Consider the following 72,089-nt stretch of genomic DNA (forward strand, 5'->3'; position numbering starts at 1 on the left):
CTTTTTGCAAGTCTCAGGTGCCCAATATTGATATTTTATTGATGGAGATCAATCCCTCAAAGTGTTTGGTTGTAAAAATTTGCCATTGCAAGCATTTCGATTTCTTTTGTCAATATGAAATCATTGAGTTTCAGTTTAATGAATGGAAAAGGCAAACAGCTATAGTTTCGAACTTCGCATGGACCAATTGTTTATGATAATTTCTTTAGTTTTTTGTGATTTTGGTTACTCGTGTTTTTGGTATTTTTTATGTATTATATTTTTAGCTAAATGCGCATGACTAGTTCTGATATTCTCAACTTGGTAAAATGAAAATTTGTGTGCACCAACTTTAATATATATTTTTTGGAAAGCACCGTCACCTAGCTTTTATGGTGAGATGACATTTCTATATATCATTGATCTATATTTCTTTGTAGATAGTTGTGTCCTACCAAAGTATGTTTCTTTGGATGTTATGTTAAATGGAGTGAAATCTTTTCTCTGGCCGAGCTGCAGAAGCTAGATTATTTAGAAAAGCTTGAACAAAGGGCTCAGGTAAACGATTTCCAACTTTTGTAACTCTAATACATACACTACTTGGTCAAAGATCACTCAAAGTCTGGTCTACATTGAATTGAGCATCCCAATGCCACATGTAGCTCTGCTTTCCCTCTCATCTCCTCTCATAAATCTAATGTAGTACTTGTCGGGACTCAAGTTGCATTGAACTAACCATGACTGTCATATGTTAGTACGTAGCTAGGTCGCGTGGCTCTAATGAGTCTAACGCTACAACATATTTGGTTTTTAGTGACAGTTGGGAAATTGTGACAGTCCCCAAAATGTCACTAAAAGTATTTTATGTGACGGTTTCTAGAAACCATCACTAAAGACAGATGAGATTTTTTTTACGTTCGAATGGAGAAGAAATTTATGTTCGAACGTCACATATACGTTCGAACATTAAGGCTACTGACTTGCGAACATGAAATGTTTTGGCGCCAACATTTGAATGTTAGTAATTAACGTTCGAACGTTAATTGTAACTTTAAGTTAAATATTACTCTAATTTAAAAATTGTGGTTTTTATAGTGCACAATTTGTGAACAAGTCTAAAAAATTGTAATATATATTTATATATACACAATTTGTAAAATATAGTTATATATTTATGTTTATATATATTTGAAGTGCAGTGATTTAGTATTAAAGTTGAAAAATCTAATATTAAAGAATATTGAGAATTGAAATTAAAAAATAATAGATATATTAAATAATATTGTTCCTTACATATATTAAAAGTAAAATACAAAATATGATAGAATTTCATAAACAACACTCAGACGAACGTGTTGTTCACAAAATTCGTACTCGTATCTCCTCAGTCAAGGTATCAACCTTCTCATTGAGGATATCGACATGATGGGCTATCTCAGCGATAGACTCCTCTACAGCCACTATCTGTTGATCGATATGTGCAGTCAGATGTGAGATCACCGTATCCACCCAAGCAGGCTACACATCTCTCACAAATGGACTCGTCAGCTATTGAATACTACTCCCCACACCAGGCCTGGGCTGCATCGGAGGAACTAGATCTGCTACAGGGGGTGGCTGACGTCGAGGATGCCCCCTCGCCTTTCCAATGCTACATCGATGCGTGCTCATGTCGAGAGGGGTCATCTGATCTGTGACCCGCTCCTCCGGCTAGAGTGGCACACTTTGATCAAGTAATAGCTGGCTGATGATGACACCATATGGGAGGTTGTCCATGGAGACAATGCTCACCTCGTAACGGATCCTCTCAAAGATGTGCAGTGGCAAATCAAGGGGATCTCCACGTGCCACTCAGATCAAAAACTATGCTCGAGTCTGACTAAATATTGCCTTATGTGCCAGAGGATCCACGTTTGTTGCAATAATAAGTTGCAACATATAGAAGAAAGGTAGCAGATATATTTGGTTGAAGGTGTTCTTCCTTTTGATCTATGTGCAGTCTCTCCCGGTGAGGATGTAGAAATCCTCGTCTCGGCCATCATCTCGAGCCTCATGATCAGTACCCTCAACCTCTGACCGGTCTGCACCTCCAACTAATGATGGCTCAACTAGGTGAGTAGAAGTGCTTATATTTGCCTTAAGTGTGCCGTGTGCAGATGTAGATGTGCAAACCCCAGCTGTATCGCCAGTATTAGAGTCAGTTGTAGTCGATGTCTCAACTACTTTTAATAACGACTTTGCATTTAAAAATTTGTTGCAAGAAGTGTATTTACTAAACAGAATGTCGTCGTTCTGTTTAGTAGAACCTATTGCAGCGACAAAAGTTGCTTAATAGGTTTAAAAAACAATATATATATATATATATATAGATGCCCCAAACTTATCTCGGGCGTGTTTAAGGAATGGGGAAGAAAAATTTCTTCCCCATTTCTTCTAAGCCAGCGCACACAGAGAGAGAGAAAGAGAGAGAGAGAGAGAGAGAGAGAGAGAGAGAGATTGTGAGAGAGAGTTTGAGTTTGACAGAGAGAGAGAGCTTGAGCTTGAGCTTGAGAGAGAACTAGAGTTTGGTATTTTTGAGAAACCCATTTCATGATAGAGAGATGGGTTTGTGTATTCAAAAATTTTTGTGTATATTGATTTGTATTCACAATAACTAATTTTGTGTTTATTTTAAAGGAATACAATTTGTTGGAGCTTGTTTCTTGGTTTAGTGAAGATTAAAGTTTGTTAACAAAAGCTAGTTATTTTCCTAAACTTGATTGATTGAATATATTGTGATTTGTTGGAGTGTTGGATTATATTTTTGTGATTATTATTGTTGGATTATATGTTGATTATTATTGTTGGATTACATGTTGATTATATTGTTAATTATTATTGTCGGATTATATTGTTGATTATTAGTTTTAATAAAAATATATTACTAGTGTGTTTTAATAAAATATTTTGTTTGTGAATGTTGTGAATATTTTGTAAGTTTATGTTGTTTATTGATGAATTAATATGTTTAGAAATATTGTGTTGGGAATATTGTGACTATGTTGTGTTATGGATTTGAAATATTGTGATTATTGTTTGTGGATTTATGTATCATTTTTTATATAATATTTTTTGATGTTTTTTGAATTTGTTCTTTCTTAATAAAATTATAAGTTTGGGAACTTAATTGAAGTTAAAATTAAAAACATTTAATATACATTTAATATGGGAATAAATATTTAATATTTAATAAGTATATATAATATATTCATACCAGTTTAATTAGAATATGATTATTGTAACTTATAATTAAATAACTTACTTAACTATATATAAAGTATAATATACATATAATAACTATAATTAATGAAAATATTATATAAATATTCCTACCTTTGTGAGGTTCCAAATCATTAGATTATTTTATATATATATATATATATATATATATAAAGAAAGTAAAATACTCTTCAAGAAAGAAGTCTTGAACCCACCAAATAAGTTCAACATTGGAAGGAATAATTTACTCTCTATTTAATATAAAATAGAGAGTAAATAACTAATGATCAAATAAATGCTTAATTAGAAATTTATATGTACTTATTATCTATACTAGGTGGGAGCAACGTGCAAAGCACGTTTGTCTAATTTTATGAAATGATTATTTGTAAAAAATAATATATATTTTATAAAAATTATTGATGTCACTTAATAATTTAAGGCATATTAGAGAAAATAAAAAAAAATTAGTTCAAAATATCATATAATCCAATACATGTTTATAACATCTATAATTTTAGCAAAGATGTATACGAAAAATTTAATAAAAGTCTAACATAAACGGTAGTTCAAAATATGTGTCGTTTGATGTTTGTATTATTATTCATCAATTTATGTCATCCTGTAGACGATCAATAGAGACAACATTGAAATTCTTATTTTGCTGTTGGTTGAGTCGATCAGGGACGACATAAAGTTAAAACATAATCTTTTTATAAAATTTGTGGTATAATATTTTCTATATATAGCATATATATAAATCCTAAAATATATTTTGAAGTTGTTGGCCGAATTTACTCTTTCTTGATTAGCTCAAGGATCATGGGCTTTGTCACGTACCCATCATAGCAAGCCTACGTGTGGAATATGACTTAGCGGAAGTTACGTCCTACTACCATGGGAAAAGAAAAAACACTTTGATTAAACACACTTGTATTATATATTATATGAGATTTTTAAATTTGAAATATTCAATAATCTAAGTTAATGAAACGTATAATACACGTATATTATACTTAGGGATTTACGTCTTATGCACCTAATACACGTGTATATGTTAAGGAAAATGAGAAAAATATAATAACTAATCTTTAATTACTTATTATTATATAAACTATTAAGTATTATTATTATTGTGATTAATAAATCATATAACAACATTGAATGTTATCTCTCTCAATATTTATGTCTTCATTTTATATGTCAAACTGTTAAAAACAAACGGTATTAACTTTAACGGAAAAACAAGAAAAACCGTTAAAACAAGATTTTCCGTTTCATACACACTTTTTATATATAGAAGATATAAAAAAAAAAAAAATAAGTCACTCAATTAAGTATATAAATATTAGTAAACATTTTAAACATAATAACTAATTATAACTAATATGTGCTTATTTTTTTATATAATTAAAATAAATTAACTTATACTAAGTTATAATATAAATAATATGAAATAAATAAGTATCAATTATAATAAAATATATATAATAACAATTAAATATATATAATAACAATTAAAATTATAATTGTGGAATAATAACAATTAAATTTATATAATAACAATTATATAATAACAATTAAAATTACATAGATATCAATTAATAAGTAATTAACATATATAATAACAATTAAAATTATAATTTAGGAATAACAATTAAAAAAACTTTGTTGTTTGTTGAAAAAGCTTAAGCTTCTTTTCCATAGCTAATAATTTTTATATTTTATATAAATTAACAATGTCAAATAAATAGTAGTGTTATATTGTTAAAATAGAGAAATATTGAAAAATATGCTCACAAGCTTCCTGTCTTGCAGACAATGGGGAAACATTATCTTGAATAAATGTCTGTCAAATTGCTTGACTATCAAAGGCTCTCCGGTGTTGAGAGTTGTCAATGCCATAGAGTTTGTGACAATTAAGCGATTAGACAAAATTTAAACATTTCTTCAAGACCATTCTCCCTCATTGTTTACAAGATAGGAAGATTGTGAGCATATTCTTCCATCTCAGCTCTAGTATAACAATATAACAATATTATATTTGTTTAACATTGTTAATTCAAACAACATGGAAATATTATTTGTAATATTTTTTGTAAGATATTGTGTGACATTGCATAAATAACCTTAGACCCGTTTGTTAGGTGTACACTAATTCCTGAATTGTCCAATATGGACATATTATATTATTTGTATTACATTTAGTATGAAGTTTTAGTGTCTTCATCTACTGTTCTTCGAGTATAGTGTTCGTAGGGTCACAATCCCTCTATGTGAACATGTATACTTGGAGAAATATGGGGAGGTGCTGTCAAAATTTCTACTGATGTGGAAAGTAGTAGAGTGACAGAATATATGTAATATTGATAATATAATCTCGAATGGGATAAAACCAACTACCTTATCGAAAGAGCAGTTCGAATTGGCGCATAACATGCATGTGAGTTTTCTATGTACATATTACTAATAGATAGATGCTTTTAGAAATGAACAAAAGTTAGATGTGTCTAAGCAATAGACTTGGAAAGGATTACGCACCCTATGCACATGAAGTAAGAACTTTTATTGATTTTGCAAGGGCCTCTGTTGATAGTCGTTACATTAAGTGTCCATGCCGAGGGTGTAAAAATTTGTGTGCGATAGGGTTGGATGAAGTTGAAAGTCATATATTTGTAAACTGTATGGATCTGGGGTATACCTGATAGGTACTGCATGGTGAGCCATATGCACAGTCAGTGGATGCATTGTTCGGTCATCCGAATTATTTGCGGCACGTGAATAATGATTATGAGCGGGATGAGATGGAGAAGATGTTGAGTGACATTGGAGTTGGGATGTTTATGGATGAGGTTGACGACAATGCCTCAAGTGGCCGAAGGACTGATTCCGAAAATTTCGCTACAATGTGGAAAGATGCAAAGCACGAGCTTTATCCATATTGTACAAAACATTTCAAAATGTCGTTTATTACGCGGTTGCTTCACATTAAGTCATTGTGTGGGATGTCGACGAAAACAATAAACATGGTAATGGACTTATTTAACGAGGTGCTTCCCAAAAGGTCTGCATTGCTGAAGAACTTTTATGAAGCAAAACAATTGAGAAATGGATTAGGGTTTGAGTACAAGTCCATACATGCATCCAAGAATAATTGTGTATTGTTCTGAAAAGAGAACAAGGAGAAGCAAGCGTATCCTTTATGCGGAGAGTCACAGGGGAAGGGTAAGAAAAATGTGCCGATTAAGGTGTTGTAATATTTTTCCTTGAGACCTAGGTTGCAAAGACAATTTATGTGCAAGAAAACAGCTCACGATATAAGGTGGCACGAGGAGAAAATAATTAAGGATGATGTATATATGAGGCACCCAACTGACTCACTTGTGTGGCTCGGAGTTTGGGATAGAAGCTCGGAACGTGTGCTTGGGACTCACAATCGATGGATTCAATAATTTTGGGAATATGAGTACAAGTTATAGCACTTAGCTCGTAGTGTTTATTCCGTACAATCTTCCACCATGGAGGTGCATGAAGGCGCCAAACTTTTTGTTAACTTTATGTATCCTCAGCCCAAGATCACCTGGGAATGACATTGACGTATACATGCAGCTGTTGATTGAAGAGCTGAAAGAGTTATGGGAAACAGGCATCAGAATTTATGATACATCCACGTCGACATCTTTTTAGATGCATACTATGGTAATGTGGACGATAAATGACTTTTCGGCATATGGAAATCTTTTTGATTGGAGTACTAAAGGGAAGTTAGCGTGTCCGACGTGTAATAAATAAACTGCTAGTGCGTGGTTAACTATTCTCAGAAGTTATGTTTCATGAGTTATCGACGTTATCTACCAGCAAATCATGCATGGAGAAGAGAATGCGCTAAATTTGATGGGAGAGTAGAGGACAGAATTGTACTAAATGAGTTGCCCATAGAAGAGATAGCGAAACAACTTGTACATGTTAGAGCGAACAATTTTGACAAAGGTTGAGGAAAGAACAAGGGAAAACGAGGTGCAGCAGAATTGAATTAGACAAAGCGTAGTATTTTTTTTTTTACTTGCCATATTGGTCGTCATGCATGTTGTGATATAGTTTGGATGTAATGCACATAGAAAAGAATATCTGTGATAATATATTGGATACATTGATGAGCATTAACAAAAAGACAAAGGACACGATCAAGATGAGGAAAGATCTTGAGAGAATGGGAATTAAACATAATCTACATTTGCGGGTGGAAGGGTGGACATGTTCGAGGAAAGTTAATTCCATCTAGGACTGTAATCGATTCGAGTTGAGTCAAACTTTTGGGTTATCGAGTCAAGCTGGACTCAAATAACTCGAGTTCGAGCTCGAGCTGAGAGCTCACTGAGCCGAGCCAAGTTCAAGCTGATCAAACACGAGTTCGAGCCGAGTCGAGTTATTTATTGATCTTTGTTTGTACTCTTTACCGAGCCTGAATCGAGCATAACCGAGTCAGGTTATTACTCGAGTTTTGTTTGTACTCTTATATATATATTTTGAATGAATTGAATAACTAAAAATACCAAACTACAAGACAAAATATTAAATCTATTGAAAATTTTAATTAATATATAAACCTTATATTGAACTATAAAATTAATTATAACATCATTTTGAATACTTTTCGTATATGGTCATGCATTGTAGTATATAATGAAACTACCAAGTCCTATATACTAACTATATATTAAACATTATAAAATATATACTATAATTAATCACTTAAGTACTTAATTAACTATAATTGTATTCAATATATAGGTATAAATGACTAGGCATAAGTAATTGGGTTACATACTAATTGAGTGGGTTTATGCTATCACGATCGAGTTTTTTTTCTTCACAAGTTGAGCTCGGTTCGAGTTTAGCCAAGAAAGTATCGTGCAAGCAATTGTACGGACTGGTTTATTTATAGACCAATTTCCATCTTTGGATTCCAAAAATATTTTAAAGTATTTGAGAATTTGTATGAGATTAGGTTTTGAAAAATGAGCGAGAAAAATTCGACCAAAAGTCTTTTTTTAAGTAAGTATTATATTGGAGTTTGTGAAAATTAATAGATAAAATTGACAATTTGTTTGAATTTATATTTTGAAGATTATTTTTGTGTTTGAATAATAATTAATTAGGAAATGATTAAGGCATTGTTTGTATAATAAGATAAGATGAGAAATCTGTAAATAGTAATGAAATTATTTATAAATAATAGTGAAATTGATTGATTTAAGACATTTTATTAGGTTTTGGTAAAGGAAAGAGAAAAAAATTATTAAAATTACAATAAAATTATAATATTATTATAATATAAATTTTTTAACATTATTTTTGTTTTGAATTTTGAATTTTTTTTTTAAGTTTTGTTTGGAAGTTTTGAAAAGTTTTTTGATAAATATTTGTACTTGAGTGATGTTTAGAAACGAGATGAGATGATATAGGATAAAATTGGGATGCAAACGAAGCCTAAATGAAAAGTCGAAAATCTAAAATAAAAAATTCTTTGCATTTGAATAATATTTAAGAATAAAGTTATGAGAAAATTTGAAAAATGTCAATAAAATTTGTAAACACCGTAGTTGCCAAACATGGTTATTAATTATATTCGGATTTAATTTCCAAAACAACTAGTTAAGATATAGTTAATTAGCTTTCCTTACCATCATTACAAAACCAATTATAAGTTCCACCTAATAGATCATTGTAATGAAGTTTACCACTTAAATATACTACTTTTATCATTCATGCTTATAATTTGGGCTTTTTGGGCTTATCATCATGTTTGACCCAATTTATATAAAAATTTTAAATAAAGATCGAGAATTACTGGTTTGGAGACCTGATGATCTCCCAACATCTCTTGTAACTCTATGTAAAAGATAGAGTAGACAAAATGTCAAGAGATAACAAGCCTTAAAAAAAAAAAAAAAAAAAAAAAAAAAAAAAAAAAAAAAAAAAAAAAAAGTGGCCCCGGCGCTGTTCCCAATTAATGAGATCCACGTCTTTAATAGATTTAGGTGGGTTAATTATTTTCTTTCCTTTATTAATTAATTGTCGCAATAAGTCAAATTAATCCCCATGAGCCAATCGTGACCGCTCAACTAAATTAATAATGATCAGACATAATTTTATTCCAAGAAAAGGACTTTTGAAACAAATGTGATATGAATCAATTTCTTGATCTACACTTCAATCAAATATATTCGAAGACTTCGAAATTTAGACAACGAAACAAGATATCAGAGACCAAATTTTATTTATTTAATTATTTTTTCTAGTATTTGCACGCCTTAAGGACATTTATCGTCTTTAATTAGAGAAATAATCGTTGCAATCATAAGTGTGTAAATACCGTATAATCACTTTTAAAAAAATTATTTTCTATTAATAAATCTTACTTTTTTTCAAAACGACTATATGACATTTGTGGACTCCATAATTATACGTAGAATTATTCTTTTAATTATATGATCCTCTGAAGAAGTCGATCATGAATTTAGAGAATTATTAATTCACATAAGCGTGTTGCTTACTCCCATGAAGCGTGTTGCTTACTCCCAAGAAAATAAATGAAAGTTTCGTGTTTCTTTGAGACTTGATATTGTTTGATGGAAAACAAAATATATATACCAGTTTATAATTTAGAATATCTTATCATAGCTTTAATTGCCAAGAAAAAGAGGATACCCATGGGCCATGACATGATCAAGTGCTGCATGCGCCAGTGTGATGTTAATGGTACGTACGTAGGACATGATGTTAATATTGCTTGGACTGCATGGTTTATTATTTCATAGTTGTGTATATATACTTCAAGTTATTGGGTGACTACTACAAAAAAATTCAATAGTTTGTGATATGAATCAATTTCTTGATCTACACTTCAATCAAATATATTCAAAGAGTTCAAAATTTAGACAACGAAACAAGATATCAGAAACCAAATTTTATTTATTTAATTATTTTTTCTAGTATCTGCACACCTCAATGACATCTATCGTCTTTAATTAGAGAAATGATAGTTACAGTCATGAGTGTGCAAGTGTCGTATAATCACTTTAAAAAAATTATTTTCTTTTAATAGATATCACTCTTTTTCAAAACAACTGTATGACATTTGTGGATTCCACAATTATAGGTAGAATTACTCCTTTAATTATATCCTCTGAAGAAGTCGATCATGAATTTAGAGAATTATTAATTCACATAAGCGTGTTGCTTACTCCCAAGAAAATAAATGAAAGTTTCGTGTTTCTTTGAGACTTGATATTGTTTGATGGAAAATTTCTTTGAGACTTGATATTGTTTGATGGAAAACAAAATATTATATATACCATTTTATAATTTAGAATATTTTATCATAGCTTTAATTGCCAAGAAAAAGAGGATACCCATGACATGATCAAGTGCTGCATGCGCCAGTGTGATGTTAATGGTACGTAGGACATGATGTTAATATTCCTTGGACTGCATGGTTTATTATTTCATAGTTGTGTATATATACTTCAAGTTATTGGGTGACTTCCATCAAAAAAAAAAAAAAGTTATTGGGTGACTACTACAAAAAAAATTCAATAGTTGATAGTAGGTAGGTTATTAGAGAATACTTATCAATGAGTGAAATAAGAATAATACAGTATAAACTATATCTCTCTCAAAATTAACAATATTTAAGACTTAATGCTTAGAGAAGAGAAATTCAAAACTAATGAATGTTGTAAAACTTGCAATTGATGTGCATATGCTCTTGTTGTAAATTTAAATATCTCAATTGAGCTATTTATAGGTATATGAGAGTTCATTTTCAAATTTAAAAATATTTACATGTTAAAAAGGGGCACCACTCACTTTTCAAAATTTTCAAATAAAAGTTTCTCCTTTATGCATTTGTCAAAAATAACATCATTACTTTTCAAAATTTCTAAACCTAATATTTTACTTTTCGCATATGACAAAATGAGCATTATTTACTTTTTAAAATTTTCAAACAAAATCAACTACATTTTGCATATGTCAAAAAGAGTATAAATCACTTTTCAAAATTTCAAACAAAATCATCTACTTTTTACATATGTCAAAAAGAGCATCAATTGCTTTTCAAAATTTCAAACAAAATCATCTACTTTTTACACATGTCAAAAAGAGCATCAATCGCTTTTCAAAATTTCAAACAAAATCATCTAATTTTTACATATGTCAAAAGAGCATCAATCGCTTTTCAAAATTCTCAAACAAAGCAAATACATGTGAAATATGACAATCAATCATTTTTAAAATTTTCAAAATTTCAAACTTTTAATCATGTCATGCACATGTGAAGATGACTAGTCATCTTTCAAAAATTCAAATTTCAAATTTTTAATTTTCAAATATATCATGCACATGTGGAAAATACAATTTAATACTTTATGAGAAAATATTTTTTTGAGCCTTAATTCAATTTCGAATTTTTCAAGAGATTTACAAAATTACTCTAAGAGTTTTATTTGTGAGCTTTTTCCATTTCTTGTTTATGCTTAGTTCGTTGATATGGTTAGCTTCATTGTGTAGGTAATTTGAGCTTGAAACTCATTTATACTTAAATTCATTTGTTATAATCAAAATTCATACGTAGATATATAAAATTCTATGACACTAGAACATGATTAACATGTTCTTTCATCCATTGAATTATTAAGTTGGTTATATATGTTTGGAATTATGTTTATTTATTGCTTAAAAAACTAATGCACATTCTCAATGGGAGCTTAAAGCCTCAAAGTTCTACTGAGCATTTGTCATCATAACAAATAGGGAGATTGTTGAATCCAAAATTTCAAGCGTCATATAATTATATATCTACATATAAATTTTAATGATAACAAATGTATTCAAGAATAAAGGAGTTTCAAGATAAGTTTGAGACTAAAACAGTAACATGTTCTTTCTAATGCTTTATTTTAAAATAACATTATTTAAATTGTTAAGCTTATTATATATGTTTGTGTTGAGTGGTCTTGAGCCTCCTTGAATTTCAAAAGCTAGCTCAAGATGTGTGTTTTTTCCTCACACTTATAAACTAATCACCAGCTCATTCCACAACTAATGTGAAATAATCCCAACAAAATATATATGACATTCTTTTTTTTATTGTGGATGAGGTACTTACTCTGTGTCTTATATTTCCCTATATGTGTGAATATCTTTATAATTTGTATCATAATATTATAAGGCCTGATTTGTTCATATATGTTTATCTTAGGCAATTTGTGGATATCGAAGGCTGGGCACAATGTTTGGGTGCGACATGTACAACATAAAACCAGACCTTGTGTCCCTTGCAAAGAAAAAATTACATATAATAAAGAGTTTTGTTATATACAAACAAAATCGCGTATTAATCTGCATACCAATACTAATTTCTTCATATTTAAAATTTAAATTAGTATTGTTTTTAATAAAATCTACTTTTTGACCAATCACATTAGATTGATGTACATATTAGTACAGAGTTGTGCTTATAATTAGATTTTTCCTATAATTAAACCCGGCATAAAGCACAGTTTTCAATATTATGTATTGAATTTTCCAGCCCTTTCTTCTACATATATGCTCATGGAGCTGTACTTGGGAGGTCCAAAATATTAAAGTCATACATTCTCAAAATAACAAATTCGGTACAAAAATGATTTGTATAAATTTTAAATAAATAAATATCATGTAAGGAAAAAATAAAAAATAAAAAGTCCTATGTAAGTTCTTATAAAAAGTAAATCCCATCTCGTTTATTTTTAAAGATATAATAAATTGAGATAAAAGTTAAGAGTTGAATAAAATATTGTTATAATATTTTTTTTAATATTATTTTTATTTTAAGATTTGAAAATATTAAATTTTTTATTTTATTTTATTTTAAAAAAATATATAATGTTTAAATGAAATAGAATGATGTGAGATAAAAAATTTTGTAAAATTGAACGAGTCGAGTTTAAAAGTTAAACTTTCCTCCCTTCACTAGTATTAAGTTTTGCATTAAATATTTTCTTTTCTCTGACAAGTACCTTTAAAACTGACTTTTCTGACCGTTTAATGCAGCCAACTTTCATTTCATAGAAAGGAAAAGTTGGTGCAGCTCCAACCGGTGGGAACTCCAGTTGGGTTATCGTTGGTATAATTTTATGTACTTTTTTTTCTGTATTTTTTAAAATATATTTAAATATTTTTTTAAAAAATAATTATAATATTATTAAAAAATAATTTCTTAATTATGAAATAAATAAAAAAATTTCCAAGTTCCAACCAGAGCTCTCGGCAGAAAGCCTAGCATCATTCAAAGAAAAATTCCCCACGGAGAGATGGTATCGATCGTACCCTTTTTTTTTTTTTTTAAGATTTAAGGATGTATTTTTTAATAATTTTGTAATTCTTTTTAAAAAACATATTTTGAAAAGAAAGAAATTTGGATAAAGGAAATGCTTATCCAAGGGAGGAAAACCATGGAGACAGGCTACGAATGCTATTTTTTTTATTTAATGATTAAGTATGTATTTTAAGAGCTGTTATAAATACGTAAAGATCGCATAAAAGATCCCACAAACTGAGATGGGTCCTACGTCAGTTTTTTTTTTTTTTTTAGTTCAAAAACTGAACAGTCGACATTCCCCTACCCTGCGTCCATCGAGTCCATCCCATTTCATAGATTTTCCTCGCCAACGTCCTTGCAAACCCATCCGGATTAGCGCTGGCTATTTCCCTCAAGAGAAAGTTGGCATTTACCAATCGAAAGGCACCCTGTGGAAGAAGGAGATGGCCTCGCAGGTGGGACCTCCAGGTTATGATCCTGAATTGGAAGCAAAACCCAAGACTAAGGCAGTTAAGAGGAATGAAAGAAACAGGGAGAAGCGGCTACAGGCTGCTCTTGAAAAGGACAAGAATGTGGAATGAGAAGTAGCTGGGGAGATACAAGACAAGTTGAAGATTTGGGCACTGGGTCGGAATCTGTCAAGCAGTTAGCATCTCAGATGAATGAGTTAACAGTTTCCGTAAATGCCAATATAATTACCCCTCCCTTGGAAGCTACTGAGGGTTCAAATTCTTGAAATCCAATTCAAGAGATTGATAAACGGATACGAACACTTAAAAAGAAGATTTGACTTGCAGAAGGACAACTAAAGAAAACTGCACAAGATATGGCTTGTTGGACAAATTGACAAAGCTGGAAGGCTTTCTCAAGGAGCTAAAACTTTTGGATGATAAAAAGGCAGAAATGGCAGCATCATAAACAATTGTTGGGGAGGAGAAACAGAGTGTGGTTTCTTTCCTTGATGCTTTCTTGATAAAGATAAGAATCCTTGTAGTGGTCGGAAGTGAAGTTCCATCTATCTAAGATTCGGTTTCTTATCAACTGTTTTATACCGCCGAAATAAAAAAGAAGCCATCCAACATTTGGGCAAAATCGACATCACAATTCAGCAGCCATCAAACGGCGGGGGGGTGCGATTCTGACGGCTAGAAGAGCAGCGGGGGGTGCGATTCTCACGGGTTGTGGGCGACGGCAACGGCGACGGGGGCTGGAAAAGAAAGGGAGGAGGAAGATGGGAAGGGTGAGCAGCGAGGGAAGGAAGGGAGAGCAGCGAGCGAAGAAGGAAAAAAAAAAAAAAATTTGGACTGTCAGGGGAAGAGAGAGAGAGAGAGCAAGGGAGGGGATCAAAGGGAGAAAATAAATAAAAACTGACTTCCCACGTAAGAATGTGGAAGTTCTTTGGGATTCCTTTTTACCTCTAATGTTTTTCAAGTAATTTTAAATGAATTTGTGATTTTTTTATTATAAATATTAAAATAATTTAAAAAATATTTCAAAAAAATGAATAAAAAAATAATATTTTACGCTTACATGCAAACCTCTTATACTCACGCGTGCCCCTGCAATTTCTTTTGACTTAGGGTTATAAAATCATTTCATCTCATATAATCATTATAATTTTTTTAAACTCTCACATAAAATATAAATAATTTAAATCTTTTAAATTTTAAAATAAAATTAATACTAAAATATTATATTCTAATAATATTTTATTCAACTTTTAACTTTTTATCTCATCTCATCTTATCTTGCTTAACAAGACATATGAGCGGTCTAATTTAATGACGTCCTAGACAGTTGCAGCAGAGACTTTTCCACACCAAAGAAAAAGCCTAGTCTAGAGATCTAGAGAGAACATGACTTGCATGATTCTACATATGAAAAATGATATTTATTGTCGTTGATTATACAAGTGCTGCATAATTTTTTAAAAAAAAATTAATTAAATGAGACCCACATGAAAAAAGACTAAATTTTTAATCGTGAAGTTAATTTTTTTCAAAATAATTACGTAACTTTTACGCACACCCAGAGTAGACCGCTCAATCATACTTGACATTGTAATTTTTTCTTTTTTTATGTTTCTTTTCACTTTTTTTAATATATTTAAATATTTTTAAAAAGTAAAATAAAGACACCAATATATTTAAAATAACTTCCTTAATCACCATATAAAAAAAAAAAAATTTCGGAAGCGGTCACATGGAGCGGTATGCTTTGGGAGGTATACTAGCTTTTCTTTTAAATAAATATTTTTGTATTTACCTTACTGACTTTTCCACGCTGAAGAAAAAAACTAGTCTCGAGAGAGACACGACTTGACTTTACAAATTCATTTCAAAGCCTAATTTTTTTCCTATATCTGAGACTTTCTTTCACACTAACTTCGGCCTTCATGGCAACTTCCTTCCAGCTTTGAATTATCTCAAGTACGTACAATATAAAATCGATCGAGGCCTTGGCCTTAATAACTGATCATAATCATCATAGAAAGAGATATTGATCATGGAATTGCAAATGGTACTGTTTCGGATGCTTGTGTTAGTGATCATGTGCTCGGCACTCAATGCATTCGCGCGAGTATCGAACGTAATAAACCGTTCATGTCAAGAAGACTGTGGGAATGTAAGCATTCCATACCCTTTTGGGATCGGAAATGGTTGCTACGTCGGAGATTGGTTTGAGATAGTTTGCAGAAATGACTCTTTACAAAAACCCTTTTTGAAGACGATCGACCTGGAGGTGCTGGAGATTAACATAGCTGAATGCACAGTTCGCGTCAGCTATCCCATATTTTCGAGCTGTACCAATGTCACGAACAGCACAAAGAATATGAAGTTAGAGAAAAGTCCTTTCGGCTTCTCCGGATACTACTACACGAACAGCTTTGTTGCCATGGGTTGCAACAACTCTGCCTCCATGCGGTCCATTTTTCCCGATGACTCGGTTTCATATGGTGGGTGCAATTCCCCTTGTGACAGAGCTCCATTCACCAATGGAAGTCGTTGCAACGCCACAAATTGTTGCCAAGCTACAATTTCTTCTACTCTCCAAGCATTCTCTACAACTATAGAGCCAAAAAATTCCTCCAATAATGGTTATGGTAGTAGTAGAGAGTGCAAGTATGCATTTTTGGTAGATAGGAATTGGTTTGAGACCAGTTTCACAGAGCCGAAACCAAATATGTCAGTTCCAGTGGTATTGGAATGGGGGCTTGACGTTACTACTTTCTATTCTCTTCCCATACAGAAAAACTCGACGGCAAGGGAATACAAGAACTCGACCTATTCTTGTTATCCATGGCGGATGTTGCAAAAGTTTACTACTATGTATTGTGAGTGCGAGAGAGGCTACGGAGGAAATCCGTATCTTGTTGGAGGATGTGAAGGTAAATTTCTCTTTCGTAACAAACTATTTAATCCATTTAATTCTCGAAAGCTTTTGTTTTGCAAGTCAACGTAGATCGAAAGGTTTTTAAAAAAAAAAAACGTAGAAAGGTTTTGTAAAATAAATTTAAAGCATAGTTTTTCCTTTTACAATTCTATTATAAATAAAGAGCAGTTATGAAAAAGTAGAAATTCAAATTAAAGCATAATTATTCATTTTACAAATCCTTTTACAATTCTATTCAAATTAAATAATAGAAAACTCATTATTACAAAAATTAACCTGCATGCAATTTTTTTATGAAATGATGGTATAAAAATTTGAGAAAAGTTGTGCATGTTATAGAGGTATGCAGTATACATAGTTGTGCATGTTATAACAATTCTCCATCATGTGAAGAATATAATTAAAAATTAATGGTTGCTTTTGGACAAATCTCTCTCTCTCTCTCTCTCTCTCTCTCTCTCGCTCTCTCTCATATATTAACAACTTCCAATATTACAATATTGGCAGATATTAACGAATGTGTAGACCCTGAGTACTTTAACGTGACTTGTACACCCGATACACGTTGCGAAAATACTGAAGGTTTTTACCGTTGTGTCGCTGCTAAGAACACAAAGCTTTCCATAATCATAGGTATGTCTTCTTTCTCATTATATATATTAATTGCATGTACATGACCTTTCCCTTCTATTTTCTGCAAATTCTCTGATAATTTTCATGCCAAGTAATTAGTTGTACCATGCATTGCCTTGATCTAAAGAACAATATTTATCGGTTAATCACGTACAATTTGTCATATTCAACTTCATTTTTGTCCTCCAAGCACACAATTAATAAACCCCCATCTTGTTTCTTTTATATTTTATTTTGGGGCAACTAAAAATTTTAATTAATTAAGGATTATATAAGATATATAGCTAATATCTATGCAGTATATTAAAGTTATATGCAATAGTATATCATGCATATATATATGGTAGTGTAAATACTCGATTGATCCGTCCTAATCTTTTATTCCTCTTTGGAAAATTAAGCCAAAAACCGTTCTTATGTAATTTTATTTGGTTCTTGCTGATTTAATTTATTTTTTCAGAAAAACTTCTGCCACTTTTTTAAAGATCAACTCATAGAATTTAGGTTATTTATGTTAGCTTTGAACCAGTAGAGGTTACATATTTGTTGTAGAGCAATGTTAGATCTAATTTCATGGTGTGCAAACTTTGCATATTAAAAAGTTAGTTTTTTAATGTGAGTCACATTTTTTTTATATATTTATTAAACGGAATGCGTGAGACATGCACACTCTAGAATTATATATCATTTCCCTTTATTGCGCGCGCGTGCACACACACACATATATATATTTATATATTGTTGCCCAGATGACTAACACAAGAGGGGGGGTGAATTGAGTTGTATTAAAAAAAAATAACAATTATAAATCAAATATATAATATAAAATATAAACAAAATATGAAATAACAATAAATATAAGGAGTAAGGGTAAGAGAGAAGCAAACTCAGTATGTTAACGAGGTTCGGCCCCACTGCCTACGTCCTCGCCTCAAGCTACCCCTTGAGGATTCCCAAATTCACTATTCAACCTCCTTCAGGTGGAGATAGAAACCTATTACACCTTTGAACAACACCGCTACAAAGGATCCGTGTAGAACACCCTCTACACTTGCAATCACCTTACACGTGGTGATTCAACTATTCCCTGTGTAGAATACTTTCTACACACACAAGGGTTATACACACCCTTTTTCTGATACAAAAGCTGATAGTGGGTAGGTTATCAGAAAACACTCCTCAACGAGTGAAATAAGAACAATACAGCGCAAGCTATATCTCTCAAAATGAACAAGGATTAAGGCTCAATGTTTAGAGAAGAGAGAATGAAAGCTTTGAATGAATGTTGTATGCTCTTGGTGTTTTTTTTTTTAAATGTGAAGCTCTCAAATGATCTATTTATAGGCATATGAGACTTCATATTCAAATTTAAAAAGATTCACATGTCAAAGACAACATCATTCACTTTTTCAAAAAATTCAAATAAAAGGTTCTTCTTTTTCAATTGTCAAAGACAACATCATTCACTTTTTCAAAGAATTCAAATAAAAGGTTCTTCTTTCTCAATTGTCAAAGACAACATCATTCACTTTTTCAAAAAAATCAAACCTAATCTTTTACTTTTGGCATATGACAAAATGAGCACACTTTCATTTTCAAAAAATTCAAACCTAATCTTTTACTTTTTGTATAAGTCTAAAAAAGCATCAATCACTTTTGAAAATATTCAAATAAAACATGCACATGTGAAAGATGACAATCAATCATCTTTAATATTTTCAAAGTTCAACCCTTTAATCAAGGCATGCACATGCAAAAGATGACAATCAATCATCTTTCAAAATTTTCAAATTTAATTTTCAAAAATATTCATGCACATGTGGAAAATGTATTTTAATGCTTTATGATAAAATATTAATTTTGAGCATTAATCCTAATTTCGAATTTTGAAGAGATTTACAACATTACTCTATAATTTTAATGTGAACTTGTTCCCTTCTTGCTCATGCTTGTTTCCTTGATGTGCTTGACTCCATTGTGTAGACAACTTGAGCTTGAGACTTCTTTATTCTTTGAATTCATTTGTTATCATCAAAATCCATGTGTAGATTTATAATCACATGAAACTTGAAACCTTGAGTTCAACAATCTCCCCCTTTTTGATGATGACAAATATTTGATAGAACTTGAAACCTATATTAATACTTAAGCTCCCCCTGAAAATATGCGTTAGTTTTTCAAGCAAAAGTATAAATATAATTCCAAGCATATATAACAAGTTTAGCAATTTAAACAATGTTAATGTTCTAGTCTAACACTTCTCCCCCTTTTGGCATCATTAAAAAGGATCCGCAACAAGTAAATGGACTGAAGAAAACGATGCGTTTAATAGTCACTGTAGATAGTTGAAAAATGGAGCCGTCCGTGACCCGACAAGTGCTGCAAAGCCTCGAGGCCTAACTCTATGAATTTAATACGGCTGAAGATTTAAACAATCGCCTGATGTTGTTGACAAACGGGATTGAAGGCTCCGAGTTTCTATAAAAAAAATGATCATTTTCATCTATCGGATGCCAAAAAAATAATCACTTCTTGACCTGAGTTCTGTTTTTCCACAACGATAGAATGGCTGAGCAATTCTCTTCCACTAATGTTCCAGACTTGAATCAGGAACCCTTGACGCATCAATCATCAATCTTCTCTCCTGAGGCCGTCAATACCATGATAGGAGCAGTGAACCGTTTTTCTAGTAAGGCTGATTCTGAGATTATTGCAGAATCAAGAATGCTCAGTAATCAATATGCCGCCTCTGTTACGATCATGTCTCGAAGGTTAATGGCGAGGGTGAGTGAGATTGATCATCTTAACATGCAAATATCTGAGTTACGACAGAAGCTTGCTAATAAGGATAGTGAGAATAAAAGGCTAAAGCAAGAAAACCAAGAGTTGAAAAAATTTGCAGATTGGTATGCTCATGATCTGCAACCACGAATAGAAGAGCTGGAACGAGAAAGGGTTCAGATACAAGGTCAACATCGGCAGATAACAGCAGAGGTTCATCGTTTACTAGAAAAATAGGGACAATCTACTGTTAATCTCGCTGGCTTAGTAAGAAAACTTTTGACAATGTGTGTCCAGCATATCTTGTATTTCTTTTGACTAAATAAGATTTGAAGAGAAAATAGTTTGTCTTATTCTTTATGCTATCTCTATAAAATCAGTCCTGAAGTTCATCTAATCCGCATCAAGTTTTCATCTCATCTCTATAACTCATTTGCATTCCTTCAGCATTCTCGTTTTAAGCCTTCTATTCTTTTCTCAATGGCTCATTCTTCTAACATTTCTCTAGATCCATCCATGAGGCATTCTGCATCTCAACCTCCTGTTCTTTCTGCAGCTACCATTGGTGCCATGTTGCAGCAAGAAAATAATAATCTGACTAATAAGTCAGATTCTGATGCTATTTATGACTTGGTGAGTCTTGGGACTCGCTACTCTTCCTCTATTGTGGCTTTTTCTCAGCGGCTACAAGCCAAAAATCACGAAATTGAAAAGCTCAAAGAACAAATTGTTGTACTTCAACAAATTGTTCAAGAGTCTCACACAAGGGAAGGAATCATTCGGCAGAAGAATAAACAGTTGAAATCTTTATTAGATTCTTCATTCCGCTTGCCGGTTCCCATGAATAAGAATGACATGATATTGTATGAAGAGAATGAGCGTCTCAAACATGAGGCTAAAAATCTCAAATTTATGTAAAAGTATTAAAAAAAAATCTATCTCTATTTTTATTGACTCTGGTCTATCTTTTAAGAGATATTCATAGCATGCATCATACCTATTTCTCTTCTGATCATACATAATCTATCTTCTGGTAAAGGTTTTGTGAAAATATCTGCTAACTGATCGTGTGTGTTTGTGAACTCTAACATTATATCACCTTTTTGCACATGATCTCGAAGAAAATGATACCTTATTTCAATATGCTTAGTTCTAGAATGTTGTATTGGGTTCTTTGAAAGATTTATAGCACTTGTATTATCACATTTGATTGGAATGTGATTATACATGAGTTTAAAATCTTCAAGTTGTTGCTTCATGTAGAGAACTTGAGCACAACAACTACCCGCAGCAACATATTCTGCCTCAGCAGTAGATAGTGCAACAGAATTTTGTTTTTTACTAAACCAGGAAACTAATGCATGACCTAAGAAATGGCATGCTCCACTAGTGCTTTTTCGATCTATTTTACAGCCAGCATAATCTGCATCTGTGTAGCTGATTAGATCGAAAGATGTGTGCTTAGGGTACCATAACCCTAGGTTAATTGTACCACTAAGATATCTAAGAATGCGCTTAACTGCAATTAAATGTGATTCTTTTGGAGATGATTGAAAACGTGCACATAAGCACACACTAAACATAATATCTGGTCTACTGGCTGTTAAATATAATAAGCTACCAATCATACCTCGATATATCTTCGAGTCAACTGGCTTACCGGATTCATCTTTATCAAGTTTAGTTGATGGGCTCATTGGTGTTCCAATTTCCTTAGCATTTTCCATCCCAAACTTCTTCAGTAATTCCTTAATATATTTTGATTGATTGATGAATGTCCCACTTTTTGCTTGCTTAATTTGCAATCCGAGAAAGAATGTAAGTTCACCCATCATGCTCATCTCAAATTCTTCCTGCATAGTCTTAGCAAAAACTTGACACATATTTTCATTAGTAGCACCGAATATTATATCATCAACATAAATCTGAATCAAAAGAATATCATCATTTTCATATTTAATGAAAAGAGTTGTGTCGATTTTTCCTCTTGAAAAACCTTTTTCAATCAAGAAACCACTAAGTCTCTCGTACCAAGCTCTAGGAGCTTGTTTAAGTCCATATAGTGCTTTTGTGAGTTTGAAAACATGATTTGGGGAAATATGATTTTCAAAACCTGGAGGTTGCTCAACATATACCTCTTCATTTATAAAACCATTTAAGAAAGCACTTTTAACATCCATTTGAAAAAGTTTGAAATCTTTATAACAAGCATATGCAAGTAGCATTCGAATAGCTTCTAATCTTGCGACAAGTGCATATGTCTCATCATAATCGATTCCTTCTTCTTGATTAAAACCTTGGGCTACAAGTCGAGCCTTATTTCTAGTAATGACTCCAGACTCATCTTTCTTGTTTCTAAAAACCCATTTTGTTCCAATAATAGTATAATTTTTCGGTCTAGGAACAAGTGTCCAAACATCATTTCTTTCAAATTGATTCAACTCTTCTTGCATAGCTAGAATCCAAGATTCATCAAGAAGTGCGCCATCAATATTTTTGGGTTCAATTTGAGATAGAAAAGCAGTATGATTACAAATATTTCTAAGAGATGATCGAGTACTTACACCTTGTGAAGGTTCTCCCAAAATTTGTTCCACTGGATGATCTTTCACAAATTTCCACTGTTTGGTTGCATCTTGTATTAAATTTTGATGATCTTTCCTGATGGCTCCATGTTGAACTTCCTCTATTGCTTTCTCTTTGTTGAGATTGAGACTTTCTGTGTTATTTATACCTTCTATTTCTTCATCAATAGATTTCTTGGAGAGTGGAGAATTAGATTCATCAAATACTACATGCATAGATTCTTGTACAGTTAAAGTCTTTTTGTTGAATACTCTATAAGCTTTACTATTAGTAGAATACCCGAGAAAAATACCTTCATCAGATTTTGCATCAAACTTGCCTAAATTATCTCTGTCATTCAAAATAAAACATTTGCATCCAAATACATGAAAGTAACCAATGTTGGGCTTTTTCTCATTCCAAAGCTCATAGGGGGTTTTATCTAATTTAGACCTTAACATAACTCTATTTATAACATAACATGCAGTACTTACCGCTTCGGCCCAAAAATAACTAGGCAAGTTGTTCTCATTGAGCATTGTTCTTGCCATCTCTTGAAGAGATCTATTTTTCCTCTCTACTACCCCATTTTGTTGAGGAGTTCGAGGAGCAGAAAAATTATGAATAAAACCGTTTTCATCACAAAATGTTTCAATATTTTTATTAACAAATTCTTTTCCCCTATCACTTCGGATACTTGAAATAGTATAGCCCTTTTCATTTTGAATTCTCTTGCATAACTTGGTAAAGGCATTATGTGCCTCATCTTTATGAGCAAGAAAGATGACCCAAGTATATCTAGAGAAATCATCAACAATAACAAATGCATAATATTTTCCTCCTAGACTTGCAACTCTATTTGGTCCAAAAAGATCCATGTGTATCAGTTGCAATGATCTAGTAGTGGAAATATGTTTCTTAGTTTTAAAAGAAGTTTTTGTTTGTTTACCAAATTGACATGCATCACAAATTTTGTCTTTAAGAAAATATGTTTTTGGTAAACCTCTCACAAGATCATTTTTTGAAAGTTTGGAAATAAGTTCCATGTTGGCATGACCTAATCTTCTATGCCATAACCAACTAGTTTCATTTTGAGCTGACAAGCAAATAGCATCTTGTGAGGTAATTTCTTCAAAATCAATTGTATAAACATTATTGTTTCTAAAAGCAATAAAACAAATATTACAATCATGATCATTCAAAATAATGCATTTATCCATTTTAAAAGTAACTGTAAATCCTTTATCACATAATTGACTTATGCTCAAAAGATTATGTTTTAAACCTTCAACAAGTAGAACATCTTCAATTATGAGAGAAGATTCATTACCAATTTTACCTATTCCCACGATCTTCCCTTTCGAGTTGTCTCCAAATGTCACGTGTCCTTCTTCTTTAGATCTAAGATCAAAGAACTTAGTCTTGTCTCCCGTCATGTGTCTTGAACATCCACTATCTAAAAACCACTTATTTTTGCTTGTGGATGACTTCATGCATACCTATAAAAACAATTAAAATGATTTTTCTTGGTACCCAAGTTCTTTGGGTCCTTTATTTATTAGTATTAGAAGAAACAAGATTTTTAGGTACCCATATGGCCCTAATAGTCATTGTATGATTTCTTCTAATAGGACAAGTATGATAATTATGACCATTTCTATTACAAAAATTACAAATAGCATGTGACATATATGAAAAACTTGAATGATTATAATAATATCCTTTTTTGACAAAATTATTTTTATGAAAAGAATTTTGAATATTAGTCTTTGAGGTAGAATGATTATCAAAGAAATTTTTATAAGGTTTGTATTTTTGTTTTGGCATATATCCCAAACCTGCCTTGTCAAAAACACATCTTTGACTACCAAGAAGTTTTTCAAAATTTCTTTTTCCATTCGTAAAGTTTTCAACAATATTTTCTAAATCGGTTTTCTTCTTATTCAATTCAAGATTTTCATCTTTCAAAATGATACTTTCTTTTCTTAAAATTTCAATTTCGTTTGTTAAAGAAGAATTTTTCTTTTTCAAAGCAGTATACTTTATACCCAATTTTTCAAATTCCTCATAAATCTCTTCTAAAACATTTTGCAATTCTTCATATGAAGGATTTTCAATATTATCAAGATTTGTTACCTCAATGTCATCTTTAGCCATAAGACAAAGATTTGCTGATTCTTCATTGCTTGCTTCACTATCTGAGCTACTTGAATCATCATCCCATGTAGCTTTCATTGCTTTCTTGCCCTTGTTTCGATCTTTCTTTAGCAGAGGACAATCTGGCTTGATATGACCAGGTTTATTGCATTTATAACAAATTAAAGTGTCGTTTTTACCTGAATCTTTCTTGGAAAACTTTTTGAAAGATTTCCTCGGAGGAGTTCTATTTTTCTTCAAGAACCTCTGAATTCTTCTTGTTATCATCGCAACTTCTTCATCTTTATCGTCATTTTCCTCATCTTCATCACTTTCACTTTCATGAGGAACAGCTTTAAGTGCTAAGCTCTTCTTTGGCTTTCCTTCTTCTTCTCCTCTTTTCAATGTGTACTCATGGGTGATAAGTGACCCGATGAGTTCATTGACTTCGAGCTTCTTGAGGTCTCTAGCTTCAAGAATCGCTGTAACTTTTGATTCCCAACGTTTTGGTAAAGAGTTGAGAATTTTTCTTACTATCTCCACCTTGGAATAAACTTTGCCAAGAGCTGTCAAGCTGTTTATGATGTTAGTAAAACGAGTGTGCATACTAGAAATAGATTCATCATCATTCATCTTAAACATTTCATATTCATGAGTAAGAATATAAATTTTTGATTCCTTGACTTGCGAAGTTCCTTCATAAGTTACTTCCAAGTTATCCCAAATTTCCTTTGCCGTAGCGCAATTCATTATTCTATTAAACTCATTTCCATTAAGAGCATTATATAATAAATTCATAGCAGTTAAATTTAAAGTATAAAGTCTATCGTCTTCACGATCAAACTCTTCTTCTTCCTTTTTGACCTTTACTCCACCAACCACTTTTGTTGGAATATAAGGTCCATTTACAATACATTTCCATATTTCTCTACCTTGAGCTTGAAGAAATATTCTCATTCTAACTTTCCAGAATGAGTAATTATCTCCACAAAAGAGTGGAGGCCGACTACTAGATTGACCTTCACCAAATGAAGCTGCAATGTTAGCCATAAGATCTTAACTCAAAAGATAGTTAATCTTATAATAGAGCTCTTAGTTCTGATACCAATTGTTGCCCAGATGACTAACACAAGAGGGGGGGTGAATTGAGTTGTATTAAAAAAAAATAACAATTATAAATCAAATATATAATATAAAATATAAACAAAATATGAAATAACAATAAATATAAGGAGTAAGGGTAAGAGAGAAGCAAACTCAGTATGTTAACGAGGTTCGGCCCCACTGCCTACGTCCTCGCCTCAAGCTACCCCTTGAGGATTCCCAAATTCACTATTCAACCTCCTTCAGGTGGAGATAGAAACCTATTACACCTTTGAACAACACCGCTACAAAGGATCCGTGTAGAACATCCTCTACACTTGCAATCACCTTACACGTGGTGATTCAACTATTCCCTGTGTAGAATACTTTCTACACACACAAGGGTTATACACACCCTTTTTCTGATACAAAAGCTGATAGTGGGTAGGTTATCAGAAAACACTCCTCAACGAGTGAAATAAGAACAATACAGCGCAAGCTATATCTCTCAAAATGAACAAGGATTAAGGCTCAATGTTTAGAGAAGAGAGAATGAAAGCTTTGAATGAATGTTGTATGCTCTTGGTGTTTTTTTTTTTTAAATGTGAAGCTCTCAAATGATCTATTTATAGGCATATGAGACTTCATATTCAAATTTAAAAAGATTCACATGTCAAAGACAACATCATTCACTTTTTCAAAAAATTCAAATAAAAGGTTCTTCTTTTTCAATTGTCAAAGACAACATCATTCACTTTTTCAAAGAATTCAAATAAAAGGTTCTTCTTTCTCAATTGTCAAAGACAACATCATTCACTTTTTCAAAAAAATCAAACCTAATCTTTTACTTTTGGCATATGACAAAATGAGCACACTTTCATTTTCAAAAAATTCAAACCTAATCTTTTACTTTTTGTATAAGTCTAAAAAAGCATCAATCACTTTTGAAAATATTCAAATAAAACATGCACATGTGAAAGATGACAATCAATCATCTTTAATATTTTCAAAGTTCAACCCTTTAATCAAGGCATGCACATGCAAAAGATGACAATCAATCATCTTTCAAAATTTTCAAATTTAATTTTCAAAAATATTCATGCACATGTGGAAAATGTATTTTAATGCTTTATGATAAAATATTAATTTTGAGCATTAATCCTAATTTCGAATTTTGAAGAGATTTACAACATTACTCTATAATTTTAATGTGAACTTGTTCCCTTCTTGCTCATGCTTGTTTCCTTGATGTGCTTGACTCCATTGTGTAGACAACTTGAGCTTGAGACTTCTTTATTCTTTGAATTCATTTGTTATCATCAAAATCCATGTGTAGATTTATAATCACATGAAACTTGAAACCTTGAGTTCAACATATATATTATACAAAACCATTGGATTTGATCCAGTCATATTCCAACACTGAAAACTTATACCACTGCGTTGATCTTATTGTCTCCAACTATAAGTGCTATCAACTTCTTAATTAAGAAAATTCATTTGCCAGTACTGACCATCTAAAGAGTTGTCTTGAGTATATATATATATATATATATATTAATCGGTGATCATGAGAATAATATATAGAGTTCTCCGACCCAAAAGCAATACTTTTTTCAATTTAATTTTCATTCTTCTTTTCGGAGTACTTCTAAATCCATTTTATGTGAACCTACTTTTGGCACAACATAGTTTGTCTAGCAATATTCTAGTATTCATAGAGATGTCTCTCTAGTCAATGTTCCTAACCAGCAATTTTATTATTTTACCATTAGTACTACTACAAAGGAGTAATTAATATCTTTCTATTTCATTGAGTCCAATAGGTGTTAGCACAAGTCTTGGTGTATTATTTCTGATTTTTTGTGGATGGGGGTCATACAAAGTGATAAAGAAAAGGATGAGGATTAAACGCAAGGAGAAGTTCTTCAAACAAAATGGTGGACTACTGCTAAAGCAACAACTGTCTACAAATAACAAAGTCAATGTTGAGAACACAAAATTGTTTAATTCAAAAGAATTGGAGAATGCCACTAATCGTTTTAGTGTGGATAGAATAATTGGACATGGTGGACAAGGCACTATTTACAAAGGTATGTTGGCAGATGGAAGAATTGTTGCAATAAAAAAATCCATGGTCATAGATGAAGAAAAACTTCAAGCATTCATAAATGAAGTCGTGATTCTTTCACAAATTAATCACAGGAATGTGGTTAAGCTACTTGGTTGTTGTTTAGAAACTGCAGTTCCGCTTCTAGTTTATGAATTCATTCCTAATGGAACTCTTGCTGAATATCTCAATGGCCAAAATGAGGAGTTTCCACCAACATGGGATATGCGTTTACGAATTGCTATAGAAGTTGCAGGGGCTCTTTTCTATTTGCATTCAGCAGCTTCTTCACCCATTTACCATCGTGACATTAAGTCTACAAACATCCTCTTAGATGGGAAGTATAGAACGAAAGTAGCAGATTTTGGGATTTCAAGATCTATTGCTATTGAACAAACTCACCTAAGCCCACTAGTACAGGGAACTTTTGGATATTTAGACCCTGGGTATTTTCGATCAGGCCAATTTACAGATAAGAGTGATGTTTATAGTTTTGGTGTTGTTCTTGCTGAGCTCTTAACTGGAGAAAAAGCTATCTCGTCAATAGGAACGGGAGATACCAAAAGTTTAGCTGCATTTTTTGTTAGTTCGATGGAAGGAAACAATTTATTTGACATCCTTGATAATCAAGTTTTGAAGGAAACGAAAAAAGAAAAAATCATTGCGGTTGCAAACCTTGCGAAGAGATGCTTGAACTTGAAAGGAATGAAACGACCTACAATGAGAGAAGTTGCAATGGAATTGGAGGCCAACCAAATGTCGCAAAAAGCTTCTAGCCTTAAACAGAAATATGGAGAGATTGAAGATGTCAAAATAGAAATATCCGAGCAATATAATGTTGTTTCTATATGAGCAATGTAAGGCATGGATAGTCTCATCGCGACCTCATCCTTAGATACACAACCATTATTATTATCTTCTTAATCATCAAGTCATTATTACACCTTGATTTGTGTCGTATTATAAATGTTTGTCCAATTTCATCTAGTAAGCTTCATAATTTGCTCTATTCATTGTTCCAGTACAAAGAGAATCTTATGGTAGTATATAGCATAAACGTCCAATTTTCTTTTCGGTTTCATAAGCATCTATTTTTATATATAAATAAAATGGGGCCTCAAGCTGCTCTAGGATCTGATATATGCTCAAAAAGAAGAAAAAAAATCAAAAAACAAAAAAGTATCTTCCATAATATATTACTCTCTAAGTGTTTACTGATGTTTAGAATTAAAAAATAGTGAAAGAAGAAATCTGCTCCTCTTTATATCCTTTAATAGCCACCTTCAGCTTTTTCAACTTTTTAATCTTGTTGGATGAAAATTGTCGACCTGCTAAAAGCAACAATGGCGTAATAGGCCTCACAAATTTAGACCATTTTCTTCAATATAATGCTAAGTACAAACTCTAAATAGACAAGCATCTATTAAGCTATTTGTAAAAAAGTGAATTCCACTAATAGAGAATATTCTTTTTGAGAAATAATTTATACAAGCTCTAAATAGACAAATCTCATTGTAAAAAAGTGGACCACACCTAAAAAAGTGTAAAAAAATGATTTTTTATTTCGGAAAAGGGGGATGGGAGAAAAAATATCACGAAATGACAGTGTGTCTTCACTATTTAAAACTATTCATGAAACCGCTACTAATGTTTATTTCGGACCGAAATGCCCTTTCCAACCAAAATATATGGAATTCGACTAGACTTGACCTAAACTAGTCGGAATTTGATCCAATACATAACAGTAACTTACAATGACTTCTATCCAAATCAATGACTTTGAAATTAAGACATTAATGAAACATATAAGAAACTAATTCAAGTTAATTGTTTGACTAAGTTATTGGTCATGCTTGTGATGTCAAATTTTGACTTCACATATTCCAAAATGATTTTTGAATAATTTGATTCCATATTACTTGAAAATGTTGTTATTTATTAGTTTAAGAAAACTTTAATCATATCATTGACCGATACTTTTAGAATATAAGTCGAAATATGATTTGGCGATCCAAGAAAAAGGAAAATTGTTTTCATAGTGTTGCAAACTTCCGAGATATTAATGTTGGAGGGTAGAAAATGTGAAGGAAGATATCATAGAGTGTTGTGTACGTTAATATTTTTGAAAAATCTCACAATTCAAAAACATGAAGATCCTCTTCGATATGGGAAAAGTTTAAGATTTTTTCCTCTATTTGAGTTAAGATGTTTTATTGGATTTTGAAAAAAAAAAGGGAGAAAAAGTTAAATAAAAATATTATAAATTAAAAAATTATTTGAATATTATTTTTGTTTTAAAATTCAAAAAAGTTGTATTATTTTTTATGTTTTGTTTGAGAGTTTGAGAAAATTATAATGATTAAGTAATAATTAAATGAAAAAAATTAAAAATTAAAAAATATTTTATATTTAAATAATATTTAAAAAGAAAATATATAATAATATATGAAGATAACTGAGAACGTTAATATCACGCGACATTAATACCAGAATTTGACGAAACGGTGAGGGGATTGTGGTTCGATATTGAAATGTGGCCCAAAACTTTACTAACTCGACCGCACCCTTCGCTCACTCAGCCCACTCCCAGAGGTAAGAAAATAATCCATCCATGTTGGGTCCAAATCTTTGAAACTCATCTATTCCTCTTCCCCTTTCAACCTATTGGACAACCTCGCCCCTCGTTTGCCTCTGAAATCTCAAAACGCAAAACTCATCTCACACTGGCCAGTGGAGCGTCCCGCTCGAGGGAAAGAACAAATTCCTTAATTTCTGGTTTACGGTGTTTTTGGGTAGATGGCTTTTCGAGGTCGGGGGCAGGGGCGGGGGCGGGGATATGGAGGCGCCGGTGGTTATGGATTTGCCAAACGAGCCATTTGAGCTTTTCCCTGTACGGTTGTCTCCCTGTTTTTGGTTTTTCATGCTTGTTCTTTTATTGATTGAAGTCCCGGTTGTTTGGTGCTGGTATTTTGACAACGGTGGATTAGTAATTCTCTAATCGAACTTCCAATGAAGGTGGATTAGCAGGAAACATTGATTTTTGATATTGATGTTGAACAAGTACATTCCGAATTTGATACATTGCGTTAATCTTTTTTTTTTTTTTTTTTTTTAAAAATGAACTTCTCATTGGTAATAAAAGATCAATTACAGAGTTTGTCAAACAAAACATTACCTGAGATAATAATTATATATATATATATATGTATATATATATAGCTTATTCCTGCTTAGCCTTGTAAGTGATAACTGGGTACAATCTTGGGGCCACTGTTTTGATTTTTAATGGAATGGGATAAAAAAAAATTGTGGTCATTTAATGAAAATATCTGCATTTTTCTGCATGGAAGCTGAATTGTTAATCGTGTGAAAGATTTAAAACCTGAACTTAGACCAATATTTTCCGTTTCATTAGCTGTTTTGGTTTTAGACTTACTACTCATTGTTGTGCAAGTGAAAGTTTTCTCGATGCATTTGTAGGATATTGAATTGCCTAACATCAAAAGCGTGCATAAGGAAGAAACCCTAGTTAGGGAGAGTGTAAAGTTGCAAAATTTTTGGAAGGCCTCTGCTTATTATCTTGACGAGACTGTTTCTAAAAGTAAGCATATTTGATTCTGTGTTGTAATGGCAGCTTGCTTATAAGCCAATACCTCTAGATTTTCACTAGATCATATCACTGTAATTTTTTTCAGTTCTCGGATTTCTGGTGTGAGATAGCCGAAGCACAAAGATATATTCTGACATGACAAAACCAAAGACTACAATAACTCGTGATTCTCTTTCACAAATTTTAGAGCTTTAAAGATTTCCTCAAGAACTGATCGGAGGTGTGTAGTCTAAGCAATGAATTAAAAATGGGTGGTGGTCTTCTAAGACTATATGCATTAATCTGCCTTGTAGTTTTGTCTTAGGTATTTCATGATGCCTCAATAGACCTTTCTCATGGCACAATGAAATTCCCAGGTTCAAAGGGCAACGGCCAAGTCAGAAAAAAGTTAGATGGAATCCAGAGTCAGGTTTGATGAGATAGAATGCCTTTCTCTTTTCGTTTGCTTTAGTATTTTGGGATGTATGCCTTCTAATTTTCATATTTTTGCAAGTCTCACGTGCTCAATATTGATATGTTATTGATGGAGATCAGTCCCTCAAAGTGTTTGTTTGTAAAAATTTGTCATTGCAAGCATTTCGATTTCTTTTGTCAATATGAAATCATTGAGTTTCAGTTTAATGAATGGAAAAGGCAAACAGCTACAGTTTCGAACTTCACATCGACCAATTGTTTATGATAATTTCTTCAGTTTTTTTGAGATTTTGGTTCCTTGTGTTTTTGGTATTTTTTATGTATTATATTTTTAGCTAAATGCGTATGATTAGTTCTGATATTCTCAACTTGGTAAAATGAAAATTTGAGTGCACCAACTTTAATATATATATATATATATATATATTGGAAAGCATCATCACCTTTTATGGTGAGATGACATTTCTGTATATCAATGATCTATTTTTCTTTGTAGACAGTTGTGTCCTACCAAAGTATGTTTCTTTGGATGTTATGTTAAATGGAGTGAAATCTTTTCTCTGGCAGAGCTGCAGAAGCTAGATTATTTAGAAAAGCTTGAAGAAAGGGCTCAGGTAAACGACTTCCAACTTTTGTAACTCTACTACATACATTACTTGGTCAAAGATCATTTTGGTATCACTTCTTAGAACTGCATACATGAATCAATCTTGATTAAGGGGAATAATCACAGAATATAATGTTCTACCTGTTCCTATTGGTAATTTGTCAGCCTCTATTGTTCAAGGTCATGCTCCCCTTTCAGTTTTCTCTTTATTAGATTCCTATTTTTCTGATCCATGTAATTATGTAGGGCCAAGAGAATAAAGATGTAAAGGAAAGGAAAGAAGGCGAAAATGAAGATGAAGATGAAAATGATGGAGAAGAAGACATTGAGGAAGAACCTAGTGATGATGATTATTTTCAGGTTCCTAAAAAACATATGCTCTATGTTCTGGATTTGTATTGGTTTGTGTTCCTTGTGATGCGTGATGTGATTATTGCCCTTAAGACCCACATTGGCTTTATCCATGACGCAATGGCATTGTCATCATAATGCTGTTCATTTGAATTCATTCTAAAATATGAAGGCACAAATGTATTCCTAGGAACTAAATTAAGTATTGAGGTATCACCTAAGTTGTTAAAAATTGAGGTAATGAGGTTGAACAAAACCTACTGTAGGATCTCTGCATAAAATGGGATCCATCCTTGGTAGTTAGTACGTTACATGGTAATCAAACTTTCTCGTGGAACCTCTGAAGGATGATCTTTACAATAGGCAAAAATCGAGGATAGAACTATCTAAATTCAGCAAAGGATTCCTATCATAAGCCAATTAATGTGGCAGGTTACCTAGGTATGATGAGACATTCACTCTCTCTTCTGCATTGTTCCTATTTGGAGAATTAGCTTCCCTTACCAACTTACGATGCTTTTATGGGGGCTTTTGTGTAAGATGGAACCCTGGCCTACCAGACTAGCAGTATTCTGTTGAAGTTTACATGATAGCTGCCATTTGGTCTTCAAAAATCAAATAGAAAACATATTTCTTCTGATATTATCTAGCTGCAGGATAATGCAAGTATTGAAAATTTGAAAGAATTGTGTGCAATTGGATAACAAATTTGCTGGATGAGATTGCATCACTTAACCTAATGGTTATTTGAGGCAACTTTTTCTTCACTTATTATTATTATTATTTTTTTTGTGGGGGGGGGGTGGCAGGCGGGCGGGTGTTCCTTTTTCATTGATTTTTCTCCTCGTATGGGATTGCACTTGACCATTACAAGTTTTCCAATATACTGTGAAGTAAAAATTCACCATTAACTGCATTGATATTTGTCATCTATTTTTCATATACCATGCAATCCTGCAGAATGTCAAGTTTGATGATGATGATGATGATGATTTTAATGACGTTGATGATGGTGGTGAAGGTATACCATTGATTGATGCTAAACTCGTCTAATGTTGGATTTTGAAGTTTTCCTTGTACTTGAATTTTCTTCTGGTCTTCTTTAGCAGCTTGAGGCAGGTTTCGCGTATATGGAAGCATTCCTTTTCTTAGTTGGATTAATTTGGTATCTTAAATTTCACCTTGTCACACCATATGAGGCTTCTAATGTATGAATTGCCTGCTTGACAAAGATGTAGAGCAGTGAAGTTTTAGTCTAGCATTTTTTAATCTTGGTGAAGTTTGTTACTTGTGCTATACTTTCCAAGAAATAAAAGTTTGTGCTATACTTGTGCTATTTACTCTTGCCATGCATCACTTGCGCTGAGTTTGCCAAAACTTTTGTTTATTGGTCCAAAGCTTTAGTCCAGTGCAAATGTTTGTTCCATGGTCGAGCAAATAGAAGTGAGAGCATTTTTCTTAATTGGTAACACAAATTACAATTGCAAATTTCAACCTAATATTAATATAAACAAATGTGGGATTGGCAACTTTTGTTGTTTTTCATGCTACAGATATTTTTTTGGTTAAGTCCTAGCTATAACAGTTGAAGCCTCAAGTGTATTTTTTCATCACAAACTTCGAGTACATTTAAAAATTAAAAAAAAAAATCGTTTAAAATTCAAATATTTTTTTAATCATTTAAAACACCAATTTTTGACATTTTTTTTAAAGAGAAATACTTTAGACACTAATGAATTAAACAAAAGTAATTCTACGAACTGAAGTGATTTCATGTGATTCATTAGGTTGTAAAGTTATTTTTATTGCAATATAGTTCTAACCAATGTTTTAAAATTCGTTCCGTTCCGACCGCAATGGTCGGAATTTTTCGTGCCGGAATAGTGACCGGAATGGGAAAGGTATGTATTCCGTTCCGGTTCAAATTCCGGCCGTTCCGGTCAATTCCGGCCGGAATAGTAATTCCGGTCCCAAAAAAAAAAAAAAAAAAAAAAAAGCTCTCTTGTAAATAAGTTGAAAAATAATGAATAAAATTGTACTTTTAGAATTCAACTACCCCTTTCCGTGCACTAGAAGTATTGTTATTTTTAATAATCTGTCTATTCTTTAATTTTTTTCCTTTATTTTTATGTCTTAACTCAAGTTTGTGATTTTCTTCAATATATATTCATTTTATAAATCTTTAATTCTTCTATATATATACACATATACATATCACACACTTACATATATATGTTTTTATTTTATTAATTGTTAGTTTATATATACATATAAATATTTATATATAATATATAATTAATCCCGAAACGGTACACCGAAACGTACCGATACTTAAATATTCCGTTCCAGTGCCTCAATCGGAATGGTCTCCGGAACGGATTTCAAAACTTTGGTTCTAACACAACATATTAAGTCATGTTAGTTTGTGAGATTGTTTTTTATGTAATTTTTTTTGCAATGTAGTTCTCAAGTCTACATGACCAGCCCATATCTATTCATTGTCTATCCTTCTCTCACTAACCCTACCCTAATTCTTTGGACCTCTGCATATTTTTATCAACTTTTTGTTAGACAATTAAACACCGAATGCTATTGCATTTATTCTTAGGAAAAAAAAAAAGAGAGATCCGCAAATGCAACAAAAGATCTGGTTGGATTCAATCTTGAAATCCGATAGAAAAATGACAAGAACTGATTCATAAAAATAATGAAGCAGATGTCGTGATCGGCTGAAAAAGAAAACATAAATTAGGAGGGAAGGACAGTGTTTCTCATGTTTGCACGCATGTAAGGCCGGTTTGGTCGGTCATGTATATACTTTGAGACCATAAAGGCCTAACAGATTTCTTATATTTGCCCAATGACCAATCCATCCTCCTTTTTTTTTTTTTTTTTGTCGTCTATCTATCTCAAATCTCCTATGAAGTATTCTTCAAAGACAAATATTTCATTGTATCTCGTAAAAAATAAATTTATAAGTCGACGTAATTTAATATAATATATTAAATTTATTTTATAATAAAAAAATTATAATTTTATATATTAAATTAAATTATGTTAATTTATAAATTTATTTATATAAAAAATTTTTACTAAATAAAAATTGAGAGTGGGAGATTTTCAAGTCTTATGGCATGACTGATGAGAACGAAAAGAAAGCAAAAGGCCCAACATTTTCTGATCAATTAGTGGTTTGTGCCGATCGTTGCCACCTTGATTTCAGCGAAACTCTTGTTACCATCGAACCTAACGTTGTTTCGCTTGCTGTTGGATTATTTTTTGTTTTTCCGCCTAGCACAAAAAATGCTTTCATCACATGTTTATTTTTATTTTTTACTTCGGTCTATCCTATAACAATTAATCCTACAAACGATTGTTACCACAAAATTACACATAAGTCACAATTTACTTAGATGTTAAACATGGAGTTACATAATTTATTAGAGTAAAGCTCACGCACTCTATTTAAAAAAAAAAAATTAGATTTATTATTTAAAATATAATTTTTTTGTGTAAATCTTAAATCAATATAATTTCTTAAAATGGAATATATCATACTTGTACATTCTAAAGCCTTATTTGGATAGTGAGTTGAAATGAAATGAAAGTTAAAAGTTGAATAAAATATTGTTATAATATTATTTTTGTTTTGGTTGCTTCTTAAAAGAGGCTTTCATCTCAAGAATGCTATCCAATTGGACTAGTAGGGGATATTTTCGTCAGGGTCTAAAACCCATTATACCACCCCAGGCTCATTACTTCGTCAGGCCCCATGAGCTGTGGGAATGCCAGCCCGAGCCCGGAAAGACCTCCCTCCCTAGGTAGCCCGGAGAAGGTCCCAGACCCATGCAAGTTAGGCGGGCTCCAGACTAGCGCGAGTCGGAGGTAATCATTAACATTGAGATGGGACATTACAGAGAGACGTGGGAAACCATGATTGGGAAAAAAGGGAAGAGACAATACCAGGCAATTCTACCAAAGACACACTCCACATTAAATGACTAACATTAAGAAAACTACGCCGCATTAAATGCAGCATGGTGGAGGAGACTCCGGGGAGAGGCATCCATTTGCCTCAGAACACAGGGCATAGCCCACCTAACCGAAAAGACCAAGTATAAAGGCTGCCCAAAACTGCAAAGTAAGGAGAACGAACTCAAGTCTGTTGTGAATTATATTCCACTATTGTCTTCTTCTTAAAAGCACTTTGATCTCCATATCTATACTTTGGCATCGGAAGTTCCTCGGACTACCCCTCTCTCACCTTAGGATCCGACTATAGTGAAGACACGAATCGACTGAACAACCTGGCCCAATGGCCTACGAAACATGACGTTAACATTTAGCACCATCTGTGGGATTCGACTAATCTTACGATCGAGCGTGTCCTTCGCATGCCTACGAGGACCCGTTCTCAGTTGGCACAGGAGCAAGACGAAGGCATGACAAGCAGCACGGAAGTAAGGTTGGCAACTATGGAGCAACTCATTGGTGTCAAGTAGCAGATGGACAGAGATCCTCAAGACTTCATTTACTTCCTTTGCTTTCTTTTTCTTGCATTTACTTCCTCCAAACTTCAACAAGATATAAAGTAAGAGAAATAGATGTATAGAGATCCTCCAATTACACATCGACAAGCACAATTTTTCTAAATTAAACAAGATTGTGAAGAAAGGGAGTTTTCAATATTTTTACGCTAAAAGTGAAATGACGGGCAATAGATCCGAGAATTTCTGCTGCACTAGGAAGCATGGGATCGAACTGTCACATGCAACGCAAACGTGGGGAAGCGAACAGGCACACACAACGAACAACCCAACCATTGAACATCACAAACCAATGAGACATCGTGGGTCTTTTAAAAGAAAAGAGAAGAGAAAGAGAAAGGGGGGAAGGAGAAGGAAAGAAGAAGAAAATTTTCACCACACACGAGGTATGAATTTGTACGGTAATTGGAATGGATGTTTATACCCTATCGGGCTGGGTCAAACTTATCCCAGGAGGCCTAGCGACCAAGGCATAGTCGGCCCACAAGTTGGGTAAAGAAGAAGGAGTCCCATGGCCTACTCGAATGTGGAAAGATGAGACTCTGATCTTTCTGACACAACCCTGCACACGCACTTAGCTGCACGTCCACATAATATTTAAGGACCAGATATTGGATGTGGATAGAGATCATAGCAAGGCCTCGTGTCCCTGACAAGATGCACGGCAAGGTGGCCGTACACACCAACCTACCACAGGGGACACAATTTGGGGAAGACATGCTACATTAAAAGTGACAACAAAGTACCTTGTACAAAAGATGGCCACCTCTAACATGGGATACAGAGGACCACCTCGGCAAGGGGTATAAAAGTCAGAATCCAGGTTAAAACAACTATTACATTCTCTCATATTCAAAAATTACCTCTAAGGATTAACAAACTAGACTTAGGCATTTGAGGTGTTTCATCAACTTCAAGCCCTCATCTTCCTTGTGTCGCAGGTGATTGAGCTCGATGACCGGTGTGCAAAACACATCGTTAACACCACTAATGTAAGATTTGGGAGAAAATCTAATAATAAAAGAATCGTTATAATACTAACTGCTGGTCATCGGTGATCAAGTATTCACAAGAACTAATTATTTATAAATTGTGAACCCTCACAAATTTCTCTATAGAGAGAATTGGATTGAGGTTTTCAGCCTATTTGTTTATTTACATTAATGTTGTGACTGATGGAAACACATACATTTATGTAGATAGGCCAAGATCTATATCCACAACTTTCTAAGGGTTGTTTTATTCCATCAAGGAATCTAACTGTTTGTTTTCCAAAGAGTAGTATCTTTATTTTTATTTTAATTATCAAAATTTAACACCAATAAAAGATCTTTTAAAATTAAGATCTTTTTTTTATATAATATATATTTAAAAGGTTATAACACGTAAGCCGGATTAAGGCTCCATTTGGAACTTTAACTGAACTGGGATCAACTTAATTCAGTCTAATTTTAAGCTAAGTCTAATATCCAAACACCCAACTCTTAAATCTCTAAACCCATCTTAACTCAAAACATCTTTACACATGGGACTTATAACCTTTTTTCAACTTTTCAGAAATACATATAAATTCATCATAACATCTAAACTTGTTTTAAATGGGTTCTATAAATCTCACTCCACTATCTCAATTTACTACTATTCATCTCGTTTCGTACAAGACCGCATGTTCTTTCACATCATTCCAAAAACATCACCAAATTAATATTACCACGGGGTTAAAGAACTGAAATCGTGCGCCATCACATCGTCTAGGCAGCCTACCTTCATTATAAAAATATATATAATGACAGTTTAATAAGCTTTTTCAAGTGCAAAATACTTTTCTCTATTCCATATTCCATCTGTTTTTAGCTTTTTTTCATTCAAAGATTCTATGTCGTTGTTGCTTCAGAGTTCATCATTTATGGAACTGTAAAATTTACCGTAAATTCACTTAAAAAGTAAGTTTATTTGCTATTCCCGACTTTTTCCAAGCTTTCTGAAGGAACTACAGATCATTATATATTTGTTTAAAGTTATTATGCCTTCGCCAACTTGTGTCCCAATCATGGGCTTTGATACTCCCAACAACACACATTTTTTTGGCCCAAAAAAAAAAAAAATGTTACGACTCAAAAGTGAAAATAGTCATACCAGGCAGATTTCAAAGTAAGTTTACAAAGAGAGTTACTATAAAATTACACTAGAAATTAAAACAAATCAACATATTGACTACTCACATGGTTTAGAGTTTATATTCGGTTTGATTGTTCTACACATACATCTTACACAATAAAATTATATGTTGTGGTGGTCTAACAAGATTCATCAAATTGTAAATTTTTTTATTATAAAGTAGATATGACATATTACTTTTTTCTTTTCATCTCCACTGCTCTTCTCTCTCTATATATATACACTTTATCGATATGAATGTTTTCTCTTATTTTCTTTTCTTTTTTGTGTGTGGAAAGTTTGTATTTAGCATGAACTACAAAGTTGGAGCGTCGGTTTGAATTTTCGGAAGCAGGAGATCCACAACCTCATGTGATAGCTTTCAAGATATTGCAATTGGGTCTAGTCCTAGCCCAAGTCCAAGCTCATTGGGCGTATTGCCTTATCATGCTCCGAAATCAATTAGAAGCCTAAAGCCCAATCCAAAGTGGCATGTGTACTCTTTTGGGATTATGTTTCTTGAGCTACTTACTGGGAAGGTTATAGTTTTAGATGACATGGCCCAAGGGACTAGGCTTATAGTCAAGGATAAGAGTCGGGCTTTGCAGATGGTTGACGCGGCGATCCGAGCTAATTTGGAAGAAAAAGATGAAGCTTTGTTGGCTTGTTTCAAGCTAGGATATAATTGTGTCTCTCTAATCCCGCACAAGAGACCCTCAATGAAAGAAGTCCTACAAGTTCTTGAGAGAATTCCAACTTCATCTTCTTCATCACACTACTATAGTTCCTAAGACGATTGTGACACTTTTGTAGAGAGAGGTGTATGTATGATTGATTTGTAGCTTGTCATATGGTTTCAATGTTGATTGAATACATCTTGTGATGAGACACTAATTTCCCTGCTAATTTCGGAGTCAGTCCAAATCTAATAAAATTATTTATGTAAAGCAAAATTAGTTGAGTCATACTCGTTTAAAAATAATTTTATTGGGTTTTCAATTCCTATATATATAGATTGCTCCTTGGGAGTTTTGAAATTTGCAAAAATGTATTTTCCCGCCTAATTTTTGTCAGTAATAATAAAGATTCCGCTTCTAATTCATTCAGACTTTTAAAATTTCTTGTATTGTTTATTGGAATTTCAATTGTTTATAAAATGATAGAATACTTCTATTTGGTCATCCAAAGCTTACCGCTTATATGACCCTCTTGAGATAGCATCTTTAATTGTCCCCCAAATGGTGGGTCATGGCTTGTATATGCAAATATGCAACGACATATACCTAAATATCTATACCTGTATATACCGCATGATTAACAAAAAGATTATATATTAAGATTGTCCTTGAGTGAAAGCTATCTATCTTCTTTATAGAGAAAGAAAAATTGCCGATCAAGTAAAGAGCATTTCCCCGAAGTTCCAAGATGGTGTAAAAGCATTCTCAAACAATCCCATAATTGGGGAGGTAACAATTGTCTCTAAAGTTTTTAATTTTTTAGTTGATGTGAAAACTTATGAGAGATTTAATTTGTATTACTCATCTGAATATGCAGATTCTAGAAACTGGATTAATTCTTGGAATAGAGTTTGTAGATAACAAGTCCCCTAATGACCCATTCCCTCATGAATTTGGCAAGTTCCATCTTAATTTTCTATCTTAAATTTTACTGCATGAGTATATTTATTACTAAGGGGATAAATTGGTTAGATTAAGGCTGCATAGTTACCTATAATTTCTTTCTTCAACTAGGTCAAAACATCTTGTAGATCTGCTTAATGATTGTCCTATTGTGATTACTCATTTATGATGGTCCTCACAAAATGATTGAATTTAATATTTGGTTGAGATAGACAAGCATGCTTAGGTTTTTCTTCCTAATCTTCTCTCTCAATCTTATACTTCTTGATGATATGTATTGCAGGGATAGGCTCTTATTTTGGAGCACAATGTGAGAAGCATGGAATGTTAGTACGTGTAGTAGGAGATAACATAATGATGTCTCCTCCATTTATTATCTCCCCCATAGAAACTGACGAGGTAGGCTAGAGAACTAATTCTCATCTTCTTAGAAGATCAATAAGAAATAAGAAAAGTCTTATGTATCTGCTTCACAATTTGATTTTGCCAGAGAAAAAAGTTTTCTAGTGGATTATTTAGGGAGATATTGGAAGGAAGAATAGACTCGTGGGCATTAGAATTTAATTTACGTTTGCAATTATATTACTTACAAGTAATTTCTTGAAATTAGATATTGCTATAGTTCTCTCACAAAACTATTTTTTTCCTTCTCCATGTCTGTATTTGTTGTTGCTGATTATACATTTGCATTGCAGACACGTATAACCTGTTTTCATAAGAAAAACTTGTTGAGATTTGTGACTAAGAAAAAATTGCCACTAATGAAAAATTGATTACAAAATAGAAGAATCGAGTCTATTTTGGATTTATGACTCATGACATGCTATTGCAACTTATTCTTCCTAAATCTGTGTCTAGTGCATCATTACATTGGTGTGAAATGGTAATTCTAATGATTTTCCAATATGATTGGAAGTTTTTGGGTCTCATGAAAATCAAATTCTAAAGTTCTATATTGCTATCATTTTCAGCTAATAAGCATTTACGGAAAAGCATTGAGGGCTACTGAAGAGAGGGTGAAGGAACTCAAGTCTCAGCAGAAATAGTTTGTTGCTGATAATGCCAAAAAATTACCTTGCTTCATGTAAAGCAATATCAATTCTCTTAGTGACTTGTGAGACAAATGGTATTTTTTTTTTTTTTTATATCGAGATAGATAGTATTAAATAAAGCATCTATGTTATAACCCATGAGAATTTATCTTCTAGTTTTATTTCCCTGCATCATTTCCTAATCTGGTTCTTGAAATTTAGATTTAGCTAACTCAACAGGGAACTAGAAAGACCATGCCCATGGCATGTGGTGCAGATAGTAACCATAACACGGAGAGAGAGTGGCTAAGAACTGTTAGTTGCTTCACTCCTCTCGCCAAAGTTTTTTGATGATTTTTGTGGATTTGATTTATTCCAGATATCCTTTCACAAGGGGTTTAGATGGCCAAACAACCTTGGTCTATGGTGGGTGTAAAGCACCCTTGTCATTCTCGAGAAGTGAGTTCCATTGGGTGGATCAGGTCAGTCTCCGAGGAATATATAGTGGTGTTGGCTCTTTTAGCTGATTTGTAGTTGCTTAAGGGTTTGACAGTGAGAGAGCAAAAAAGAAGTGAAAAAATGCTTTAAGCCCAATGCCACACTTCTAATGCACCACACCAAATTAAGAAATAGACCTTGTAATAGTAGATAAACATTCAAGCGATTAATGGTCACCTGAGACTGATGGTCTTCTTTATAAACCAAGATGTTAGGTAGCTTCTATTCATGAAGCTTGAAACTTTCTTTGATCCTTTGAACATGAAGAAAATAGTCTAAATTTGTTAAGCCCATTACGCCAAGGGTTTTGTTGCTTTTAGCAAGTTGACAATCTTCATTTGGCAAGATTTAAAAGGTGAAAAAAAGCCAAATGTGGCTATTAAAGATCAATATAAAGAAGAGCTGATTTCTTCTTTTGCTATTAACTTTAAACTGCTGTAGAAACCCAGAGGGTAATATAATATGGAGGGTATGTTTTAGTTCTTCAATCTTCTTCTTTTGTCCCCCTCAACGAAGATCAGATCCTAGTGCAGCTTGAGGAACCATTTTATTCGTATATAAAAATAGATGCTTATGAAACAGAAAAAAAACAGTGGATGTTTGTGCTTTATACTACCAAATATAAGATTATCTTTGTATAACAATGAAAAGTGCAAATTATGGAGCTTACAAGATGAAATTGAACAAACAATACAACACAAATCAAGGTGTAACATCACCTGATGATCAAGAAGATAATATTAATGGTTGTGAATCTAAAGATGAGGTCGTGAGTATACCATCCATACCTGACGTTGTTGATATAGAAACAACATCATATTGCTTGGATATTTCAGTTCTGACATATTCAATCTCTCTGTATTTCTCTTGAGGGTTAGAAATTTTTGGTGACATTTGGTTGGCCTCCAATTCCATTGCAACTTCTCTCATTGAAGGTCGTTCGTTTCTGTTCAAGTTCAAGCATCTTTTAGCAAGGTTTGCAATTGCAATTACTTTTTCTTTTTCTGCTTCCTTCAAAACTTGATTATCAAGGATGTCAAATAAATTATTCCCTTCCATTGAACTAACGAAAAATGCAGCTAAACTGTTGGTATCTCTAGTTCTTGATGATGAGATAGCTTTTTCTCCAGTTAAGAGCTCAGCAAGAACAACACCAAAACTATAAACGTCACTCTTATCTGTAAATTGGCCTGACTGAAAATACTCAGGGTCTACATATCCAAATGTTCCATGTACTATTGTGCTTAGATGAGTTTGACCAATAGCAACAAATCTTGAAATTCCGAAATCTGCTACTTTCGCTCTATACTTCTCATCTAAGAGGATGTTTGTAGACTTAATGTCGCGATGGTAAATGGGTGAAGAAGCTGCTGAATGCATGTAGAAAAGAGCCCCTGCAACTTCTATAGCAATTCGAAAACGCATATCCCATGTTGGTGGAAACTCCTCATTTTGGCCATTGAGATATTGGGCAAGTGTTCCATTGGGAATGAATTCATAAACTAAAAGCGGAACTTCCATCTCCAAACAGCAGCCAAGTAGCTTAACCACATTTCTGTGATTAATTTGTGAAAGAATCACGACTTCATTTACGAATTCTTGAAATTTATCTTCATTTATTACATTGGACTTCTTTATTGCAACAAGTCTTCCATCAGCCAACATACCTTTGTAAACGGTGCCTTGTCCACCACGTCCAATTATTCTATCTATCGTAAAACGATCAGTGGCCTTCTTCAATTCCTTTGAATGAAACAATTTGGTGTTCTCAACATTGACTCTGTTCATATTTGTAAATAGTTGTTGTTGTAGCAGTAGTCTTCGTTTGAAGAACTTCTCATTGCATTTAATCTTTATCCTTTTCTTTATCACTTTGTATGACCACCATCCACTGAAAATCAAAAATAATACACCAAGGCTTGTGCTAACACCTATTTGACTCAATGAAATAGAAAGATATTACTCCTTGCACTAGTGAAAATGGTAAAATAATAAAATTACTGATTAGAAAGACCTGATTTCTATGAATGCTAGAATATTGCCAGACAAATTATGTTGTGCACAAAGCAGGTTCACATAAAATTGAATTAGAAGTACTACTCCAAAAAGATGGCGGTATGGTTACTTAGTATAAGTTGGCTGTTAGTCATGCATAAATAATTAAACTGAAAAAAATTATATAGTTGACTCAAACCTTAATTATTTGCATTGAAAAGAGTTTGCCTATACTACGCTAAATGAATGGAATGAAAAGAAGCTCCTCTGATCTATTTCACAACGAATATATTGCAAATTATAGGATTGGGAATTAGATATACCTATGATTATGAAAGGCTTGTTATTCTTAGGAGGGACACAACGGTAATCGCCTTCAGTATTTTTACAGTGTTCTTCATATGTACATTGGTTGAGGTCACGGTCTGCACATTCGTCAATATCTGCCATTGTAATCGAATATGTTAAAAGAGAAATATTTTAATCATAAAAAAATTACACAAAAATAATTTCATAAATTGATATGATTTGATGTGTTTCGTCATATTATAAAATTATTTTTATTATAAAATAGATCATCTGATAAATCACATAAAGTTATATTAGTAAAAAGAAAAGACAATTGGATATTGGTCTAAGGAAAAATATAGTTACAAGCATAATTATGCACTAATCTGTGCATCAATGTGATGTGATTGGTCAAAAAGTAGATTTTATTGAAAACAGTGTTAATTTAAATTTTAAGTATGAACAAATCAGTATTGGTACACAGATTAATGCGCAACTGTACTTGTATGTAGCAAAACTCTTGGTCTAAAAGCAGCCATTTTTAATATTGTTTCGGGCGCGACTCATGCATGGGCTGGACAGATTGAGTACTCCAAGTCCCAGGTTAATTTTCATATTAATTAATACGTGTGCATCAAAGCGTGTACTAGAAGAGAAAATCATCATGTGATACGTATAAAATGGAGTATCCTATAATATTATTTATTGATGTCCGTATAGATATTTAGGATAATATTAAATAAATAACAAATACAGTTTAAAGAAAAAAAAGATTATAATCCAACTTTGAGAGAGGCCGGCTTGCCTCCAAATAAGTACAGGTTATATATATATATATATATATATATATATGAGTTTTGCTATATACAAGCACAGTCGTGTACTAATCTGTGTATCAATAGTGATTTATTCATACTTAAAATTTAAATTAACATTATTTTTAATAAAATTTACTTTTTGATCAATCACATCATATTGGTGCACAGATTAGTACACAATTGTGCTTGCAACTATACTTTTTGTATATATATATATATATATATGATGGCTGACGATACTGCTTGGCCGGGTTGATTAAAGGTTTGTGGTGATATTCGAAGTCTCAACAAAATCGTATAAGAATTTGTAAAAAGATGTGTACAAACTTTGTTCACAGGAGAAAGCTACATAAAAATAAATAAATAAAATAAAAATAAAATAAAATAAAATAACGATAACCATATTTACAAGCTGATATAAAAATATGACGTATAAGTTACACAAAATTAAATGACTTGGGGATTTTTTTCGGATTGAGAAATCTGTGATTAGAAGTGAATATTAATAAAATGGTTTAAGTTAAAATATTTTTTAAGTTTTGGCAAATAAGAAAAATAAAATGAATAAAAAGTTGTATATTTTTTTGTATTTTGTTTTTAAATTTAGAAAAATTATAAAGATTAAATAAAAATGTTGAAGTGACGTTTATAGTTGAAAAATATTCGAAAATAAAATTATAAGAAATTTTGAAATAAGATAAAATAGTTTGTATTTTCAAACAAATCCTAATGATCCACAATAAAATAAATGGATTAAATACGGACATCCTCCAAGAAGGTAGGGATTTCCCCTGTAGCCATTCTCGCACCGACACCTAGGAGTACTAAGTATTCTACCGATGTGATAGTATCATTTCATAAAAAACAAAGATCTTTTTCTAATTATGAGTTTTCCATTTAATTTTAATTTTCATGACTGATCTCTACGATGGCTGACGATATCAGAGACAGTTATACGTACAATATGACTTAATTTGCAATAAAACTTATTTCTAAATTTTATTTGCAGATCATGTTAATGACTATATATGCTCATTAAATTTATTTTACAAAACCTTTCTACGTTGACTTGCAAAACAAAAGCTTTCAGGAATTAAATCGATTGAATAAGATATGGTACGAAAGATAAATTTACCTCCACATCCTCCAATAAGATATGGATTTCCTTCGTAGCCACTCTCGCAAGAACAAAACATGGTAATAAAGTTTTGCAATATCGGCCACGTATCACAAGAATAGGTCGAGTTCTTGTATTCCCTTGCCGTCGAGTTTTTCTGTATGGGAAGAGAATGGAAAGTAGTAATGTCAAGCCCCCAGTCCAATACCACTGGAACGGACATATTTGATTTCGGCTCTGTGAAATTGGTCTCAAACCAATTCTGGTCTACCAAAAATGCATACTTGCACTCACTACTACCAGAATTGTAGGAACTTTTCGACTCTATAGTTGTAGAGAATGCTTGGAGATAAGAAGGAATTGTAGTTTGGCAACAATTTGTGGCGTTGCAATGACTTCCATTTGTGAATGGAGCTTTGTCACAAGGGGAATGGCACACAATACCATATGAAACCGAGTCATCGGGAAAAATGGACCACATGAGGGCAGAGTTGTTGCAACCCATGGCAATGAAGCTGTTTTTGTCGGGGGAGAAGTTGAAAGGACTTTTCTCTAACTCCAGATTCTTTGCGCTGTTCGTGACATTGGTACAGGTCGAAAATATGGGATAGTTGACGCGAACTCTAGCTTCATCTATGTCAATCTCCAACACCTCCAGGTAATTCAACCTCTTCAAAAAGGGCTTTGGAAATCCCAGACCATAAGAGTCATTCAATGATCTGCAGACTATCTCAAACCAATCATCGACGTAGCAACCATTTCCGATTCCAAAAGGGTATGGAATGCTTACATTCCCACAGTCTTCTTGACATGAACTGTTTATTACGATCGATGCTCGCGTGAATGCATTGAGTACCGAGCACGTGATCAGTAACACAAGCATCCGAAATAGTACCATTTGCAATTCCATGATCAAGATCTCTTTCTATGATGATTTTGAAATGAATTTGTAAAGCCAAGTCGTGTTCTCTCTCGAGAGAGACTACCTTTTTTTTTTTAGTGTGGAAAAATCTTTGTTGCAACTGTCTAGCACGTGATCAAATTTATAAGGTATGTTTGAATTGACTTTTTTGTCAACATTTAAGATTCTAAACATCATTCAAATACAATTATTTTTCAATTTCAAATTCTCAGTTTTTTATCTAATCATTACCTACTCTTTACAACTTTTCCAAACTTCCAAACAAAACATAAAAATAATTTAACTTTTTTAAATTGTAAAACAAAAGAGATATTAAAAAATTATATTATAATAAATTTAGATTCTATAATATTTTTATTCAACTTTATCTTTCTTATTTATCAAAGAAAAATTATACTCACCATCATCACACCTCACATAATTTTTTATTTTTTTATTTTTTTTTTCTCTTTCCACATATGTGGTATCTGGATGATTAGTAAAAGAACTTAATTAGTTTCAAAAGAGGAAAACAAAAATAAAAAATAAAAAATAAATAAAAATAAGTGTGGTGTGTGGGGTTTATGAGTTGGAAAACTCTTTAGCAAAACCTTATAAAACATCTTAACTCAAATCATTTCACTACTACTCACAACTATTAACAAATTCCTCATCTAATCGCATCTGTGTAACTAAACCAAACGTTAAAGTTTTCTTGAATCATTAACTGACCGGTTTGGATGCAAGAAACATCTCATCTCATTATTACAACTTTTCTACATTTTCACCAAAAATATAATAAAAATTTCAATTTTTCCAAATTTCAAAATAATAATAATATTAAAAAAATATTCTAATAATATTTTATTCAACTTTTAACTTTCATTTTATCTCTTGTCATCTCAATTTAACTCACAATCCAAACAGTACGAAATTTAGCGTTAATTATTTTGAGATAGTTTTTCCTTTTCTCTTGCTGGAATGTATGTTTGAATTGATTTTTGAGAGAAATCTAAAAATATTGTCTTAATTAGATTGCATGCTAGACAGTTGCAGCAAAGCTTTTTCCACACCAAAGAAAGAAACTAGCTGTCTTAGAATGGTTGCTTTTGAACAAATCTCGAATTGTCCCTCTTTTCTTTTTTCTTTTTGTCTTTTTTAAATTTATTTATATATATTTTAACAAATTCCATTACAATGCCCGATAATGACGAGTGTGCAAACCTTGACCTTAACCGTTGTACAAATACACGATGTCAAAATACTAAATGTTCTAATTACCGTTGTGTCCCTTCTAAGAACACTGAGCCATTCATAATCATGGGTTGTCTTCCTTCTCATGGGTCGACAAAGCCACATTCCTATACGAGAAAAGCTATGGGTGCCGAATGGTTTTTTTTTATTCTTTTTTAAACTTAGTTATTAAAGAAGTATTTTTAAGTGATGTAGTGAATTTTTTAGTGATGTAGCACGGCTCTTCCTATAAAGGGGGCCCAACTATAAAGATGAGTTAAAATTTAAAAGTAAACAGAACGTTAATTATGCTAAGTGAACTCGACAGTCTAGGTGATAAGGTTCTCTTGAGTCAGGTGGTTTGGACAATTAGAATATCTTATAATACATGTGAATAGTAATAAAGTAATTTATGAATATTAATAAAATTATTTGAGTCATGATGTTTTATTAAATTTTAAAAAATAAAAGAGAAATATTAAAATATTATTTAAATAAAAATATTATAAAATTAAAATATTATTTGAATATAATATCATTTTAATATTATTTTTGACCTAAAATTCGAAGAAGCTGTAACTGTCCAGCGCGTGTGTAGAAAAATCTTATCTCTACAATTGTCCAACACGTGTCCTTTTGTTATTCACATGTAGGTCGCCGGCTATCCTCTCGGCCTCTCATACCTGATCTCTAATTATGTTATAGTACTTATCATGACTCAAGTTGGAATATTAAATTAACGACCTACTGTACGTACATCATATATATTCACAAATCTATTCAAAGTGTTGTCGATTATGTTCGAAAGTCCTCAAGCGTTTGGTCCCAAGTTAATACAGTGAAATGTGTTGAACAGGAAAAAAAACAAAAAAAATAAAAGAATTAAATGCTGTGAATAGAAAATTATTAATCATCAAATGCCTTTGATAGACTTGTTATCTTTTGACATTTTGTCTCCTCTGTTACCTACAAACTATAAGAGCATTCATATTGAGTTTTTTTATAAACTTTCTTATAATTTAACTAAAAATGACATTTTCTAAAAGTTTTTTCTAAATTTTACTTATATTTTAAAAGTTTCTACCTTCTATTCTCTATACTTTCTCTATTCTATTAAAATCATATTTATCTATTCTTTCTTTATTATTTTTTACTCACTTTTATTTACCAAAAAAAAAAAAAGAAAATGGAAAAAACTTGTTATCTCTTGACATTTTGTCTCCTCTAATACGTGCAAACCGAAAGAGATGTTTCGATATCATCAAGTCTCCATATCACTAATTCTCTTTATTTGAAGATTTTTTTTATACAAATTGGGTCAAAGATGATAAGCTTGAATTATAAGTATACTAAAAATAAATTTAAGTGGTAAATTTCTTAATAATTTTTTATAGATAGATCTAAATTTAGTAATGATGGTAATTAACTATATCTCAGCTAGTTCCAATCTATCTCATCTCATCTCAACATTTAAATACCATTCAATGTTCGGTTTGAATATAAGAAATATTTCATCTCGTCTCATCATTATAACTTTTTTAAATTCTTACACAAAATGTAATAAATAATTCAATTTTTTCAAATTTTAAAATAATAATAATATAAAAAAATTCTAATAATATTTTATTCAACTTTCGTTTTATTTCAAATTATCTCAGTTCAACTCACTATTTAAACGGAACATAAGTTTAGCATTAATTATTTTGTGAAATGTGTGAATAGATGTGTGAAATGTTAATACAGTGAAATGTGTGAATAGACGTGTGAAATGTTAATACAGTGAAATGTGTGAATAGATGTGTTGGAAAAAAAAAAACAAAAAAACAAAAGAAATGTCGTGAATAGAAAACTAATCATCAAACGCGTTTGGTCCCAAGTTAATATAGTGAAATGTGTGAATAGATGTGTTGGAAAAAAAAAACAAAAAAACAAAAGAAAAGAAAATAAAATAAAATCAGTGGCCCCGACTCTTTAGGTGGATTAATTCTTTTATTTCCTTTATTAATTAATATTTGTCGCAATAGGTCGAATTAATCCACCACCAATCGTACTGAACGTTAGAGCTGAATATCTTTTATTCTTCATGACTTTTTATGTCAATGATGTTGAGAGAAAAATCGTATATTTTAATTTCTATATATGATCGACCATGCATGAAAGATCAAGTCAATGAATTTAGAGAGTCATTCATTCCCAGCAGCCAGCGTGTTAATTACTTCCGAGAAAATAAACGAAAGTTCTCATGATGTGTTTGTTTGAGACTTGATGTTTGATGGTAAACAAAGTATACCAGTTTATAATTTAGAATATCATGTCATAGAATTAATAGTGGTTGAACATCATAATCATGTTTATTATTATTTCATAATATTTGTGAATATCAAAAGTACATGTACGCCCCCATGCACTGAAGGCTGAATCAATTATAATTTCTTTCAGCCAATAATCATATCTATAATATCTATATTTATATATATACTAGGAAACACAACGTCCTTTGGACGTTTGCCTAGTAGGGATTATAAATTTGGGTGTTAATAAAAAAAATGATAAAAAAAAAATTATATAACTTTTGACATTATGTTAATAAAATAAATATTAATAAAAAGAAATCTAAGAATTTTTGTTGGACCAAAAAATCATAAGTGTTAAATGTTGTGGAGATATGCAATAGAAGTTTAAAGTATTCTGATTAGACAACTTGGCATATTGTTTTGTAGAGTATGACAAGTACTACTACAATATTGGTATATAAATTTTTATAGATATCCGTTTGAGTTTTTTTTTTAAACACGTAAAAAAAAATTTTAAAAACTCAACATTGGAAATATATATAATGGCACAAACCATAATACATTTTGACACTTCTAACTATCTCCAATAATCAAAAATACACTTCTGATACTATAGTAAATAATAATACTAACTATGTAGTTAGACTAAAACCTATACGATTAATGGATTCGTGAAAACTTATGGAGTTTTCACGAGGTTCCTAAAGGTAATAGAAATTTCACAATTGAATTTCTAGCGGGCTATTACAATCTCCCCTCCTAAAAAAAAAAATTCGTCCTCGAAATCGAAGTAAGTAAGAATAACAAATTACGGAATAGGTGTTGCTTACCAACCTGTTGTCTATTCCGTATATATCTACTTTTGAGATTATGTCATTTTTTTAACTCTCTTACTTTAACCAACAATTATATTATACTTCTTTCCACAAGGTTGGCCAAGTTGTATCGACATATTCTCCAAACCTAAACTTCAACTAAATAATCTTCCAAAACTTTTTCTTAGAAAAACATAGTCAGTATTCTTTAAGTGTTATTGTAAATACCATAGTTAGTAGAGAATTTATCAAAATTAAGCCGTTAACCTCTCTCTCTCTCTCTCTCTCTCTCTCTCTCTCTCTCTCTCTCTCTCTCTCTCTCTCTCTCTCTCTCTCTTAACAAAAGCGGTGGCCCTCTGTTTTAGACCAAACAACTCTGATCCGCGTGATTTTTATAGGTTTTCTGTAGTTGTCAGGAGCCGCATAGCTACGACACTACTTTGTTCTTCTGTAATTGTCAGGCACCGCAGCTATGATACTACATTGCTCTTGTCTCTTGTAGAGAAATGATTCACGAGAGGTGATTCGTCATAATTTTCTCTATAAAAGAATTATTCAGTTCATCTTCTTTCTCATCTCATCTTCTTCACTTTTCTGAAATTAATCTACATTCTTACTCTGTAATCTCTTTCTGCTTACTCACTTTGCAATGGCTCAACAATCTTCTCATTGCCAAAACATGAGGTATTCTGCACCTCGTTCCCTAGTTGTTTCTGCTTCTTCCGTAGGTGCTATTATGCAATCAAATAATGATCTGACTAATAAGTCAGAAAATGAACTTATCTACGAGCTTGTGAGTCTCGGTACTCAATACTCATCAGCCATTGTCGCATATTCTCAGAGACTGCAATCCAGGACTGGTGGGGTTGACAAACTCCACGAGAGTATTTCTCTGCTTCAGAGGCTTCTTATGGAATCCAACATGAAGATAGAAGCAGTAAAGCGAGAGAACAGAGATTTAAAATGTTTGCTTAAGTCTTCTTTTCGAGTGGCTACTCCTTTAGATAGGAGAGGCATGCAGATTTTTGAAGAGCAAGAACGTTTAAAGATTGAGGCAAAGAGCCTCAAATTTCTGTAATTTTGCTTTATGATAATAAAATAATATTTCACAAATATTCATATTTGTGTTTCTATCTTCTGGTATATGTTTTATGTACTCCATTTTATTTCTTTTAGGGATTTTCATATATATGACATGATCCAATGACTCATATAAATATGCATTTAATCATGCATATCCAAACTCTCGGTTAGATCATTGAAAAAGTAAAATATAGGTTAGAAAATAACCACACAAAGCACATTGTGAGTAAACAATTCTAAACTTCTAAATATCCAGAACAATATAATACCAAAACCAAACGTAACTACCATATTGAAATTAATAACCCAACAATAAAATCCAACAAATTCATGGGTCATTACACGTCCAATTCCACAAATTCCTTTACATACAAGTTAATATCCTATTTATGTATATAATTATAACAGAGTTTAAAAGTAAAGAAGCAAACTTAAAGTTTATATACAAGATAGTGTCCCATTTAAGTATATAATTATACATATATGAACTATACATACCTGTCACTGTTTTATTTAAAGGTATAATAATAAAAGTGATAAGTTTAACAAAAAGATATTTAGAGTATCTGTAGCGTAGTTTAATTTATAGATTCGACAGAGAGAACATTGAGCTTGTTCTGTCGTAATTGTCCATACTGATTCATCTCTGCACGCAAGTGTATAATCCATTCTTTTTCTAAAATTGCACTTGCAATGTTTGCTAAATATGGTAGGTGTTCCTGTAATAATGAAAAAATATAGAACATAATGTAATACGTTTTTTTGAATAAATTTATAAAGAGATTTATTACCTCGCCTGTGTGCTCTAATAGATGAACTGCTGTAGAATTCAGAATTTCTTCTGCCACCAATCCAAAGGCAACAACTGCTATGCATCCTGTGTCATCTTCTATTTCCAAATATACTCGAGAACTATAATTAATGAGAATATCATTATTGCATATTTTTTATAATTATTATTTTATATTTATTATGTAAAAAATGATAATTTAAAGTATTGAAATAAATTTTTTACCGTGGGTGTCCGATGCTCATATTTTTGCAATTGTAACACGAGAACTTTTCATTATAATCATATCCAGTCGCTTTATTGCAGTTGACACAGGACATATAGTAGAACGGCTGATGCAAATCGAGTAATAAAAATTTTGCTTTAACTGTGAATGTTGATTTCTGCATTAAAAATGAAAAAATAAATTTCTAATATGAATGTAGCAATAAAGTGAATTTAAATAGAAAGAAATAATTTAGTTTTAAAAAAGAAAGTTATACCGTCATTGCCTCTGTAGAATCTAAAATTTCAGCAATTTCAGAAATTTTTGTTATTTTCTGCATGGCATTGCTTGAACTCGATCCTATTGATGTATTGAAACCCTTGGCAATGATTTCTTCTAGTAATGCATCATTTTGGGTTGCCCTAAAAAATTATATTAATAATTAAAGCAATGTATGTAGTAAAAAAAGTTACATTAATAATTAAAACGATGGTTGTAATAAAAAAAACAATAATATGTGTTAAAATTATACGATATTATTTTATAATGAATGAAACAATAAATAATTTAGATTTTATAAAATTAATTATTGAAATAATTTTTTAAAAAAGACAATTTACCATGTACGTAACGAAACCGCAGCTGGTAAAAGAGGATCGATGGTAAACACGCTTGTCACTTGTGATGATAAGGATAGACCTGTATTATAAATATGTGTTAGCAAATATATAAATACATGATAAATAATTAACAAAAGTATTATTTTGAATGAAAAGTACCTTCATAAGAACCAACTTTAATTCGCATTCCAAGAATTATTGGTTTTGTTGCAATGATGTTTGAAATTTGTTGACATTCGTCATGAACAAATCGAGCCCACATTGTTAAAGTTAAAGGCTTCAGGCTATACAAATTAGAAATAGAATTAAGTTTGTAATAATAAAAAATATTATAATGCGTTAAATAAAAAATGCTATAAATGTAATTAGAGATGTATTTAAACCTCTCATCAATAAGTTGTATATCTTGAACTGTTGCCTTTCCATTAACAGTGTTGACTTCTCTAGGTGGCATCATTTGGATTGCAATAGCTAAAATCTCTATTTCACCAAAATATTTTTTGTTAGTTCATAATGAAACAAAAGCATATAAATATATCTAATAATTATTTATATAGTTATTACCTATTTCAGAATCTGTATCCTTATAAGCATCAAGCTCATTAAAAGGGATGATATTGTACTCTGGAGCCTTTAGCACTGGTTCGTCATCTTCAACATTTTCAATAATTGTCCTCGAATTGATGATCCATTGATATTCATGCGATTCGATTTTGTGTCTTGGATCTATTGCTTTGACATATGCATTGCCTATATAATAAGATTGAAAAAGCTGCAATGTATCATCGCGCAGATCGATATCTTTACCAAATATGACTGCTTGTAAACGATTTCCCTGTAAAAAAAAATTGAAGAATTAATCAATTGGATTTAAAGAACTAAATATTTATATATCAATAGTAAATACAATATAATAAATACAATAAGAAAACATGTTTATAGATTGAAATGTATAAAATATAATAAATACAAAATGATTCATACCTGAGGATCTATCAATGTGAGGTTCTGATATTTTGTTATTGAGTTTCGTGCAATCCTTTTTGGAGATTTTTCTGCAACGAGCATTTTTACTTTCCAGTTTTTGGTAACTGGAATAATGTCTTTGATTGATGCATAGACGGTTCGCATGTTTGCTGTTTTTACAAATTAGAAGATAGAGAAGTATTATTATATATATTATAAATTGTATAATATAATTAAAAAAAACAATAGAATGTATAAATGATAACAACATTTGAAAAACATTAACTGAGCAGACTAAAGAATATATTAAATATGACTATTTATATAGCATTATAATGAGTTTGTTATTTTCAAAAAATCTTTATACACAATATTTTTTGTACAATTTTTTTCATAGTTATCAATTGTAGTTGGTCTTATAAGAATTTTTACTGAATTGGCAGTTTTGGCTCTTGATAATGCTACATATAATTGTCCATGAGAAAATACTGGTTCAGGTAAATATATTCCGACAGAATTTAATGTTTGTCCTTGTGATTTATTTATTGTCATTGCAAAACTTAATTTGATGGGAAATTGTGTGCGTTTAAATGGAAAACCATTATTTTCATTTATATCTGGTAAGAATGGAATTCTGGGTATAAAAACTCTTTTCCCTTTGTGATGACCAACTGAAATTTTTGCATCAATAACATTACGATTAAAATTACAACAAATCAATCGTGTACCATTGCATAAACCTTCTGAAGGATTTATATTTCTAAGCAACATGATGGGACAATTCTTTTTAAGCAATAATTCATGTGGTGGCAATCCACTTGGTGTTAAAGTGTTTAAAAAATCTTCGATTACACCTTGTTCAGATGTATCAATTGTTTCATCGAAACTATAATATCGCACCATATCACCTGGAAATTTTTCAATGATTATAGCATTTATTTCATCAACTGAGTGATTTTTTGGTGTTAATATAGCTCGATTTGTCATTTCAATTAAATTGTTTGAATAATTTGATATGTCTTCAAAAATAGCTTCTAATAAACAATTTAAAGAGTCAGCATCATTGTTATATTGAATAAGCATTTCTGCTGGAATTTTGATCATATCTTTAACAGTAATTGGTTCATTACCATTACCAACTTCAATTAAATAACGACAAAAATCAGGATCCAATCTAGATCTCATATTTTCTATTAATTTAATTTTGGTTAAAGAAGACCATAAATGAGAGCGGACTAAGCTTGCATCAATTTGTTGTTCTTTTGTACTTTTTTGAATTACAGGTAATACTTGACGAAAATCTCCGCCAAAAACAATAACTTTTCCACCGAAAGGAAGGTTTGTATCATTTATATCTTGTAACATCTTATCCACTGCCTCTATAGAATATTTTCCACACATAGGTGCTTCGTCCCATATAATTAATTTTGCAAGACGCAATAATTTAGCAAGATTTCCTTGTTTGCTAACATTGCATGTACTATTTTTTTCTATATTTAATGGAATTTTAAAGCGTGAATGTGCTGTTCGGCCTCCAGGTAAAATTGATGCAGCAACACCAGATGATGCAGTTGCAAGTGCTATCATATGTTTTGATCTAATTTCAGCAAGAAGTGTTTTGTATAGAAATGTTTTTCCAGTGCCAGCAGGACCATCAATGAAAAATGCAGCAGATTTGTTGAGAAGTAAAGTTTCGAGAATTAATTCATATGCGTGTTTTTGTTCAGAATTTAAATGATTTGATGCAAGCAGATCTTCTTGTGGAATTGTAACAGTTAATTCATCATCAATTTCTTGATGTCTAAATTCTTCATCGTCAGAGAATATATCAATTGGAGCAAGATGATACATATTTATATTCTTTCCCATTGATTCAAGCGTAAAAGAGATGTTTTGTAGTACCATTTTTTTAATATTTTTTGTTGTTGTATTTGTTGAATAAAAATCTTTAGACATTTCTTTTTCAAATCGTTCCCAAAGTTCTTTTGGATTTGTAGGATTACAATATACTAAAATTGTTGCAAAAAGACGTCTTAAACTATTTGGCATTCGGTATAAACAAGCTTCTTCTAAACATTCTTCTAAACTACTATCTTTGTTGAATAGACCATGTAAATTAGCTGCTTCACGAAATGTGGGCACAACAATACCATTAATTGTTTTTAAATCTTCAAATGATTTTGGCCCTCTAATGTGGTTCAGTAATATTCGCAAGTAATATCTTTCACCTTCAATTGGATTTGCACTAACAATTCGCCCTATAACATTTCCTTTCTTTCTTGGAGTCCAAATTTTATATTGTTGATTCCAAACGAATTTTTCAGGAAATTCTTTGTACAATAAATTGTGTGCATTTTGATCAATTTGATTTGTTAAAAAGAATTCAGTTAACATTGATTTTGTTGACAAATCTGAATTTAAAATGCTGTTTAAATTTTCTTGTGCACGAAAAGCTACTAAATGTTGATTTTCAAGGTGTAGATGTAAACTATAAACTGATGGATACATTTCGTTAAGTGCAAAACCATATATTCTCCATGTAGCTTCGGGTGGTGTAATCCATCTACCTGATTGAAATTGTTCAATTTCATCAATTTGTTGATTATTTTCGTCGTTGATTAAATTGAAAGCGATACGATCATGTCCTTTGTAAATATATTTATACAAATATTTGACAGCTTTAATTGTAGAACAAATTTCAACATTTATATGACAATTAAATTTTGAAAGAAGATATGGATTATATGGTACAACCCAACGATTATCTAAATTTTGTCCTCTAACTTTCACAATTGTTCCGTCATTAGAACGTTTGTATAACGGAAAACAATCAATTCCAACAGTTGTTTTAGATGTAAATTTTTTGGGATATTGATTTTTGCAAATTCCATTTTTTTTCATACATATATTAGTTGGATTCAATATTCCGCAAGGACCATGCATCATATGTTTAACAACACTTTTATATAAGTGTACATTTTTTGTTTTATCAGGTATTTCTGCTGAAACAATTTCATCGAAAGATTCAGGTGCATAAATTCGCCAATCTTTTTGTAGTATTATTAAAAAATGAACATGTGGTAAGCCTCTTTTTTGATGTTCAATTGTGTAAACATATGCTGCAACTTTACCAAAAATTTCTCGTTTAAATAATTCATTTTTTAAATCTTCTAATTTTGCTTTAAATATTCGTGCAATTAAATCAGGACGATTTTGAACTTCTTCATGTGGTTTTAATTCATCTAAAATTTCTTTCCAACTTGGATTACATGTCATAGTTAAGAAAATATCAGGTTTGCCAAAACGTTGAACTAATGCCATTGCTTCCATATATCTTTTGCGCATATCTCTTGGACCTCCAATAAAAGATGAAGGTAAGATAATTCGTCTTCCAATTTTGGAGGCATTAGTTTCTCCAATTGAAATACTATCAACAATACCTTGATATATATCTGATCTAATTTCTTGTTGTTTTGAACGAAAATAATTTAATCTTGATGTTTCAATTTTAATATACATGTCAACAACAAATTGTTGTAATAAACGACCAGATAATAATAAAATTGATTTGTTATGTTGTCTTATTTGTAATTTGAAACAATAATATTCACGGCATGAAATTGTTGGTTGTTTCTTCTTCTTCTTCAAAACTACAAAAATTATGGAAGAAAATTTAGAAATATAAATATATAAAAGTTTAAGATAACAAAATTAGAAGAATTAAAATTAGAGTTAAATATAGTTTGCCCCCTCCGACTATCATTTAATTCACAATTATGTATACCGGAGCTGCTTTCATTGGACTTGCGAGATGTATGGAAAAAATTTGAAAACGATGTGAAAAGAGAAATTTTCGTGGGGATAAAAAAATAGGAAAGCAGATCAACCAACCCCTTTTGTTTTCGAGGGAAATGCAGACGACAATGTTGTTGATGAAGTGAAGGGTAATTTTGTTTTTGCATTGAAGGAAATACACGTGAAAAGCACACAAATGACATTTTCGTTCGATTTAATGCTTGTTGTAGATGGAAGAGGGCGATTGGGATGTTTTGAAAATAAGAGGGGATATTTTGATGCAATCAATAATTTTAGGGGTACCTTGTAAATTAAGTAATAGTTGGAGGGGACAAAGTCTAACTCTTAAAATTATTATTACCTTTTTCTTCAGTTCGAAATAATTCCTCTGCATTACTTGATTTGTGTAAATCATTTAATGTTGATGTTTGATTGTTTAGCAATATTGTTCCTTTTTTTATTTTTTCAATTCCTTCATGCCAACCAGAATCACCAAGAGGAAATAATAATGGATATTGAAGTGGATCATAACAACCAAAATAATATTGAACAATATGATTTTGACCTGTATGACTGAAAACGATAATATTTCGATTTGTTTCTTCTACATAATTGTCAGATTCAGTCCAAATAGCTGCAACTTGCGATACTGATGGGGTATTATAAACACGTTGATCTAATCCAACGTCTGATCTTATGTGAATTACATGATTTTCGAGATTTGGAATGTTACTCAAGTTTCGAAAGAAATGACTATATGGATTAATTCTGAGTATATCCATCAATTGACTAATAATGGAAGGATCTAATCTTTCTGCATCATTAACACGATTTTCTAATTCATGTTCAGTATCATAAAAGTATAGTTGCAAGTACGAAGGATATCCATCTTCGGGAATTAAATCATTAATGTAATGATAGATTTGTCCTTGAACTCTAAATGTATAAATTCCTCTATTTCTTCTACATAAATTTGTATCAAACTTAACTCCAAATGATGTGAAGGCAAATTTATTATTATATGTACGCACGTATGTACGAAAATTTTCAGATTTGTTTGAATTAGAAGTAAATAACTGATATAGTTCATTAGGAATTTGACTAAACGCTAACGATATTGTTCCATCTGCACAACAAAAATTGTTTGGTTCATGATAAAATTTTTTTGCTCCACAATATTTACATGACGGTACTAATGGTAAATAACTTGATTCAAGAATTATAGTGTGTAATATTTGTCTAAAACAAGGAGATCTTCTTTGTCGTTTTCCTATATTAAAAAAATAAAAAACAATATTATTAAAGATAAGATATTAAATATTAATGTAAAAATTAACGAAAAAATGTGTTAGTTTGTACATTACCTAAATTGGAATTTGACGTTCTTTGAAAATTCAATTCATCTTCATTTAGATAATTAACCTATAAAAGCATTTTTTAATATTTATTGAATAGAATGAGAAAGGAATTAAAGGAAATATTTCTTTTAGTAAGAAATTGTTATGAATAAACCTGATTGGTCAATACTGAAGTTGACGTATTGTTATCGATGTTAATTCCAGAAAAGTTGGTATTCGAAGACGATCCAATTTCTCTTATACAAATCCCTTCATTGTTGTTTGAAGAAAGAGATAGGACATTCTGAGACTGTCTTTGCCTTCGCATTTCATTATGTCGAAGATTTTTCAACTCAGCATATCTCTCTCTTCTTTTTTGACGGATTTCTTCTTTTTTTTGGTTTGATTGGATACTATACCAATTTTTTCTTCGTGGATTGTTTTCACTTTCTTCTGGATTTATTCATAAAAGAAGTTAGATAAAAAAAAAACGGTGTTAATAATGTTTAAGTATATTTTAACATTTAATAATATTGTCTTACCGATCGGCATAAAGTTATGAAAAATTGTAAAATCTGTATCGATTTTGGTGCGTAATCTAAAAAAAAATTGAACATAAAAAAATGAAAAAAGTAAATATTAACATAACAATCATATAATATCATCAATTTATCCTAATTATAAGCGCACTTATATAAACATAAAAGAATTGAATAATATTTTTTCAAATGAGAGAGAAAAGAACGTACCAGGAAGTGGAGCACAAACAGAGGAATAAAGTAGACACAGCAAATTGATACCAACCAGATTGATGAAGAGCCAAACAAAAGCAAAAGCAACAAATCTGACAAAAAAAACATACATAAAAAAAAATTATTCTTATGATAAATAAAAAAGATGATATAAATAATTTCACTATTTATTGGGAAAAAAAAACTTACAAGCAAAGAATTAATGTATTGAATGGAATTTATTATCAAACATATTTTTAATAAAATATATAAAACAAAAAAAAATAAAATAAAATAAAAGGCTATAAAAAAACCACAAATAAATGGAAATGCTATTTTGTTTTATTTTTTTTATTATAATGTTTGTGTTAATAAATTAATGTTTATCAAATTTTCAAAAGTTATCAAACAAATTTTGAAAATAAAAAGACTAAATACTATATTTATGTATAAAAACTCAATAACCATAAGTTTGAAGTGATAAATAAGTATATAATTATTTTAAATACAATATCCAATCCATACATTCCACTTAGACCCTTCTTGTTTACTCCAGAAAGCAGCATCAACTGTATACAAGCACAATATCTCTAAACATAAATCAAGATAATGTTTTAAAACACTTTTACAGCCCTTTTTTGCCATCACCGTCATTCCGATTTCTTAAAGAACTTATTATTGCTTAATCCCAAGAATCAATTGGTTTGTTAGCCCTATTGGATTTTTCTTTTACATCTTTTGACCAATTTTAGCTAGATGTGTAACTCCTACCAGCAATATTTGGTTGGCCGCATAGAACAGTCTTATCTCTAATATTAGTTTTAATCTCTGTACTCATTCCTAAATCACAAACTAAATCCTAATTATTTCAAGCAGCCCGATTAGTTTTCTAAATTTTTGTAGCTATTGTTGATTTGCCCCCATTGATTTCTACCAATTAAAAATATATGATCAATTGGTTTTTTTAATGCAAATGAATATGATTAATTGGTTTTTTTCAATATTATATGTACTAATAATATTAATGACAGATCTTAATTAATTTCAAGCTGCTGGATCTTCATTAATTAATTCTTTATTAGCTTGTTGAATTCATGTTCCATTCTTATAATATTGACGCTGAAAGCATTTGCGGTGGATTCCTGAAACGGCCATGATAAAAAAATTTTAAGAATTAAGGAAAGCCCAGACATACAAAGTACGTAGTTTTAATTTCCACATATATACACAATAATATCCGACCATGCATGCAATCAGAAAGGTAGAAGCGAAATGGGAAAAAAATATATATATACAAGTACTCGATCAGAATCGCCATGCACCCTTCGATAGACAAGATCTATACATCTTTTTCCTTTGCCGGTGGAACTATAGAATAATTGCATGCATGTTCTTTAATAAGATAATTATTTAATTAAAGTTTCGATTGTTTGTTGAAAATTCCATTTCTAGTCATGTGCAAGACACACACACACTGCATATATATGCATGTCAACTTGTAATTGGATAATTATTTTGAGCTGGAACATTAATATTTGTTAAAAGATCCCCATGACTCTTCTTTTCCTTTCGATGATCCCTTGGTTGGTCTTCCTTCAGCCAGCAGCCAAAAGGGAACTTGATTATAAAATCCCACTTCCCAACTACATAAGTACGTGGCCTTTTTGCATCCACGGATCAGCAGCATGAGCTGGTATTGTTAGGCAGCCATTGCTGATAACATGAATGCATACGTCACTGATCATAATATCTCTTAACATAGTCAGCCCCATTTCCCCTATCACATAGTCAACCCCAAGCCAGCCGGCCCCCTCCGAAACGCAAAACGGCACCGTTTTAACCAAAAAATAAAAAAACCCTAGTGGTACACTATAAAACCATCCTTATACAGTCCGCGCCCCACTTGGTCTTCTTCCAGATTTTTCAGCTCTGCCTCTCTCTCTCTCATCCTACGGTTCAGTCTTCAGCTCCTCTCCTCATTCTACCTCCCGCTTTTTTTATCTCTCTCTCTCTCTCTCTCTCTCTCTCTCTCTCTCTCTCTGTTTTAGTCTTTTAATCCTTATAAGTTTGTCGCAATTTTTTTTTAAACATACAAATCTGAGGTTGTGGTTTTAAGATCTGCACAAAAAAAAAAAAAAAAAAAAAAAAAAATTGTTCCCTTTCATCTATATTGGCTTTGTGTTTTTGGTTCGTATAATTTTTTTTTTTCCTTGCCTCTGATTTGATCTATTTTTCAGATGTGTAGAATTTTTTGTTTTTTCTTGCGGCTTGAGTTGGTCTACTTTTCGTATGCTGGATATTTTTTTTTCCTGCCGTATCAATTGATCTTCTTTCCAGATCTGCAAAATATTTTTTTTCTTTTTGCGTTACATTTATATTCGCTTCTACACGTCTCATCTGTGTAGAAGTTTTTTTTCCTTGTCTGAGTTGATATAGTTTCATATCTGGAGAATGAATTTTTTTCCTTGCGTTTCATGTATACTCACTTTTGATATGTTGACATATGTAGAAGGAAATTTGTTTTCCCGTCCGTTTGATTTCTTCTATTTTTATTTGTTGTTGTTTGGCGTTTGATGTAAATTAGATTTGTATTCTTCAGATCTGAACAACAATTTTTTTTCTTTCGATCTATGTTCCTAGGGTTCATCTGTTTTCGATTCAATTTTTTTTTTTTCTTGCCTTTCATTCCTACTATTTTTTTTTTCTTGTTGGGTGTTTGATGTATATTAGTTGTCTTTTTCAGATCTGCATAGCAAATTTTTTTTTCCTTCTGATCTTTAGCCTAGAGCAGTCTTTGTTCCATGTACCTCACGCTCACATGCTCTCTCCCTCACGACTTTTCCACCACCTTCGTGCTTCTGTGGAGCCACCGTCCACAACCCTTCATTTTTCTTCTTCCCCTCTTCTCTTTTAGTCACCGTGGGTGCTTTCTCACCATGGCCACACCCACAACAAAATCATCATCGCTTTAACCACGTAGGGTTTTCTGTTGTTTGTCTTTAGGTTCTGTTTCTTTTGTTGGGTTGTGACCCGATGGCCCTCTTGCCGCCATCATGTCAAGGTCACACGGCATCACCGTATGGTTGGGTGCATCGTGGTTAGACAGCACGGCAATCAGTTTTGGATTCTATCCAGACAAAGTGGGAGTTGATGGGTGAGAGTCTTGGTGTATTCAGTATCTATTTATTTATTTATTTATTATAGATAGGAGTGGGTGAGATAATAATATATATTATATAATATTTTATTTAAAATAGTAATGGAGTGGGTGTGCTGATAATAATATATATTATATAATATTTTATTTAAAATAATGACGGAGTGGGTGTGCACGGTAATTAAATTTGGATTCTTTCTCGACAGGAGTGGGAGTTGGTGGGTGAGATGATAATATATGAGATGATAATAATATATATTATATAATATTTTATTTAAAATAGTAATGGAGTGGGTGTGCTGATAATAATATATATTATATAATATTTTATTTAAAATAATAATGGAGTGGGTGTGCACGGCAATTAAATTTGGATTCTTTCCCGACAGGAGTGGGAGTTGGTGGGTGAGAGTGAGTCGGTGAGATGATAATATATATTATATAATATTTTATCTAAAATAGTAATGTAGTGGGTGTGCTCGTGCATGACTGCGAGCTGCCGTCGATGGCAGATCTGAGGGACAAATGAGAGGAAAGAGATGTAAAGAGAGATCATCCATGCGAGGGAAGAGAAAGGGACTACAGGCGTCAGGCTTGGGGAGGAGGAAGTACTTGGTGGTGGAAGAGACCAGATAAGATCATATGTGCGTAGGATTATTTTTGAAATTTTATTTTGGAATGAGTTTTTTTTTTTTTTTTTTTAATTGTTGAAAGGGAGTTTTTTTTTTTTTTTTGACTTTCTCGGTTGCATTTGTTGTTTGGGTGGGTTTATTTCACCATCTCGTGTGTATTAAGGAACTTTGTTTGAGTTTTTTTTTTTTTTGATGGCATATTATTGGGTTTCTCGGTTGTATTTGTTGTTTGGTGGAGGAACTTTTATTTCTTATGGTTATTTTTCGATTTTTAGGTTGGATCTATTATTTATTGGCTGTCAAGGTGAGGAATAACTTGGCTTTATTTTTTCACTGTTAATTGTGTTTTTTTTTGTGTTCTCAGAACATATGAAGAAATCAGAGGAATCACGACATATGCATATGCAAATCATCTAATTACACACTGTAACAACATTCATACAATATAATTCATCTTTGCAATACTGAGAGAAACAACAAGAACATACCTAGAATTGATGAGATTCACGATTAACTTCGTCCAGGATGTTTTTTTTAAAAGGTTAGAATACAGAGAATAGATAGCTGAAGATACGGAATGAAAGAAATATTGACATTTAAATTTCAATCCGATTGCATTTTATCAGACAAAGTGATAAGCTTTAACTGTAAAAAGACATTAAAATGAAGCCGCGAATCAAAACGACACTAAAGATAACAAAGTGGACAATAAAATTAAGGGGCAAAACAGGAAATAAACAGGAAAAGTTAAATCAGTTGGTGGGAATGGAAAAAGACCAAAAGGATTATCGGTAGAATAAAAGTAGAATGGAAATAACCGTAATTGTCAAATAAAACTAAGGGTAAAATTGGAAATATAAATGTTGGACGAAAATACTGTTCTTAAGCGATTCGCACTTTATATATTAGTATAGATATAGATATATATATATGTGTGTGTGTGTGTGTGTGTGTGAAAAGTCTTTTCTTGTGTATGTAAGGACTTGAAAAGGAGTTTACACAAAAGCCCCACACCGGACAAACTAGAGTTTTTTAAGTGTAGAATAAAAGAGGATAAAAAAGTAAAGTCACATGTTTAAATGGTGTGAAGAGTGTGGGGCTTACGTTTATAATTGTTTCTTAAAAAAACTTATTTAGTATTCATTTTCTCATCAATCCATAATGTTGTATTAAATGATAAGTTTACAAGTAAAAAATAATAAATAGTATATAATTATCTAATGTTATATCATAGAATGACGAGAAGATGATAAGAATTGAAATTATGAATAGTATTACTCGACAAATAATTAATGATGGAAATAAAATAATTAATCCACCTAAATATATTTAAGACGAGGATCTCATTAATTGGAAATCTACGAGTCCATTTGTGTTTTTTTTTTTCGAAAAAAAAAATTGATAGACTTGATATCTCTGGGCATTTTGTCTCCTCTAATACCTGCTAACCGTAAGAGATTTTTTGGATATCATCAGGTCTCCATATCACTAATGCTCTTTATTTGAAGATTTTTTTTATTCAAATTGGGTCAAAGATGATAAGCTTAAGTTATAAGTATGCTAAAAATAAATTTAAGTGGTAAATTTCTTAATAATTTTTTATTAGATGGAACTATTTTGTAATGATGGTAATTAATTATATCTTAGCTAGTTTCAATTTATTTCATCTCATCTCAACATCCAGATACCATTCAATGCTCGGTTTGAATACAAGAAATATCTTATCTCATCTCATCATTACAACTTTTCCAAATTCCTACACAAAATGTAATAAAAAATTCAATTTTTTCAAATTCTAAAATAATAATAATATATTAAGAAAAGATTCTAATAATATTTAATTTAATATTTATTTTATTTCAAATTATCTCAGTTCAACTCACTATTCAAACGGCAGATAAGTTTAACATTAATTATTTTGAGATCTTTTTCCTCTTCTCTAACCAAAAGTACGTTTGAACTGACTTTTTAGAAAAATTTAGAAAAGTTGTCTTAAGTTGATCGCATGCTAGACAATTGCAGCAAAACTTTTTCCACACCGAAGAAATTAGAAACTAGTTTAGAATGGATGCTTTTGGACGAATCTCGAATTGTTTCTCTTTTCTTTTAATTTTTTAAAATATATTTATATATATTTTAACAAATTCCATTACAATAGTCGATATTTAAAAGCATATGACATGACAGCTTTAAGTCTTCTACAATACGTGTTCTTTCAGATCATTCCAAAAACAACACTAAATTAATATTACCTCCGGGCAAATGAACTCAAATCGTGCACCATCACATCGTCCAGGCAGCCTACTTTTCAAAAATATAACAGAATGGTTTTCTAAAGTAGATATTATTGTTTGCAATGAATTCAAGTTTTCTGCAATTGCTTTGATTGATTCCGGAGAGGATTTTAATTGTATTTGTGAAGGTTTAGTTCCCACCATTTATTTTGAAAAGTCCACTGAGAGATTATTCTTTGCAAACAAAGCTAAGATGAAAATAAGCTATGAGCTCAACACGGCTCATGTTTGCCAAGACAATGTTTACTTTAAGATTCTCTCTGTGCTTGTTAAAAATATGACTCATGATGTCATATTGGGCATGCCATTTCTAGATATGATTTACCCATTTCTTTCTGATAAAGATGGGATTACTACTGATCCATTTGGACAGAAAGTTAGATTTAAATTTGCTTCAAAATTTGAAATTGATATTGCTAGAAATTCTCTGTCTTTGCTTTATGCTAAGAAAAAGCATTTGAATTTCCTTCAGCAAGAAATCAAATTTAAACATGTTTATGATAATTTAACTGATAAACTGCTTCAATCAAAAATCGAAGATTTTCATAAAACTTTGGTTTCTGATGTTTGTTCTGATCTTCCCAATGCCTTTTGGTATAAGAAAAAGCATGTTGTTTCTTTAGCTTATGTTAAAGACTTTTCTAAAAGAATGATTCCAACCAAAGCTAGACCTATTCAAATGAATAGCAAAACTTTGGAGTTTTGCAAAACTGAGATTCAGGATCTTCTTCATAAGAATATCATCAGGCATAGTAAGTCACCCTGGTCGTGTGCTGCTTTCTATGTCCAGAAAAATGTTGAGATTGAGCGTGGGGCACCCCATTTAGTCATTAATTACAAGCCTTTGAACAAAGTTTTAGAGTGGATTAGGTATCATATTCCCAACAAAAACAATTTGGTTCATAGGTTAAGTAATGCAGTTATTTTTTCTAAGTTTAACCTTAAGTTCGGATTTTGGCAGATCCAAATTAGTGAGTCAAACCGGTATAAGACTACTTTCACCACCTCTTTGGACACTATGAGTGGAATGTGATGCCATTTGGCCTCAAAAACCCTCCTAGTGAGTTTCAAAACATCATGAATGATATCTTCAATTCATTCACCCATTTCACCATTGTCTACATAGACGATATTCTTGTTTTCTCCAAATCTATTGATGAACATTGGAAACACCTTCAAACATTTCTGGATATTATTAAGAAAAATGGACTTGTTGTTTCTGCTAAAAAGATTAAATTGTTTCAAACCAAGATTAGATTCCTTGGTTATGACATATTTGAAGGCAAAATCAGGCCCATTCAACGAGCCATTGAATTTGTTGACAAATTTCCTGATGTCATTCTTGAAAAAACACAACTTCAAAGATTTCTTGGTTCACTCAATTATATTTCTGATTTCTACAAGGATATGAGAAAACAGTGTCCCTCTCTTTTCGCAAGATTTCAACTCCATCATATTCCATGGACAGATGTCCATACCAAATTGGTTCAACAAATCAAGGCATATGTCAAAACTCTTCCTTGCCTTGGTATTCCTACTTCAAACAGCTTCAAAATTGTTGAAACAGGTGCCTCTGACATTGGTTATGGTGGCATTCTGAAACAAATAGTTTCACCAGGTTCTTCTGAACAAATTGTTCGTTTCCATTATGGAACCTGGAATCATGCACAGCATAATTATAGTACTATTAAAAAAGAAATACTATCTATAGTACTTTGCATTTCAAAGTTTCAAAGCGATTTACTTAACCAAAAATTTTTCTTGCATATTGACTGCAAATTTGCTAAATACGTATTAGAAAAAGACGTTCAAACCATTGCATCAAAGCATATTTTTGTACAATGGCAAGTTATTTTAAGTGTATTTGATTCTGACATTGAATACATTAAAGGTTCTGATAATTCAATTCCTGATTTTCTTACTCATGAACTTTTGCAGAAAACATGAGCAAGAAAAAGAAACCAATTTTACCAGTTTCAACCCCCCCACCAGTTTTAACCCTGCTTATGCCTTCAGCATCTTCTCTTGCTTCCTCCCCACTGGAGATGGTCAATAGATTCACCAATCTAGGACACGTCCCTAGACCAATACCACCTAGTTCCTTTGCTTCAACCTTGGCCATGCCTTATGACCTGTATGCCAATCCTCTGGCAACGGTGAGGCCCGGGCCCACAAACAGATTCCTTCATGCCAATAAGGCAGAATATTTCAAGAAATTTTATTTTGTTAATCTGTTTTATATTGAGAAATCAATAAAAACAGATACATTTCAAATTGCTTCAAATTATTTTCCTCGTGGCTTTCACTGGATTCCTGAAAATCCAGCAAAAGACCTCAAGTTTTACCTTGGCATCCTGCTTCATACAGGATCCATTTCAACCAAACCGATCAACTACAAAGTTGATCCTTCAAAAATCATTTTCCATAATTGTTATTTAATTTCCGCGATGACAGAAGAAGAATGGGGAACCCATCCCTCTACTTCCAAAACCATCAAAGGAACCAAAATTCAATATAATTACTATGATTATATTGAAGCTTGGTCTAGATTCCCTCTATTTCAAACCCCAGATTTTCAACACTCTTGGTTCTTTAACTTTGACAAGAAGTGCAAACATTCCTTCCCCCTCTGGTTTCAAAATTGGTGGCACCATTTCGGCCCCATTCCAGATATTTTCCTTGATAGTCTCCAACCGACTATCAAGTATTTCAATATTTCAAATTCACCCAAGATGAAAGGGCCTGATGCTAAATTTCCTTACCTACTCCATTTCTGCACTAGATACAAGATTCCTTAGATCTGCAAATGGCAGTATGAGAAAGTTAATGACATCTTGGTTCGTCAGTTTTTTGTCAAGTGGTGGGATCGTTATCCCTACACTAATGACATTGTTTCATATGTTTCAAGAGATTTTATTCTAGTTGTGCCTAATCTAAAAAGCACAGAGGAATTCCCTTCCCCTTCTTCAGGTTCAAAACAGGCTTTAATTACTTATACAACCATCCTAGAGATAAGTAATTCACCTACAAATTCAAAAAATTCTTCAAAGCAGAAAAAAGCTTCGAAGAAGAATTCAAAAGGTTCAAAAGATTCAGAAAGTTCATCTTCTTCAAACAAAAAGTCTCCATTGGAACAATTGAAGAAGAAAGATTTAATACAACTGTTAAAGAAATCCATCAAGGATGAACTCAACATCAATAATTTAGCTGAAGAATTAGAGGCTTCCTCCACAGCAGAAGACTCTGATCCTTACAGTAACACCTTTGGACATGATTTTGAAGACTATCCCCCATTTTTGGGAGATGACTGACTGTCGGCACAAACCGACAATGATTCAACCGCTCTGAAAACCACAAAGGAGTCCAGGCGGCATCCCACTTGCTTCAACTTTCGATACAATAAGACAGAAATGCTTTAGGTGTAGAAAGATGCTTCAACTTTCGACGGAAGAAGACAAATGTACTTTTGGCCAAAAGAAAAATGTTGAATAGTAAAAATCACTATTCACTGTTTCACCCGTAATTTAAGGAAATTTACTATTTGTAAAAGCGGTTCCTTCATCTATAAAAGGACTCTTAGTTTCATTTGGTAGGCAGAGCTCATTTGATGAAAAAACAGAACTTCCCAATACTCTCCTGCTTTCCCCTAGTTTTCCCCTGTTTTCCAAGTTCTCAGTTTCAATTTATTTTGTAAGTTTACATTTATAATATTTTACAAAGTTTCATTTCATATTTTATTTACATTTCTGTATTGCATTTCATGCATTGGACGGCTCAGCCGCCACATAATTTTCTCACGTTTCAATACTGATGTCTTCATTCTCTTCTATCTTCACTTGCTTCCGCATTTATGGTATCA

At 31.8% G+C, this 72,089-nt stretch overlaps 3 protein-coding genes across 3 annotated transcripts; 2 read left to right on the forward strand and 1 right to left on the reverse strand.

The window, feature by feature from the left end:
* Positions 1-15,976: 15,976 nt before the first annotated feature.
* Positions 15,977-29,247, forward strand: LOC122306618 (wall-associated receptor kinase-like 10). The gene is made up of 3 exons (XM_043119050.1): positions 15,977-16,991; positions 17,504-17,629; positions 28,021-29,247. Exons 1-3 carry the CDS (start codon positions 16,109-16,111, stop codon positions 29,154-29,156), a joined length of 2,145 nt encoding a protein of 714 aa, XP_042974984.1. The 5' UTR covers positions 15,977-16,108; the 3' UTR covers positions 29,157-29,247.
* A 1,554-nt stretch (positions 29,248-30,801) lies between these two features.
* LOC122306619 lies at positions 30,802-34,622 on the forward strand. Its single transcript, XM_043119051.1, has 6 exons — positions 30,802-31,194; positions 32,271-32,323; positions 32,896-32,942; positions 33,182-33,295; positions 34,247-34,307; positions 34,396-34,622. The coding sequence occupies exons 1-6, from the start codon at positions 30,836-30,838 to the stop codon at positions 34,398-34,400; spliced, it is 639 nt and encodes a 212-aa protein (XP_042974985.1). The 5' UTR covers positions 30,802-30,835; the 3' UTR covers positions 34,401-34,622.
* A 9,157-nt stretch (positions 34,623-43,779) lies between these two features.
* LOC122306219 (wall-associated receptor kinase-like 6) lies at positions 43,780-48,362 on the reverse strand. Its single transcript, XM_043118656.1, has 3 exons — positions 47,316-48,362; positions 45,515-45,597; positions 43,780-45,098 (listed from the first exon to the last, which is right to left on the reverse strand). Exons 1-3 carry the CDS (start codon positions 48,285-48,287, stop codon positions 43,886-43,888), a joined length of 2,268 nt encoding a protein of 755 aa, XP_042974590.1. The 5' UTR covers positions 48,288-48,362; the 3' UTR covers positions 43,780-43,885.
* Between the last annotated feature and the right edge of the window lie 23,727 nt (positions 48,363-72,089).

This window comes from Carya illinoinensis, chromosome 4 (assembly GCF_018687715.1).
Source record: "Carya illinoinensis cultivar Pawnee chromosome 4, C.illinoinensisPawnee_v1, whole genome shotgun sequence".
Taxonomy (NCBI): domain Eukaryota; kingdom Viridiplantae; phylum Streptophyta; class Magnoliopsida; order Fagales; family Juglandaceae; genus Carya; species Carya illinoinensis.

Excerpts from the sequence above, each read along its gene's own strand:
- LOC122306618 (XM_043119050.1), top strand. The coding sequence starts at position 16,109 with ATGGAATTGCAAATGGTACTGTTTCGGATGCTTGTGTTAGTGATCATG. Across the intron at positions 16,992-17,503 it reads TCTTGTTGGAGGATGTGAAG|ATATTAACGAATGTGTAGAC; the intron begins GTAAATTTCTCT and ends CAATATTGGCAG. Across the intron at positions 17,630-28,020 it reads AAAGCTTTCCATAATCATAG|GTGTTAGCACAAGTCTTGGT; the intron begins GTATGTCTTCTT and ends TGAGTCCAATAG.
- LOC122306619 (XM_043119051.1), top strand. The coding sequence starts at position 30,836 with ATGTGGCCCAAAACTTTACTAACTCGACCGCACCCTTCGCTCACTCAG. Across the intron at positions 31,195-32,270 it reads AGCCATTTGAGCTTTTCCCT|GTTCAAAGGGCAACGGCCAA; the intron begins GTACGGTTGTCT and ends TGAAATTCCCAG. Across the intron at positions 32,324-32,895 it reads TAGATGGAATCCAGAGTCAG|AGCTGCAGAAGCTAGATTAT; the intron begins GTTTGATGAGAT and ends TTTCTCTGGCAG.
- LOC122306219 (XM_043118656.1), bottom strand. The coding sequence starts at position 48,287 with ATGGAATTGCAAATGGTACTATTTCGGATGCTTGTGTTACTGATCACG. Across the intron at positions 45,598-47,315 it reads TTGCAAGTCAACGTAGAAAG|ATATTGACGAATGTGCAGAC; the intron begins GTTTTGTAAAAT and ends TTACAATGGCAG. Across the intron at positions 45,099-45,514 it reads CTGAAGGCGATTACCGTTGT|TCAAATAGGTGTTAGCACAA; the intron begins GTCCCTCCTAAG and ends TATTTCATTGAG.